This window comes from Dendrobates tinctorius, unplaced genomic scaffold (assembly GCF_039654945.1).
Source record: "Dendrobates tinctorius isolate UK_male_01 unplaced genomic scaffold, ASM3965494v1 ptg000308l, whole genome shotgun sequence".
Lineage (NCBI taxonomy): Eukaryota > Metazoa > Chordata > Amphibia > Anura > Dendrobatidae > Dendrobates > Dendrobates tinctorius.
Window position 1 is genome coordinate 1,135,384 of NW_027361975.1, and position 72,089 is coordinate 1,207,472.

A 72,089-nucleotide genomic window follows, 5' to 3' on the forward strand; every position below is an offset into this window, starting at 1 on the left:
CATTGTTGAAAAAAATCATAAAAAAGACAGACAGTAATTTGCCAAACTACATGTTGACAAGCTACAAAGCTTCTGGGAGAATGTCCTATGGTCAGATGAGACAAAAATAGAACTTTTTGGCAAGGCACATTAGCTCTATGTTCACAGACGGAAAAGCGAATAATATCAAGAAAAGAACATTGGCCTACTGTGAAACATGGAGGAGACTCTGTTATGTTCTGGGGCTGCTTTGCTGCATCTGGGCCAGGGTGTCTAGAATCTGTGCAGGGTGCAATGAAATCTCGAGACTATCAAGGGATTCTAGAGAGAAATGTGCTGCCCAGTGTCAGAAAGCTTGGTCTCAGTTGCAGGTCATGGGTCTTGCAACAGGATAATGACCCAAAACACACAGCTAAAAACACCCAAGAATGGCTAAGAGGAAAACAATGGACTATTCTGAAGTGGCCTTCTATGAGCCCTGACATAAATCCTATTGAGCATCTTTGGAAAGAGCTGAAACATGCCTTCTGGAAAAGGCAACCTTCAAACACGAGACAAGTGGATCAGTTTGCTCTTGAGGAGTGGGCCAAAATTCCTGTTGAGAGGTGCAGAAGTCTCATTGACAGTTACAGGAATCGCTTGATTGCCGTGATTGCCGCAAAAGTTTGTGCAACAAAATATTAAGTTAAGGGTACCATCATTTCTGTTCAGACCTATTTCATGAGTTTTATTTTTTTTTAAATTCTGAGGAAGCTTGGTTGAAAATTAATGTCAGACTTTCATTTGTTCATTTTCATAGATTTTTTTAATTATTATTACTTTTGTCAGATTCAAGTTATTGCTGTGACCCTTGTGGGTTTTTCTGTCATTAAACAAGGGGTACCAACAATTTTGACCACGTGTGTATCTGCACATGGATTAACCCCTCAGTGACAGCCAATTTAGTACTTAATGACCAAGCCAATTTTTAAAATTCTGACCAGTGTCACTTTATGAGGTTAAAACGCTGGAACGCTTCAACGGATCCCACTGATTCTGAGATTGTTTTTTCGTGACATAATGTACTTTGTGTTAATGGTGCAATGTCTTCAATTTGACTTGCTTTTATTTATGAAAAAACAGAAATTTGGCAAAAATTTTGAAAATTTTGCAATTTTGAAACTTGTAATTTTTGTGCCTTTAAATCAGAGTCACATCGCACAAAATAGTTAACATTTTCCACGTGTCTACTTTACATCAGTACAATTTTGGAAACATAATTTTTTTTTTGCTAGGAATGTTAGGACGTTGTAAGGGTTAAAAGTTGACCAGTGATTTCTCAATTTTCCAACAATATTTACAAAACCATTTTTTAGTGACCACCTCAGATTTGAAGTGAGTTTGGGGGTCAATATGACAGAAAATACCCAAAAGTGACAATATTCTAAAAACTGCACCCCACAAGGTGCGCAAAACCACATTCAAAAAGTTTATTAACCCTTCAGGTGCTTCACGAGAACTAAAGCAATGTGGAAGGAAAAAATGATCATTTTACTTTTTTCCACAAAAAATTAAAATTTTTTACTTTGGAACCAAACTTTTTTATTTTAACAAGGGTATCAAGAGAAAATGGGCCACAAAATTTGTTGTACTATTTCTCCTGAGTACCCCGATACCCCATATGTAAGGGAAATACACTTTTTGGGCACATGGCAGGGCTCAGAAGGGAGGGAGCACTGTTTGACTTGTTGAACGCAAAATTGGCTGGAATCAATGGTGGGCGCCATGCCGTGTTTGAGACCCCCTGATGTACCTAAACAGTGGAAATCCCCCAATTCTAACTCCAACCCTAACAGCCCTAACCCCAACACAACCCTAGCCAAACCATAACCTTAGGACAACCCTAGCCCCGACTATAACCCTAGCCTCAATCCTAACTCTAATTCTAACCCTAGCTCTAACCTGGTGATGCAGAAGGATCCAGGGACACTGGAGGTACCAGGGACCCCATTTCTTTCTCCTGTGATGTGCTAGATCACATCAGAGGAGAGAGAAATTAAATGGGAAATCTGACCTTTTTTTTTGCAGTCGCTGTTTTAACGCTGGGGTCAGTAAAAACTGACTCAAATCATGTTCTCTGGGGTCTCAGCTACCCCCGGTAGCCGAGACCCCGGGGAATTTCCGACACTGGGGGGGCACTATACACTTATTCCTCAGCGCCGTTGAAAAGCGGCGCTGAGGACTAAGTACCCTTAACTGCCGCCGTACTCGTAAAAGGCATATTGGCGGTCATTAAGGGGTTAATCACATTGTTATTCCAGGGTGCTATGCCTTGTCCTTTTCATTGAATCTGCCTGAAATATGCAGCATGCTCCTTAGTTCTGCAGTGGAATGTTTTTTTTTTTCCCAAGTGGTGGCAAAAATCTGTGTGGAAGCTTTTAATGGCATGTGAATGGAATTCCGGAAACCCTGTTCGCACGCATGTCATGCCAATTTTACACAGATATTTTTTAAAATCCATGTTGAATACCAAATTAATTAACCCACATTCTGAGATAATAGAAACAGAAATGATCAAATTGTATAGAACAGAAAACACATTTTGACATCCAAGACTTCTCCACACTCAGGTAAAAACAAACAGTAGACCCACTGGGGATTAGAAATAAAACATCCATGTCAATGTGGCATTTAGCTTCAGTCCGGGAAAGGTGAGTAACCCACTTGAAACCCAATCTCTGTCCTAGATCTCCAGAAACATTACCATTAACCCCTTCACTGACCTACACCACCAAGTATCTTATCTGTAGAATCTTTTTCTGCCCCCAAACACAGGGATATTGTTGCAGGTTTAGCTTGACAGAGCGAAGCCAGAAGACCTCAGAGTTTGATTTCTCCCAGTCTTGCATTGATTAGAAGCACCACCTTCATAATAAACTGTGCTGGTTTCTTTTAGCAGTACAGGGGTTAATCTGCTCAGTTGCAGAGCTCCTGGAAGCTTTCTTGCATTAATGCTCAGCTGTTCATTGTTAGCCACTCCCATCTCCTATATAATCTGGGCCCTGGAAAGCACTCACTGTCAGAGCTAGATTATGCTGCATGGCTGAAGGTTGTTGGTGGTTATTTCAGAAGGTGTTTGGTGGATTTATCTGTGACTGTTGCTATTTTTTTGTGTGTGCTAATTCCCCTTTTCCTACTTTGGTTTTATCCCATCCTCCATTCCCCAGTGTATACCTCTGTTGTTTGTGTGAGTATATTTGTATGATTGGTATTTTCTGTTATCCCTACTACTTCCCTTTTCCCTGGGTGGAAGATGTGTACAAACTGAGGGCGGATTCAGGAGCTAAGGCAAGGTAGGTGGCCTCGGCGTCTTCAACATCAGAAGTAATCCGGGTAACAACCCAAGCTAGGGCGCCCCTAGTGTTAGGGACAGGGAAGGCTCCCCTGGTCCTGGGACACTCAACAACAGTTGTGACACATTTACAGATATTTAACCCTTTCTTGCCCTAAAGAGTTAGAGCCGCCATGTATCTCCTTTTTTTCTGCCCTAAAAAAAACAGCGATTTAGATATTTAAACCCTTTCTACCTTAGATCACCAGGGATATTGACATTAGTCACTACTCCCTAGATCACCAGGGCTGCTCACAGTAACGGCTTTGCTGCTTTAGTTCATCAGTAATGCTAATACCTTTTTTTCTTACTTTTCTGATACTTCTACAATTGCAGGATTATATACTGGTTAAGAAGTCAAGTGAGCATGTGTCAGGGGGATGGAGCATAACTCGGGATCCTATTGCAGTTCCTCCCTTTCACTCACTGATACATGACCAAAAAAATGAGCGAAAGATCCTGGACCTCACCAACAAGATCATTGAGCTGCTGACTAGAGAGGTGAGCGCTGCTGGGACAATCTGCAGTAATACCAATGAAAGTTTATGGATGATTAATGTATTTTGTTTAAGGGTCTATAAGTTGTCTACTTCTTCACAGAAATTATTAAAGGATGTGAACAATGACCTGTTGGAGAATTGACAGTACCCTGGTAAGCATTTTCTTATTCTAAAACAAATGTAATTTAAAGGAAATCTTTCACAAGGTTTTCCCCATATATATAATTAAAAGCATCATCTTTAAGTCCTCTTGCACATCAGCCCAAAAAATCTGTGTATAAATCCCCCACCACCTTGCAGATCCATGAAAATACCTTAAATAATTCTCCTGAAATGTATGCTAATCACCATGGTCTGGTCTGATGGATTTTACTGATCTATGCTTGGCGCCTCTTATCTCTCCGCCCTCTTATCCTGACGAACGTGGATGACTTCTCATAATGCATCCACCCAATGATGCAAATCTCTAGCCTTTGCAGTTGACGCACAGACCTGCACATGTGCGCTGTGCTTTAACCTGGCAGAGCCAATGACCGGAAGTGAAGCCAGCGCATGGCATTACAGGACTTTGCTCTGCCCTCTGGAGGGCAGAGCTAAACAGAGGTCTGTGCTTTTACTGCACAGGCAAAAATTTGCAACATTGGGTGAATTACATAGGAGACATCATCCATATCCGTGAGGGAAGGAGTGTCAGCTATTACGGGCAGAGAGGAGGCACAGGTATTTTCATGGTTCTGCATGGTAGCAGGGGGCTTATACACTGATTGTTGTGCATAAAAATCAAGTTAAATACCTTGTTATAATCCATGATATTCCCTGATTCTGCCACTCTTCCATTTTGTGCTGCGTCTTACCTTTGCGGTGTGTTACACCGGCCACTTGCACGCCTTCGGCCTCTTTCACACTTCAGTTCAGAGAGAGAGAGAGAGAGAATTTTTTTTCTTGTTTTGTCCGGCACCCAGAAAGAAATTCGGGTTAAATCAGTGTTTGCAGGATCCGCCAGAGAAAAAAACGTTACAAGCTCCGTTTTGAAATTTTTGAGGATGGTGACGGACAGCAACTTTTGGCGGATCCTCACAAAAAACGGATGCAACGGACAGCAATCCGTCACAATCCGCCATTAATGCAAGTCAATGGGAAAAAAACGGATCCTCACAAAAAAATTGAGGATCCGTTTTTTTTCAAAACCTGGCGGATTTTGACTTATTGTAAAAAAACGGAAGTGTGAAAGAGGCCGAAGCACTGCCCCACTCACCACGTGTTGCGTTCTGCTCCACCCAGTAGCCAATCATCGCTTGGAGCTGTCTTGTGCTTTTCTTCCATCTCTGCTATTTGTAAATTATAGGGGGGGCACAGCCGAACTCTGTAGGAATTTGTATCTATTCTATTCTGTAGAGATCTGCTTCTTTGGCCTATCACCTGCCAGTAGGTGATATATCAGGCAACTCCACAATCCACTTCTCGCCTGAACTTAAGAGTCCTCCTAGTAGCTCAGTCTCTAGCTTCCTGAACTTGGCTACGAATTCTGAATGTGTGCTGCCTACCCCGACCTTGGACTGTCTTACCATGCTTTTGTCTTGACCACCTGTACCTGGTACCCGAGTCTCTGACCCTCTAGTCAGCTGCTGCAGTCTCTGGGTCTGACCTGGATGGTACCTGGTGTCTACCAGCGGCCCCTCATATCCTCACTATCAGAGACTTTAGTGAATAACCTGTAGACACTTAGTTATGACCGTTCAGGGTAAGCCCCGCCCGTACACAGTGGATACATGGGTCGCCCTCCCAGGGCTGTGGGGTACTCGGTACCGGGCCGGTATCAGTGGGATGTGTCACAGCAGCAGTGACCCGGACCGTGGCCCTGGGCGCCCAAGTAATGGGGAAATTGTGTATGGTGGAATAGTTTGTGACGCCACCTGTGGTGTTCGGCAAGTGAGATGTTAGGCCGACGCTGCTTGCAGATCCTCTGGGGCTGGTGATGGGTTGCAGCTAAGATGGTGAAGCTCCCCACAGGTGGAGCTGTAGCCCCAGGGCAGTGTAGATGTAGGGGAAGATGAGAGGCGCAGGCGGTGTAGGAGCTGGTACCCAGATGTAGCGGTGCTGAGTGTGTTGGCGCAAGAATCAATGCAGGACACCAGGGCTTGTAATTCCAAAGCTTTACTCACAATCTGTAGTACACACACAGGTGCCGGCCTCCGTGCCATGTCCTCCGGGTCAGGGACTCAGCCAACCTCCAGGCAAGATGGAAAGCTCCCTTCCAACGCTCCGCCAACATGTGCCTTTCTGAACGTCTCCTCTTATAGCGCCTTTTAGTGTGAAGATCGCCTAGTACTGAGTTACACTGGAGTTCCTCCTAACTGATGTTCCCAAGAACTCTACTTGTACGGCAGACAGCTGTAGCCTGCTTCGGGGACTCCTTACTCCTGGCTCACTATCCATGTTGCTGTTATGCCCCCAAGTCTTAGATGGGAGTAGTGCGTTTACAGCCCACTACTCCACCGGTGTCTGCTGCAGAACCATTAGTGTCCATACAACCTCGGGGAGCGGGCCCCGGCCTTGCGCTTAGAACTTCTAGGCAGGGTGCTCTCCTAACCCACGTCCTCTGTGTTCTCTTATTCTCCTACGTTCCGTACTTGTCTTTATTTCCTATGGAACCTCAGGCTTCAGTTCAGTGTCTATCTCCTTCTTTCCTTTCCCGTGCCAGCAGACCCGAGTCACTCAGGCCTGCTGCAGCACTCCTTCCTCCATCCCTCTCTCAGGGATCTTCTTTCCTCACTCCTCTCTGAGTGACTTCCTCTGTTAAGAATGGGTCACCGAGGAGGAACAACAAAAAGCTAAGTCCCAGAAAACCAGAGAGGTTGGTAACTATGCAGATTGCAGATCCCTGATTTTAACCACACCACTAACAGTAGCAGTGGAACGTTCCTACGATGTTCCTAGACGCCTCATCACCGCCGGAGGACTACATAAACCTAAAGCAAGAAAAGTGAAAACTAGCTGCCCCAGAGCAGACCCCAAAGGAATAGACAGCCCCACACATGTATTGACGATGAAGCAAGATGAAAACACAAACACAGGCAGGAAAATAGGCTGAGCAAATGATGGGGTCCAACTAACTATAAAGAACAGGAAAGGAAAGACACTGTCTGCAATCTGCCAAAAAACCCTACAAAATAATGTCCAACACGTCTGATAACAAAATTAACCCTGAAGTCACTAGACTTCTCTCACTATATCAGCACTCTGAAATTTTCTGAGACAGAGCAAAAAGAGGCCAATCTAATAAGGGACTAAAAAGCAAATTGGCAAATACAGATAAATAAGAGAGGAAGTTCAGCACAGCCCAGCCGGGGCTGGCTGAACACACAAAAAACTGAATAGACCAACAAAATCAAGTGTGAACATTAACAAAAACACTTAGCTTTGAGAAGGCTGGAACAGAGCAGAAAACAAAGACCTGAGCAGCCTAAAGCAATCACCAGCACTGACTTAGGGCGTCGGTGTAGTGAAACCTCCACCAGGGGGAGCCAGTGAGGGAAGAGAGGTTATACACTAAGAGCAGCAACCCTGAGCAACAGCACAGGTAACAAGAGAGAATAGTCAGACGAACCGAGTCAGAAACTAACAGGAGCAGACGTACCAGAAGGAGCAGCAATACACGTAGTCAAAATACCAAAGCCGAGAGTCAGAAAGCCAGAACATGAGCACGGGTCCAAAACGTGAGACGAAATACGTGGTCGGGGTACAAGCCAGGGAGTCAGATGCCAGAGAGGGAACGTAACAGCAGAGACGAATACCAAGAGACGGGGTCAGAAATCAGTCCGGGTCATACACGTGAATATCAGTCAGAGGCAGGAGGATCACCAGGGTACAAGGGTCAGCGGCTCTAAACTGCAAGCTTGAGCTATCACTAACACTGGTCAGCAGGCTGTGAGGGATTTAAATAGCCCAGCTAGCTCCAGAATGAGGCTGAGAAGATTAACCCCTGCATGACCAGTCCGGAGTGAAGACAGCAGAAGATAAACTCCGGACTGGACCATGACAGTCGGCAGTCTTAAATCCAATCTAAGATCCCTGAGGTCCAATCGTCATCATCACCATCAGGTGGTAGATCCCCACTGATAAAATCAGCCTCACCACCTCCTGTCCCCACCAGAGGGAGTCTGGAAGGTGAACTCACCACTGTTGGACCAGAGAATGAACTCACAACCTTCCTCAGTCAGTCTCTCCGACTGACTGACTACTGACTACTGACCTCAATCCTAAATCTTCCCACTCTTTTATGTATTCTAACTCCACCCACCTCCCAGCACGTTTTGTGTTCCAAGCAGGGAGCCACCAAAGGTGCTCTGCTACACTCTAAGCAAGAGCCGCAATGTGGCTTTGCTGAACTACCCTGTTGTGTGGGGTGTGAGTGTTGGAGCATGGTCAGAAGTTCCCACCTTACCTGGATGGTGGGGCACCACACCTTAGGAGAAGGTGCGGTACCCCTGTGGCAACTGAGCCTCAGGGGCGCCACATACCCCCCGTTAAACACAGCACGTCCGAGGGCTGCAAGACAAAGTTGACAACACAGGAACATACAAATTTTTGTTATGCTGAATAAACATTTCTTATACTAAACTTCCCAATGTGGGAGGTACTACTCATCCTTGAACGTTGCAAACAAGTCTTAATTAACTAACTATCTAAAGTCCTAATTCAAAAGTGCAATTCTCAATAAATTCAAAGTGCTATTATCTATCACTCACTAGCACGTCAGTATTCTTCATCAACACATTTCTTCATCATCTTTCCTTTTTCACACTTTCTACTTTTCTATATACTTGGTTCACCATCTACATTTTCCAAGTTCTGATTCCTTATTCAAATCTCTCATCTCTTTATTAAAACATTCCTACATCTTATATAACAGTTAACATAAAACACATCATCAAATACTTCACATTAAAACTTTCAATAATTCTTGTAAATGCTGGACACCGCTCCCAGCCGGGATCTCTTGCAGTGTCCTTTGATTGGAGTCACGCTCCACATGAGGTAGACATTATCTTCGCAAAGTGTCTATGTAAAACCAAGAGAGGGCACCTAAAGAGGTGCAACTATTTACAAACACAGTTCTGGATCATTCAGCGTCCATGATCTCCACAGTTCCAAATGAAGAAACGCTGCCAATCAAACTGGGCAACAAAAGTGCGAATAGAAAAACATGATGAACAAAAATTAGAAAAAGGCACAGCGGTGCAAATACCCTCCTGGGCAACGAGATTTACTTAATGGTTGTTGTTCCCTCCTGGGGTTCTGGAAGCTGATGATTGGGAACTGCTACCAGATGAAATACTTTGGGTGTCTTCATCCTGCTGCTGATTTCGTGCCAAGCGCATGTATGGTTGTGGCAAAGGGAACCCATGATGCATATCAATGCCCACCAGCTGCTCTCCATTGGCGGGTGGTTCCGTCGCCCTGGTGCGGGGCCCGACATCTGGGGATGCCATAGCCTGTTGGCACTGATAAGCGGCTACGCGGGGGTTTTGCAGCAGAGGGATCTCGAGGTCACTATCCCAAAGCGACCTAGATTCCTCCAATCCCCGAAGATGCCGAATCATGCGCACCTGTTCCAGCCGTACCCTCCTCAGCAGGGACCTCCTCCACCTCCCCATCTCCGACAGTCTAGTGCCCAATGTGAGGAACTGAAATACTTTCCCAGCACAGATGACTAGTTACCTCAATTTATGTTGTATGTACATGCAATTACCTTATCTGGTGGGGGAATATGTGCCTTTCTTTCTCTCGGCAGGGGGGCCACTTGGGTTCACACCACTCCAGACTGGCCGGAGACTGCACTGGCTGTGAATTCAATGTACATTGGTTAGGGGGTTGGGAGTAGAGTTGAGAGACTTGATGGGGGAGTGCAGTTGTGTCTGGGGATCTGAAGCGAAAGGAGCAGAGTTAAGGCCGCTCTTGGAACCCATGAATGGACTATCGAACTTGGAACTAAGTTTTCTGGGGCTTCGGTCGTGAGATCTATATTCCCCTAGGAATTATCCCATGGACTATTTTTAGTGACTTGTTGCTGATCCCGTGGACTGGGGGCATTACATTGGGGTCATCTACCTGGACTTACTGAAATGCTTGTATGGATACAAATAAAACTTGTTGCATCGTTAACCTGCCTAAGTGATTACTAACACCCACAACTCTAGATCTTCACAAGTGGTGGCAGCAGTGGGATCACCTATCTCTGAACAGCGTAACAGAGAAAGTTACTGATGGTGACTTGGCAGAAGAGATGGCAGACTCCATCTACAAGAGACTCAAGTAGAAGCAGCTGAGAGCCCTGTGCTCTGGGAGAGAGCTGGAGTGGTCGATGGCGGACAACTGGATGGCCCTAATACAACGCTTGGACGAGTAGGATCAAGAACACCCACAGGAGGAGATCAGTCCAGATGTAGAAGAGGACAGCCCAGTGGATGGACAACAGCCACGGGCAATCATTCCGATGGCAGAGGATCGATTGACCAAGTTGGGGCGGGTGCTGGCTGTGCTAGGAGAGCGGGCCACAGAAAGAGAACGGGCGGCTGTGATAAGCAAATATCTGGGTGTCCATGTAGCTGTAACCCCACCACCCTCTGCGCAGATGACAGTGGATAATGGGAGAGAGGGACCCGCATCTTTGAGGTACCGGGACATACCACAGTTTAATGAAGACACCACGGGTATTGATGACCATCTTCGATTATTTGAGAACCTCTGCCTGCTTTATGAGGTGTCCATTGAGGACTGGCAGAGACTTTTGAGTGTTGGCCTGACCGGGAAAGCCAGAGAAGCTTTTAATAACTTGTCTTCTGGGGATCAGAGGTGTTACGCTACCATTCGCAGCACATTACTGGAGAGGTATGCCGTCACACCTGAAACCTACCGGAGGAAGTTTCGGAGGACTGAAAAGCCCAATGCACATACGCACCGGGAGTTTGCCAACACATTACATACAGCATGTGCTCGGTGGATCGAAGGACTGGGAGCTCGGGAAGCTGAACATGTCTTGGATATATTCATGCGGGAGCAATTTATGTCCAAGCTCCCACGTCACATAAAGGAATGGGTGGTGGATAGAAAACCACGGAGTCTGGAGGAGGCTACAAGATTGGCTGATGATTGGTCTGCCAATCATCCAGGGCGGTGTGGGAGAACAGCTCCGGCAAGTCGGGAACAGGGGCTTCCCGAGAGGCCATCGAGACCCATGGTCCAGCGAGAGGAGGAACTGCGAGGATTTCGTACTCTACAAAGAGGGGGAGGTCTCCAAAAACCCCAAGTACGGCCAGCATCAGGGCGAGGGGGATTAAGCTGCCATAGCTGTGGACGCATGGGACACTTCGCCAGGGAATGCCGGGCCCATTTGGGTCCACGTCATCCGCATTTCCAACCTGTGAACAGAGTACTGCAATGGGGCTGGAATGCTGGGGGCGAGAAAAGAGGGGGAGGTCCCCCAAAACCCCAAGTACGGCCCACATCAGGGCGAGGTGGATTAAGCTGCCATAACTGCGGACGCAGGGGACACTTCGCCAGGGAATGCCAGGCACATTCAAGTCCACGTAGCTGGAGGAGAATCTCTGAACATTCGGACAGCCCGACTACATTTAGACTGGGGACACAGCAAGGGAATGGTGGATGTGGGGGTAGTGCGACACCTACCTGTGGATGTGTTGCTGGGCAACAACTTAGGAGCAGGGTTGGTGTGCCACTGGACCAGTGTCGCAACCCGAAGCCAAGGACTCATTCCCGCTGCATCAGAAGACCTTGACATGCCAAATAACCTCCCGCCAGTGTGGGAGAGACCACGGCAATGCTGATGGACTATCGAGACAGACTGAGGAAGCCACGAACTCTGGTAATTGTCGTCAGAAGAAGGATAGTCAATTTCATGAATTGGAGCCCAATACTTGCCGTGCTGGAAAAGTGGGGGAGGAATGTGAGGAACTGAAATACTTTCCCATCACAGATGACTAGTTCCCTCAATTTATGTTGTATGTACATGCAATGACCTTATCTGGTGGGGGAATATGTGCCTTTCTTTCTCTCGGCAGGGGAGCCACTTGGGTTCACACCACTCCAGACTGGCCGGAGACTGCACTGGCTGTGAATTCAATGTACATTGGTTAGGGGGTTGGGAGTAGAGTTGAGAGACTTGATGGGGGAGTGCAGTTGTGTCTGGGGATCTGAAGCGAAAGGAGCAGAGTTAAGGCCGCTCCTGGAACCCATGAATGGACTATCGAACTTGGAACTAAGTTTTCTCGGGCTTCGGTCGTGAGATCTATATTCCCCTAGGAATTATCCCATGGACTATTTTTAGTGACTTGTTGCTGATCCCGTGGACTGGGGGCATTACATTGGGGTCATCTACCTGGACTTACTGAAATGCTTGTATGGATACAAATAAAACTTGTTGCATCGTTAACCTGCCTAGGTGATTAGTAACACCCACAACTCTAGATCTTCACAACCCCAGCCGACTCTTCCAACTCACCCATTTCGAGTTCCCACAAGCCAGCCTCGGACAACGTGAATTCGGGGGTAACCCATTAGGAGGGCCGGGGTATATACCTGGTGCCTCCTGGCGGTGCGGGTTCTGCTCCGGTGCAGGTATGGTGGCAGTGGACGCCGCTCGGTGCGTCAACGGGGATGGCGGTGGAGCTAACGGCGGCTCCGGGTCCACGGGGGTCTCTGTAGGGACCTGCGCAGCCGCGTCAGGTCCGGACGGGGGCTTCTCTTCCTCTGCTTCAGCTCCCGGGACCTCATACAATTCTACCGGTGGCGGCAGCGAGGGGGCTCCGGATGCTGCCGGCGGTGTGATGGCGACGGCAGGCTCCGTGGAATCTGCCTGGGGAAGCTCCGATGCAGCAGTGGCGGTTACCACAGGTGTAGGTCCCTCCTGGGAGTGCTGCCAGTTCAGCCTCCACAAGGCCTCCTGCCTCAGTTGCAAACATTGGGTCAGCCGGGCAATCTCCTCCTCTAGCTGCCAGCGGTTCATCTCCGATACTGGGTTGGAGCCTTCAGCCATGGCACCAGGGGGACTCAGCTTAACCTCCCTGCGCTCCGCAGGCCTCCTCCCGTCTTCTTCCAAAATGGCGTTCTGGCGTTCTTCTTCCTGCCTCGGCCCCTTTCCCGCCACTGGCTTCTGCCCCTCCTTCTTGGGGCAGCGTCTTCTTCCAGCGGCTCCATACCAAGCCAGTATACGAACCCCTCGGGGGGTGGGCCATGCTGCTATCACATAGTAATTCAGGCAGGGGAGGCCCAAGACTGTTCGCGGTCTTTTCCTAGGACCTCCAATATCGTCACGCCCTTCTTCTCCGCGCCAGCGGCCATTTTTAATGTTCATTTCACAGTCTATTAAATTGGGTCTTCTGCACAAAAAAGTTTTAGGCGCACAGAACCCGATGGCATCGGGTCTCGTCATCCTGTTCGTGACGCCAATTTGGGTCGCCCTCCCAGGGCTGTGGGGTACTCGGTACCGGGCCGGTATCAGTGGGATGTGTCACAGCAACAGTGACCCGGACCGTGGCCCTGGGCGCCCAAGTAATGGGGAAATTGTGTATGGTGGAATAGTTTGTGACGCCACCTGTGGTGTTCGGCAAGTGAGATGTTAGGCCGACGCTGCTTGCAGATCCTCTGGGGCTGGTGATGGGTTGCAGCTAAGATGGTGAAGCTCCCCACAGGTAGAGCTGTAGCCCCAGGGCAGTGCAGATGTAAGGGAAGATGAGAGGCGCAGGCGGTGTAGAAGCTGGTACCCAGATGTAGCGGTGCTGAGTGTGTTGGCGCAAGAATCAATGGAGGACACCAGGGCTTGTAGATCCAAAGCTTTACTCACAGTCTGTAGTACACACACAGGTACCGGCCTCCGTGCCATGTCCTCCGGGTCAGGGACTCAGCCAACCTCCAGGCAAGATGGAAAGCTCCCTTCCAACGCTCCGCCAACATGTGCCTTTCTGAACGTCCTCCTAACTGATGTTCCCAAGAACTCTACTTGTACGGCAGACAGCTGTAGCCTGCTTCGGGGACTCCTTACTCCTGAGTCCCGGCTCTCTCTCCGGTATTAGTGTCCATACAACCTCAGGGACCGGGCCCCGGCCTTGCGCTTAGAACTTCTAAGCAGGGTTCTCTCCTAACCCACGTCCTCTGTGTTCTCTTATTCTCCTACGTTCCGATTCGTGCGATTATTAACAGTTAAGAGACATTTCTTTACTCCTGATTCTGGTATTGGTAATCAATTTTCTGATATATCATCCTTGAGTTCAAACAATGTTGATTTGTTGCCACTTGCTGCTCCTGTTAGAGATCAAATTTTGTTTGACATGTTGTCTAGTTTGGAGAACACAAATCAACATACAGCAGTACAATGTGACACAAATGTACAGATATCTAACCCCACTTTTTATCCCCTGATATCTAGAGTGCCCATTATGGATACTTTCCAGAGGGCAATAGAACGTGATGTTAAATCTCTGTTGGATTCAGATGTGCAGTCTTGTATGAATTTATCTGCAATTGAGCAGCATGCGCTTCATTTACTAAGTAAGAACCAACATATAGTAGTCCGCCAATCAGACAAAGGGGGTCAGTGGTGATTCTAGACTCACTACTATATCGCAATGAAATTTTATCCATGTTATCTGATATTAATACATATCATCCTCTCAACAATGATCCTACAAGCTGTATTCAGCAGGGTTTATCTGTGATTTTGCAGGAGGGTCTTGCTTTGGGAGTATTGAACAAGCGCATGGCTGATTTTTTATATGTGGATAAACCAGTGTGTCCTGTATTTCACGCCTTACCCAAAATTCATAAAGGCGTGTTTCCTCCACCTTTCAGGCCCATAGTGGCCGATATTGGAGGGGTTAATGAAAAACTCTCCGAGTGGATAGACAGAAAATTACAACCTTTGGTGTTGAAAACACCAGGTCACATTAGAGACACCAAACAGCTTCTGCAGGCACTTCAGGAGGTTGCATGGGGGCCTCGCCACACATGGATAACATGTGATGTTGTTGCTCTATATTCATGTATACCTCATGATTTGGCATTATCTGCTGTTTCCACCATTTTGACTGAAGAAAGTAATTTCAGTTCTGATCTTAAAAAATTTATCATTATGGCGTTACAACATCTTTTGAACACCAATTTTTTCAAATTTGACACTAAGTACTATCTTCAGGTGTGTGGCTGCCCGATGGGGTCAAAATTCTCTCCTACTCTGGCCAACTTATATATGTCCTTTTGGGAGAACAAATATATATATATACTATGGATAATCCCTATTTAGACAATGTATTGTGGTGGGGGAGATACATTGATGACGTGATCCTATTGTGGTTTGATCGTTGTGATGTATCTCCCTCTCCTGGCATGCTTAAGTTTTTTGAGTATATTGAGACTAATTCTTTGAATATTAAATTCACCCACGAAATACATGGCATTTGTGCCACATATCTGGATGTTAAAATTATGGGAGATGTCAAAACGGGGAATATAAATACTTCCCTATATAGAAAAGATACCAGTGGTAATGCCATATTGCATGCGGATAGTTGTCACCCGCCACATGTGATACGAAATTTACCGTTGGGTGAATTAATCCGTGCCAAAAGATCATGCTCTAATGACGCTCTTTATGAGTCCGAGCGTCGAAAAATTTGCACCAGGCTATCAAAAAGGGGTTATAAGAACTGGATGTTAAACAGGGCTATTAAGAAAGTGGATAACAAAACTAGGAGTAGTTTATTGCAGAATGACATGGTACACACTAATCAAAATAAAAATATTCCCACTTTTTCTACCGCTTTCAGTTCAGATTACAAGGGTGTTATTAAAATCATAAATAAACATCTTCCCTTACTGCATCAAGATCCAGTCTTATCGCAGATATTGGCTGGTGGACATAGGTGTGTTCCAAAGAGAGCTAAAAATTTGAGTCATTTTTTGTCCCCCTCATTGTATTTGTCTGATTGCACTAAACCTACGTGGTTAAATTACTTGGGCAATTATAAGTGTGGTGAAAAATTGTGTGGTTTGTGCCACTATATGGATATTACAGATAGATTTGTTAATTTTAGTACACAACAAACCTACAAAATTAAAACCTACATGAACTGTAACACCACACACTTAGTGTATATGGCAGAGTGCACATTGTGCAGTTTATATTACATTGGCTGTACCACACGCAGCCTGAAGAGGAGACTAAGTGAGCACATCACCGCTTCTAATCCAGAGTCTATGTCCAGTCGTAGGAATGTGTCTGGCTTGTCCAAACATTTCCTTGAAATACACAAGGGTAACTTATGCAGTCTTAAAGTTAAGGGAATAGAACGGGTATTGAAACCCCCCAGAGGGGGTGACTGGGAACATTTACTACACTGTCGGGAAGCCTTCTTGATACTTGCGCTTGATGCACGATATCCGCAAGGTCTAAATTATAGAAATGATCTTATGTATTTCTATTGAGTGCTGAGATTTTTGCTGTTTTTTTTGGGTTTTTTTTTTTTTTTTTTGTTTGTCATTTGATAGTTGCTATGTATTTATGCATTTATACGTGTGTATTGCACATGTTTTTATTTATTCTATGTCTCGTCCATTGTTGTATTGGTCTTTTCCTTTTTTTTTTTTTTTTTTTTTGTTTCTTTCTTCTTGCAAGGGAGTGACTCCACCAGTGATTTGAGGGCTTAGTTGTCTGCCTCTTTGATTATACACATATGTGGAGTCCCTCTGCTGATTAGGAATGTTTATAATCATTTTGTGAACTGTTTTGTTTCATGTCTCTGAGGAAGAACCTGGTGTAAGGTTCGAAACGCGTCAGGCGTGGGGGGTCTGTTTTCCCCTTTATGGTTTTATCATGAAATTATGTGAATAAAACTTATCGTGGATTTTATTAAGTCTCCAGTGCCGGATCTTCCTTCTCTCTTCTCCTTTTATAACGCCTTTTAGTGTGAAGATCTCCTAGTACTGAGTTACACTGGAGTTCCTCCTAACTGATGTTCCCAAGAACTCTACTTGTACGGCAGACAGCTGTAGCCTGCTTCGGGGACTCCTTACTCCTGAGTCCCGGCTCTCTCTCCGTGTTACTGTTGCGCCCCCAAGTCTTAGATGGGAGTAGTGCATTTACAGCCCACTACTCCACCGGTGTCTGCTGCAGAACCATTAGTGTCCATACAACCTCAGGGACCGGGCCCCGGCCTTGCGCTTAGAACTTCTAAGCAGGGTTCTCTCCTAACCCACGTCCTCTGTGTTCTCTTATTCTCCTACGTTCCGTACTTGTCTTTCTTTCCTATGGAAGCTCAGGCTTCAGTTCAGTGTCTTTCTCCTTCTTTCCTTTCCCGTGCAAGCAGACCCGGGTCACTCAGGCCTGCTGCAGCACTCCTTCCTCCAATACTCTCTCAGGGATATTCTTTCCTCACTCCTCTCTGAGTGACTTCCTCACTCAGTCTCTCCGACTGACTGACTACTGACCTCAATCCTAAATCTTCCCACTCTTTTATGTATTCTAACTCCACCCACCTCCCAGCATGTTTCACGTTCCAAGCAGGGAGCCACCAAAGGTGCTCTGCTACACTCTAAGCAAGAGCCGCAATGTGGCTTTGCTGAACTACCCTGTTGTGTGGGGTGTGAGTGTTGGAGCGTGGTCAGAAGTGTTATGGTCGGCGGAACGCACCAGATATAAAATAATAGGAGATGTGTTCGCCGCCCGGGGTCCACCGTGCAGTAGACGGTAAGACCGCTGCTGAGTAATGGCAGATGCACCAGAAGGTGAAGTAGTGCGCACGGGTTAACGTCACCCGAACGCTAGGAGCGGCTCTGTGCAGACACAGAGTCACTTGGCAGAAATAAATGTAAAGACGCTGGCCCTGTTAACCTCACAGGAGCCGGCGTGTGGCGTCGCAGCTGCGAACACCAATAGCTGCTGTTAATGCAGCGCTGCGGCAACTATAGCCGCAAGCGTCGGCGCCGAGAACCAGGCACCGACGGACGCTAGTGTAGGCGTGGAAAGCACAGTGGCGTGTCGCTTGCCACAATCTGGAGCTGACTAACCCAACACACAGTCACCATTTGTAGTATCCAAGGGAAGGGGTTTCATAATAAGTCAGTCACCAGTCCATGCATCCATCACCATACATACACAGCATAATATGCTACACTAGCGCATGGCCGAGCCGCCATGCGGGCTTTTTATAGCCATGCGCTTCCGGGACCTTCCAGTACCCTGCAAAGGACCAATCAGATCCGACACAGGACCTGAACATGTGACCCCTGCTCTCCAGTGAGAGGTCACTTTGCGGGCATGCCCAGTAGCACGGTATGAGGACTTAGCCTTTGGAGCGGTTCCCTGCAGAGCAGGTTGCGCTACCATTGCTGCACCAGAGGTGGAAGCAACATCCAGGCTGTCAGAGCGAGTCTGAGCAGTATGCCTGGCTCGCCGTGATTGCTGAGCAACACCCGGAGCGGTTGGAGGAGAATGGGAGACTGCTGGATGTCTGGCTCTGGATTCCTGCTGTGCAGAGTCAGGAATCCGACGCCTAACAAGAAGTTCCCACCATACCTGGATGGTGGGGCACCACACCTTAGGAGAAGGTGCGGTACCTCTGTGGTGACTGAGCCTCAGGGACGTCACATACACGCCAACCAGCATTACACAATGATATTCACATTTGTTGCTTTTGGAGCTCAATATGTGAAATCTCTGCTTCCAGTCCATCTTTCTTATCAGTCTGGAGGGAGTATGTGCATTTAACTCTCTTTCCCAGATGTTGCCAATCACAGCTAGGCAGCGTCTGAGTCTGATAGACTGCTTGAGCAGCTGACAAACTGTGATTGGCAGGAAGGATGAAAGGACGCATCTCCAAAGAGAAAATTTTTAAGTTGCAACCAGTTATACTACAAGCAAATATGTTACATATGCCAGATGAAACAAATGTTGAGTGACACAGCTCAAAACAGAAGAGAATGGCAAAATCGGAGGGCTCAGGAATTTACAAGGTGTTTAACTATTTTGAGTAAGTGACAGGTTCTTTTTAAAATGAACCTGACAGCTGATACATACTGCCCAATTCTCGGGCAGCATGGATCAGACATTGGCCATATGTTCTCAGCCAGTTATGTCTGACTCTTAAACACTGCAGTGTTTTTAGTAGCCGGCCAGTCATGCATCAGATTAGTCACACAGGCAGGTCACCATCAGCGTCTCCCTGCCCTTTGCCCTATAGTGACAGGACTCTGCCTACATGCCTGTATAGGGAGAGGCCTGTCACTCTACGGTGGCAGTCAGGGAGAAGCTGTCGCTTGTCTGACTTGTTGTAACATCCCTGCCGGCATCACTGCATGGCTTCCCATCTCCCTCACCACTCCTGGCCATGCTGTGAGTTATGTCCTCTGCCTGCTCTCCATGTTGTGGGCCTAATATCCTTGCTTGCTGCATACTTCCTAGCTGTATGCTTAGGGGGGGCGGCGTTGGCACTTCCTGAGTTTTATGGAGATAGTGTGCACGCCTCTAATTTGGCCCCAACCTATTGCCAAGAGGCATCGGGTACTTAAGGCATCTCCACCCATAGGCAGATGCCTGAGCAAAAGACTCTGTCAGTCTGTACCTTGCTGCTGAGATGCCAGGTCCTGTCCTGTTTTCTGCCTCTCTGGAGGCTGCATTCCCAGACCCGTTTCTGTGCTCATTGTGTCTTGTGTTCTGCCTCCCTGAGGGCTGCATACTCAGTCCTAAATCCCGTGTCTTGATTTTGTTCCCATGTCCGTCCTAGTCTGTACTAAGTCTGTTTCTTGTACCTGTTCGTGTCCTTGTCTGTTTCCCTCCCTACTCAGTGTCGTGTAGCCTTGTTGTGACGAGTCAGCTTCAGCTGAGTCGACTTTTTCTTTAGAGTGGACCCTCTGGGTCGTGGCACCCACCCACCGAGTGCGAGCTGACCTTGTGAGGAACCACCCCCTATACAGGTGTCAGGAACACCGCACTGCAATTGCTCACTGAGCCAGTGCGCGTGTCCTGAGTACAAAAACTGTGCACAAAGATACCTGCAGAGCGGGACAGCAGTGGTGATGATGCATGCTCCAGGCTCACAGGACCTGAAGCACGTGACTGCTGGGGGCGTGGCCTAAGCTCCACAGAGCTAGGAGCTGCAGGGAAACTCCTAGAAAGGTAACTACTGGACAATGTTACCAAGGGGCATAGACAGAGACAGAAACTAGATCAAGCCGAGGTCAAAGCACGAGATCGTACGACAGTACCAAAGGGTTAGACAGAATGGATAGTCGGGGCGTAGCAATAGATCAGAAAACCAGAACAGGCAATAGACAGTACAATAGGGACAAACTGTAACGGAGTAACGATAGCCAAGCCAGGAGGTCAGAACCGGAAAAGACAATAGTACCAAAACGAGAGACGGAGTACAGAGTGAGGGGACGGACCGGGTCATACACGGGAAGCAAACAAGCAATGCAATATACAAGCACACCAGGGGTGTCAGACACACAGCCAGAATAACAGTATAGCTGACAGAGAACCCAGGTAAAGAGTGAGTATAAATACTCCTCCCAGATCCAGAAAGAGGCCACGAACACTTAACCCTGTGAGTGCAGGGCAAGAACCCTGTTCAAACCATGACAGTACCCCCCTCTTAGCGGGGGGCCACTGGACCCCCAGGCTTTTCTGGGTATCTGGCGTGGAAAGCCCACACTAGACGATCGGTATGCACCGACCTGGCCAGAACCCATGACCGATCCTCCAGAGAGTACCCCTTCCAGTGTATCAGATACTGGAGTCTCCGGCGCACCCACCTGGAGTCAACAATGCGCCCTACATCATACTCCAGCTGCCCTTCTACCAGCACTGGCGGAGCATTTGATGAGGGATCCTCTCTCACTGTCCCCACAGGCTTTAACAGGGACCTGTGGAAGACATCAGAAATTTTAAAGGAGGTGGGCAGCTGCAGTCGGTAGGCTACTGGGTTAACAACCTCCACAACTTTGTATGGGCCAATAAACTTGGGGCCCAGCTTTATAGATGGTATCTTAAGCTTGATATTGCGGGTGGATAGCCACACCTTCTCCCCTACTGCAATTGCTGGACCTGACCCCCTCTTCCTGTCAGCAAACCGCTTATAGTTTTCCTGGGCCTTGAAAATATTCCTCTGAACTTCCCTCCAAAGAATTCTAAGACGTTGTGTCGCACTCTCAGCTCCAGGACAACCTGAATCCATGCGGGAAAACTCTCCAAAATGTGGGTTAAACCCATAGTTGATCTGAAAGGGAGACTTCCCAGTAGATTGTCTCACACGACCGTTGAATGCAAACTCTGCCATGGGCAATACCTCACACCAGTCCTCCTGCCTGGAAGAGGCCAAGCATCTCAGAAACTGCTCCAACGATTGGTTCATGCGCTCCGTCTGTCCATTAGACTCTGGGTGGTAGGCAGAGGAGAAGGACAACAAAATCACCAGCTTTTTGCAAAAAGCCCTCCAGAACCTGGCTACAAACTAAACCCCTCTGTCAAACACCACATTCATAGGCACTCCATGAAACCGAAATATATGCTGCATAAATAAGCGGGCCAGGGTTTCAGCAGATGGTAAGGCGGGGAGAGGTACAAAGTGGGCTTGTTTTGAAAACCTATCCACCACCACCCATATCACCGAGTTGCCTCTGGAAGGAGGAAGATTTGTGATAAAATCCATGGACAAATGTGTCCATGGTCTATCTGAAATTGACAAAGGCACCAGCTCCCCGGCCGGCCGGACCTGAGAACTTTTTAGTACGAGCGCACACCCCACATGCAGTCACAAACTTTTTAATATCTGTTACCATAGAGGGCCACCAGAAACCCCTCGTAATTGCCCCCCGGATAGCTGCAATCCCAGGGTGAGCACACAACATAGAATCGTGAAATTCCTGCATAAGTCCGAGATGGAAACGTTCCGGTACAAACAATTTACCCGGGGGTTTACCACCCGGAGCCCGAGCCTGGTCCTCCAAAATCTCTCTCTGTAACTCAGATGAGATTTCGGCCACCACTACTCCTGGCTGAAGAATGGAGGAGTGAGGTTCTGGAGGAGACACCGAATCAAAGCTTCGGGATAAGGCATCAGCCTTGGTGTTTTTAGATCCTGGGCGGAATGTGATGGTAAACTGAAATCGAGAAAAAAAAAGCACCCACCGAGCCTGTCTGGGGGTCAATCTCTTGGCGGACTCGATATAGGCCAAATTTTTGTGATCAGTGATGACTGTAATGGGATGAATAACCCCCTCCAGGAAATGCCTCCATTCTTCAAAAGCTAACTTTACCGCCAACAACTCTCCATTGCCGACATTGTAATTTCTCTCGGCAGAGGAAAATTTTTTAGAGAAGAAGGCGCAAGGCCTCAGATTAGTAAGGGTAGGAGGGCCCTGAGACAAAACTGCCCCACCCCTACTTCCGAGGCGTCAACCTCCACGATAAAAGGTCTTGACGGGTCGGGTTGTACCCGTTGTAAGCCGGATGGAGGTCTTCGTGGCACTTTGTTTTTAGCACAGGATGGACAAGAAGCCACAAAGTCGAGTACATCTTGGCGAAGCATGGGCCACCAGTAGTGACGCGTGATAAGGTCAAGGGTCTTCTTAGTTCCAGCATGGCCGGCCAGTTTGGAGGAGTGCCCCCATAGAAGGACCTTTCGCTTGAGGTTCTCAGGCACAAGTGTCTTGCCTGGAGGAGGAGTAAGCCAGTTCACTGGAGCCACTGTGATGATCCTAGAGGGATCAATGATATGCGAAGGTTCCTCCGTGGTTTCGTGTGGCTGGAAGAGCCTGGACAGGGCGTCGGCTTTGGTATTCTTGTTGCCAGGATGGAAACGAAGCTCGAAGTCAAATCGGGCGAAAAATAAGGACCATCTGGCCTGACGACGGTTGAGTGTCTGGACAGACTGGAGATAGGCCAGATTTTTGTGGTCCGAGAAGATGACAAATTGATGGACAGCTCCCTCCTGGAGGTGACACCATTCCTCCAAGGCCAACTTGATGGCCAGGAGTTCCCAGTCACCGATCAAGTAGTTACACTCGGATGGAGAAAAGGCCTTCAAGAAGAAGCCACAAGGGTGCAGGCGACCGGAGGCGGTTCTCTGGGACAGTACTGCCCCGGCACCTGTCGAGGAAGCGTCCACCTCGAGTACAAAAGGTCGATTGCTCTCAGGGCGATACAGGACCGGAGCCGTGGAGAACGCCCGCTTTAGGGTTGGAAAGGCCTCTTCCGCCTCAGGAGTCCAATCTTTGGGGGTAGTCCCTTTACAGGTGAGAGCAGAAATAGGTCTTGTGATCGCGGAGAAGTGGGAGACAAATTGCCGGTAATAATTGGAGAATCCGAGAAATCGCTGTATTGCCTTTACTCCAACGGGGCGAGGCCATTTGAGAATGGCAGACAACTTCTCGGGGTCCACCCTTAGACCAGCGTCGGAGATAATGTATCCCAGAAACGGCAGAGAGGTCTGTTCGAAGAGACATTTCTCGATCTTCGCATACAGGTGGTTCTCCTGAAGATGCTGTAGCACCAGGCAGACACTCTTTCTGTAAGACGAGAGGTCCGGCGAGAAGACGAGGATGTCGTCTAAGTACACGACCACACAGGAGTACAAGAGATCCCGGAAGATCTCATTGACGAACTCTTGAAACACCGCAGGAGCATTGCAAAGACCAAAGGGCATGACCAGGTACTCGTAATGGCCGTCTCGAGTGTTGAAAGCGGTCTTCCACTCGTCACCTGCACGGATACGGACCAGATTATAGGCTCCTCTGAGGTCCAGCTTGGAGAAGACCCGAGCCCCTCTGAGACGGTCAAACAGCTCCGGAATGAGTGGAAGAGGGTATCTGTTCTTGATGCTAATTTCATTCAAGCCCCTATAGTCAATAGTCAATTCTTTCTGCGGTTTCAAAACCGCAGGAAAACCACGCGGAAAAATCCGCACCGTCTGCACTGCGGGTTTTTATTCCCATAGGGAATAATGGTACTGTACACCACAGCAAAAACTGCTGCGGACCCGCAGCGGATTTGGCCGCTGCGGGTCCGCAGCAGTTTTTGCTGCGGTTTTTTATTCCCATAGGGAATAATGGTACTGTACACCGCAGCAAAAACTGCTGCGGACCCGCAGCGGCCAAATCCGCTGCGGAACCGCAGCAGAATCCGCAGCGTGTGCACACACCCTAAGCTCAATTGAAGCACTTTATGGAGGTAGAAAAAAGCACGGCTTATATCAAACTGCTCCCAAAAGGGGTTCTAATGATAAAGATTCACCCTCGGGATACCGGCCAATATCACTGATTAATCAGGATATCAAGATATTATCTAAGATACTTGCTGATCGCTTAGCGATGCTGTTACCAAAAATAATCACAAATCACCAGACGGGTTTTATCAAAGGTCGATCGGCAGTCACGAACGTGAGAAAAACTCTGATCCTAGACGCAATTAGAGCTAGGAAATTAGATCCACGTGCCGGCCCAGCCATGGTCACTTTGGATGCAAAAAAAGCATTTGACAATGTGAGGTGGCCGTGGCTGGGTATGGTACTGGACAAAATGGGAATGGTGGGTCCATTCAGAGACTATTTAACGATCTTGTACAAAAACCCCAAAGCCAAAGTATATACACCGGGATTTTTGTCTGACGCTTTCAAACTGTATAAAGGAACCCGTCAGAGATGCCCTTTATCGCCATTGTTATTCAACCTAGCGATAGAACCCCTCTCTAGGTTCCTTAACTCGCAAGATTCACATGAGGGGATTAGAGTAGGATCAATGATAGTTAAGTCTGCGCTTTTCACTGACGATATTATCCTATACATGAATAACCCAAAAAAATATTTGCCACGCCTATTAGGGGAAATCGAAAAATTTGGGGCTTTCTCTGGATTTAAATTAAACAGGGCAAAATGTGAAATATTGATGTTAAGGGAAGAGAAAGAAAGTCAGGGAAGAGATAACTTCGTAGGGATCCCGATAATAAAATCCTCACTAAAGTATTTGGGCATACAAATTGGGAGATCCCCAGGTCAGATATATGCGCTGAATTATAGACCCCTCATAGACAAAATTGAAAAAGAATTGGAGAGGTGGAAAGGGCTACCGCTGTCGTTCTTGGAGAGATGCCATCTCTTGAAAATGGTGAGTTTTGCCAGACTGTTATATCCCATGCAAACCATACCCCTTCTGATCAAACATGTAGATTGTAACAGAATTAACAGGGCTTTCTCAAAGTTTATTTGGGGGGGCAAAAAGCCGAGACTACACGCCAGAATATTGATGGGTCATAAAGATAGAGGGGGGGGTAGGTCTACCCCATGTGCGTGGTTATAATTTGGCTTGTCTGACACGCCATATAATTGATTGGATAAAGGGCACATTGAGGTATTCAGATAACGCTCTGGAATCCCAACTGTGCAAACCGTGGGATAAAGTTTCGCTACTGCACGCTTCCTTGAGTGGGGTGCCGAGCGAAGTTAAACACTCACTGATTTTTAGAGACACTCTCATGATCTGGAAGGCGTTGAGGAAGAAATTCAAATTGTCTTGGTCAATTTCCAAACACCTGAACATATGGGCACACACAGATTTCAAGTTAGGACGTGAGAATGCTTTGTTTGAGGAGTGGAAGAGGAAGGGGGTGAGAAACGTGGGTGACCTGTTACATGAGGCGGAAGGCAGGTGGTTGAAGGGGGCAGAGGTAATAGAGAAATTTAGTCTCAAAGAGTCTCAAATCCTCCAATATAACCAAGTGAAATTTCACATTATGGGAAAACTTCGGGAGGTGACCAAAGAAATAGGGACTAACGAATTTGACACAATGACCAAATGGGACATACAAGATGTGAATATCTCAAAAATATATAGTTATGCAAGGGAAATCCTGTTACCATCAGGGTCAGACAAAATGTTTAGCTGTTGGACTCGAGAATTACACTCAGAGGACGTGATGGAATGTGTCTTGGAGGGCTGGGAAAGAGTAAGGAAACACATCATCTCCGAAAAATGGAGAGACAGCCACTTTCGAATTATGCACGGCCTAGTGCTTGGTTTTAACATTCCTCCTTCAGCAAATTGCCCAAAAAGAAGAGAGAAATGCCCTAAATGTCAGAAAGAGAGAACTGACATGATCCATGGGATGTGGCACTGTCAATATACACAGAATTTTTGGGCGATGGTACAGAAGCTCACCGAGGAAATTTGTGGGGTTAAGGTGAAACTTGAACCCATATGTTGGATACAGCACCATACGGGAAATAGAGGGAGGGAAGAGAGTGTTCCTAAATTATTTCATGTTATAGCATTACTGGCCAAACGATTAATCCTGAGGAACTGGCTAACGCAGACACTCCCAGGCGGAAAAGATATGATACTGGGCCTTAAAAAAGCATTGGACATTGATAAAAGAGAGGCGATGAGAAACAAAGACAGGGAAACAGCTAAATTCATGGGAAAATGGAGGAGGTTTATTGAGAACAAAATGACAAAAGACGAAAGGATATAGGTAATGAACCCATTTATACGCTCGAACTGGTATTTACTCGAGAGCATAGGGGAAACGTTGGGGAATCTGAAGGTCTGAAACTATGTGAATGAACACATGCCTGAAATGAGGAGGGGGGACCTGGGCTGCGCGCAAACATGATTTTAATTTCTTCATTATGTTGGGGGGTTTGTTATTATGGGGATTTGATCACATACTGCCTTTATCTGTGAGATAATATGTAAGTTTACAGAAATGTTCAACTGTATGAAAAACTTGAAAATTTAATAAAAATGATTTTGGAAAAAAAAAAAAAAAGCAATGCCATAAAGAGACATGAGCAGGCAAATTTCTTTTGAAATGGTAAGTTTGTGAAATGTTGTTCTCCAAAGGAAAATTTAAGAAACACCGTAGAACCATTTGTTTCTATAATAGGATATATCTTACATGATCTAAAAAAATAATTTAGGTCAACTCCATATTAATAACTGGTGGGAAAGAATGTAAACTGAATATAGTAAAGGGATATATTCCCTCATGTTGGCTCTAAAAGATGGCTTTTTCTGTGTTGCCTTAGGCTATGTGCACACGCTGTGGTTTTTGCTGCGGATTCGCAGACTAATCCGCAGCGTGTGCACATAGCCTTATGATGATTCCTTGTTAGTTGGATTTTTGTTAGTTATTAATGTTTGAGTTCTATGACTGATTGCATTACCGTTCCTATCTGTGCACTGGTAATAGACTATCCCCCTAGAATGGGTTGTTTGTTTTGTAAAACTTTCAATAAAAACAATAGTGTAAAAAAATATATACCGTATGTAATTTAATAGTAACGTTTACAAATAGGGGTATACCCACAATAATAGCCAAGAACCTATGCAGACCACCGGTTTACAGGACAAAGGACATAAATAGGTGTACCAAACCAGAACCTAGATGCTATAAAGTGAAATTTCAATACCTGTGTAAATAGTAAATTGTTGCTATCTCACCCAATCCAGAAGACAGGTTGTTGTAACTCATGGAGTCACTTGAGGGGTCGCATCAGCACAAATGTCTGAATAACCATAGTTCTCCCTATCATGCCCCCTGCCCTCACAAGGGCAATACCCAAGTGTAAGGGTATGTGCATACGTTGCGGATTCTGCAGCGGATTTTTCCACGCAGATTTCGCAAAATCCGCAGGTAAATCCGCAGGTCAAAAGACCTGCGTTTTATCTGCGCTTTCACACCTCTACAATGGAGCAGGTGTCAAACCGCTGCAGAATCCGCACAAAGAAGTGACATGCTGCGGATTTAAAACCGCAGCAAATCCACGCGTAAAAATCCGCAGCATGTGCACTGCGGTTTTCATTTTCCATAGAAAATAAAGGTACTATACAACGCAGCAGAAACTGCTGCGGATTCGCAGGGCCAAATCCGCTGCGGATCTGCAGCAGAATCCGCAACATGTGCACACACCCTAATACTGCACCGTGTCCCTAAAAAGATAACCGATATGTTTCTTCCTCACAGGACCTATTGTGGTTCTTGTGTTTGGATGACTATCTAACACAAGTTTTTTGTAGTTATGTCTTATTCCTCTTTCTCCGCCAGCATACACACTCCCCTGAGGACGCCTTTATTGCTGTATAACAACCACTTTAATCTCATTACAGGCAATATTACAATGAAAGGTGGCAGGTGATGGTCACAGCTCTCCTCCCTGGACAATGACCATAGTACAGGTCCTGCATGGATAGAAAATTCTCCTATAGAAATCAGACTTCTCCAGCCTATTAATTCTTATTGTCTGTGTCGCTGCTGTAAACCTGATCATGGCAGCGGAGGCATGATCAACATTATCATAATTATGTGGAATTAGTAAAATCTACCATTAGACAATTACAAAATAAATATATGTATAGCATGTGCAGTATCTGCATTTAAATAGTAAAAAATATAGTCAATACATCCCTTTTAATAATGAAGTCTGTTTGTTTTTTAATAAGTGATTACTCAACTTTGTTTTGTTTTTTTTTACCATTTTCAGTGAAGATGCTGAGAAGTGAATCAGAAATGCTTCCTGCCATATTTACTGCAGACAAAGCCAATACACAGAGAAAATAATAAGACAGACACTATTAATTCCCAGGTATAGACCAAAGTCTTGTTTTTTCATATTTTCTACAAATGGGTGTGTATCATGAATACAACAAGATTGTGCATGTGTAGTTTTAATGGTCAATTATTATGAGTATGAAAACAAATAAAAATGAGAAATTATATAGAAAACCAAGTTTGATGTTTAACACATAGACGTAAAGCATCATTGACACCAGTGATAACAGTAGGCATATAGTAAGCATAAGGAGCCAAGATGCTGATCAGTCACAACAACTATTGACATAGTTAATATAATTGAACATTAATCTGTGGCCCAAAATGAGACAAAGGACATCTATGCACTGACACATTTAGAAATAAAGCTATATATTAAAGCAATATTATTAAAGGGAATCTGTCATCAGGTTTTTGCTATGGAATTTGAGAGCAGCATGCTGGTGTGGCAGAGACCCTGATTTCAGAGATGTATCACTTACTGGGCTGCTTAGTGCAGTTGTGGTAGAATCCCTGTTTTTCTCTCACTCACGCCCTTCAAGGACAGAATAAAAGGGTGGTACGTTTCCCTCACATCAATGTGGGCCCAGTTTCACACCAGGGAACTACAATGGGACATCCTAAGGAACAAGATTCCATGCAAGGGTATCTGGAAGGGCAAATTACACTGTCTCCAGAGACCACACATTCCCTCGGTTGGTGGCTAAAAATATAGAAGCTAGTTAGGGGAGTAACTTGGGAAAAAAGGATATCATAGTCCAAGGGGTTTAGATAGGAGACCAGATACTAGTTGCATCGAACGTGAAAGAGCTATTAGTAGTAGTACAGACTCTAGGCTCTAGGTCAACTCTTATTCCCGCTTCAGGGCCACTATGTAACGGCTTTTTCTGACAATCAAGTAGTGGTGGCTTATCGAAATCATTAGGGGGAATCAGGTCCAGGTCCTTGATGGAAGTATAACGGCGTGTTTTTCCGGTACCAGAGGACCATCTCCTTTTACCGACAGCCCTCCACATAAAAGAAAAATAAAAGTGCAGAGCAGATTTTTTGAGCCAAAACCAGTTAAGCCAAGGAGAGTGAGTGTTGAAACAGTCAGTCTGAAACCTGATTGTATGTGGGGTCTCTCGGACATAAACCTATTTGCAGATAGTCAGAACAGGAGTGTGAAAGAGTTTTGTTCCCTAGACCACAGGGGAAGTCCTCAGGTTCCGGACACCTTCTAGATATTTTGGGATCACAGTGTTACACCGCTCCGTCATACTCACCCGGCCTCCGCTCCCACGCCGCAGCCGACCTCCGCTCCCACGCCGCAGCCTCTCTCCACCCGACGGCCACAGCGGTCACCTCTGACGGGCTCGCGGCCGATGCCATCCCTGCATGCAATGCGCCATAGGCCGCAGCCGCGCCTCCCTGCTGCTTCTTGTGCTCTGGCTGTGCACTGACCCGGAAGCACCGTCTGACCAATGGCAGACCAGACGGGGCTATATCAGGCCGCTTCCCCCTGAGGGGGACGCCTGATCATTGTGTTACCTTGCACACTGGGCCCTGCTTCCTCCTGTGCTCTCTACAGTCTCTTGGTGCCGTCCTCAGTGTTTCCTGCAGCAGCCTCTCAGCCTGTCTTCCATGTTTGCTAACAGTTATTCTCAGTCCTGCTCCAGTGTTCCTGTTTACTCCAGTCCTGCCTCCGGTGTTCCTGATCCATCCTGTTCCAGTCCTGCCTCCGGTGTTCCTGTTCCATTCTGTTCCAGTCCTGCCGTCCTACTCCAGTCCTGCCTCCGGTGTTCCAGTTCCATCCTGCTCCAGTTCTTCCGTCCTCCTTTATTCCTGTCTCCTGTATTCCAACTCTGTCCTGTCATCTACACTTCAGTTCCTCCACGTTCCAGTCTATAGTCTTACTCCATTCCTGTATCCTGTGTGCCAGCCCTGTTCTGTCATCTACACTTCAGTCCCACTGTCCTACTCCAATCCATCCTGAGCCGCCCCTCTCGGTACCGGCTACCGTGGTACTCGAACCCCTGGGCCTGCTCCTAACGGTCCCTGTATAGGGGTCAGTTCCACCTGGCAGCTCGCTCGGGGCCCCTCGGTCGGTGCCACGGTCCAGAGGGTCCACTCCTGAATATTCCGGCTCCTGATCACCCACGCAAACAGTACGATCAGGCCATGGACACCGACGGTACTACTGCTGCTACTCAGAAAGAGTTGCTCTTCCTGCGGGAGAATCAGGGATGCAGTATGTTGATCATGAAGTCTATGGACACCCGTTTGTCGGCCCTGCAGGTGACCGATCCTGGAAATGCCACTCAACTGGCCAGTCTCCAACAGGAGCTGGGTCAGCAACAAGATACTCAAGCCCACATTTTGTCTTACATGGCCTCCTTTGACAGTCACTTGTCGGCCCTCCAGGCTGCTACCGCAGCCCCGACTCCTCCCTCCTCGTCTACAGCTCTCCCGACACCCCGCCTTGCCAAACCGCCTCATTTCACCGGGGATCCCAAGCTCTGTAGGGGGTTCTTAAATCAGTGTAGCCTCCACTTTGAATGGTTGCCGCAGCAATATCCCTCTGATCGGGCCAAGGTGGCCTTCATCATGTCCCATCTGGAGGGGGAGGCCCTGTCTTGGTTGAATCCCCTCTGGGAACGTGACGACCCTGTAGTCTTGAGTCTCCTGGTTTTCTTGGATACTTTTCGCAGGGTCTTCAATGAGCCGGGTCGGTTAGCCTCTCTCTCTGAGTCACTCTTTAGCTTACATCAGGGTTCTCTCACGGTCGGACAGTACTCTATTCGCTCACTCACTGTCTCCTCTGAGCTCGGCTGGAATAACGCGAGTTGGTAGGGGCATTCTGGCGCGGTCTTTCAGGCAGAATAAAAGATGAACTCGCAGGTCGAGATACCCCGTCCACATTAGAGGACCTTATCTCGCTGGCTACCCGCATTGACCTATGCTTCCAGGAGCACGCTCGCGAGTCAGCGAGAGACAGGAGGTCCACCAGGCCAGTTCCCCTTTTCACCCGTTCTGCCAGTCCCTGTTCGGCCGGGTCCTCTTCTCCCTCCTCGGTCGAATCCATGCAGATAGATCACCTAAAGTTGGCCGAGTTGTGTCAGAGAGAGAGGCGGGCACAAGGTCTGTGCCTCTATTGCGGTGATTTGTCACACTATGTCCGCACCTGTCCTAAGAGACAGGGAAACTTCTCCACCTAGGTCAGGTAAGAGAGGCCTCCCTAGGTGATGATGATCCCTCTCAACCTCTTACGATTTCTGTGCTTTTGGTTTCGGGAGAGAGACGTGGTTCCGAGGTGGCCTATGTGGATTCGGGTTCGGCAGGTAACTTCATTCGACCTGAAGAGGTGGACAAATACCAAATTCCCGTGGTTAATCTATCTAACCCTATCCAGATTGCCGCAGTGGATGGCAAACCGCTACAGGTGACCGTCACCTTGGTCACTGAAGAAGTGGAGTTGCAAGTCGGAGCCTTACACCAAGAGAAGATAGCCTTCTACGTTTTGCCTAAGCTCTCTCACGCCATTCTACTCGGTCTTCCATGGTTAAGGACTCATCAGCCTGTTCTCGACTGGTCTTCTGGGGAGATACTCCGCTGGGGGCACTCGTGCCAAGTTCGCTGTCTGACTCCTGTCCGCCTGGCGGCCACTCCTCGGTCGCCTCCAGACCTTCCGGGTCTTCCTCCAGCCTACAGCTCTTACGCCGATGTTTTTGATAAGGAAGCGGAGGTCCTTCCTCCACACCGGCCGTCTGACTGCCCAATTGAACTTGCTCCCGGTTCGACCCCTCCAAGGGGCAGAATCTACCCCTTGTCTCCCGCAGAGACCACCGCCATGTCCGAGTACGTCCGAGAGAACGTCGCCAAAGGCTTTATACGGAAATCCTCTTCGCCCGCGGGAGCCGGGTTCTTCTTCGTCAAAAAGAAGGATGGAACTCTACGGCCGTGCATTGACTATAGGGGCTTGAATGAGATTACCATCCAGAACAGGTACCCTCTTCCACTCATTCTGGAGCTGTTTGACCGTCTCAGAGGGGCTCGGGTCTTCTCCAAGCTGGACCTCAGAGGAGCCTATAATCTGGTCCGCATCCGTGCAGGTGACGAGTGGAAGACCGCTTTCAACACTCGAGACAGCCATTACGAGTACCTGGTCATGCCCTTTGGTCTTTGCAATGCTCCTGCAGTGTTTCAAGAGTTCGTCAATGAGATCTTCCGGGATCTCTTGTACTCCTGTGTGGTCGTGTACTTAGACGACATCCTTGTCTTCTCGACCGACCTCTCGTCCCACAGAAAGAGTGTCCACCTGGTGCTACAGCGTCTTCGGGAAAACATCCTGTATGCAAAGATCGAGAAATGTCTCTTTGAACAGACCTCTCTGCTGTTTCTGGGATACATTATCTCCGACGCTGGTCTGAGGATGGACCCCGAGAAGTTGTCTGCCATTCACAAATGGCCTCGCCCCGTCGGAGTAAAGGCGATACAACGATTTCTCGGATTCGCCAATTATTACCGGCAATTTGTCTCCCACTTTTCCGCGATCACAAGACCTATTTCTGCTCTCACCCATAAGGGGACTACCCCCAAAGATTGGACTCCTGAGGCGGAAGAGGCCTTTCTGACCCTAAAACAGGCTTTCTCCACGGCTCCGGTCCTGCACCGCCCTGAGAGCAATCGACCTTTTGTACTCGAGGTGGACGCTTCGTCGACAGGTGCCGGGGCAGTATTGTCCCAGAGAACCGCCTCCGGTCGCCTGCATCCTTGTGGCTTCTTCTCGAAGGCCTTCTCTCCATCCGAGTGTAACTACTCGATCGGCGACCGGGAACTCCTGGCCATCAAGTTGGCCTTGGCGGAATGGCGTCACCTCCTGGAAGAAGCTGTTCATCCCTTTGTCATCTTCTCGGACGACAAGAATCTGGCCTATCTCCAGTCTGCCCAGAGACTCAACCCTCGTCAGACCAGATGGTCCTTATTTTTTGCCCGATTTGACTTCGAGCTCCGTTTCCATCCTGGCAACAAGAATACCAAAGCCGACGCCCTGTCCAGTTTCTTCCAGCCACATGAAACAACGGAGGAACCTTTGCATATCATTGATCCCACTAGGATCATCATAGTGGCTCCAGTGAACTGGCTTACTCCTCCTCCAGGCAAGACACTTGTGCCTGAGAACCTCAAGCGAAAGGTCCTCCTATGGGGGCACTCCTCCAAACTGGCCGGCCATGCCGGAACTAAGAAGACCCTTGATCTTATCACGCGTCACTACTGGTGGCCCACGCTTCGCCAAGATGTACTCGACTTTGTGGCTTCTTGTCCATGCTGTTAAAAACAAAGTGCCATGAAGACCTCCGTCTGGCATGTTGCTTCCGTTGCCCGTTCCTACGGTTCCTTGGGAAAACATCGCCATGGATTTCATCACCGACCTACCCCGCTCTTCGGGCTGCACAGTCATTTTGGTGGTGGTAGATCGTTTTTCCAAGATGGCTCACTTCGTCCCTCTGCCCAGACCTCCCTAGGCGCCGGAGCTGGCCAAAGTTTTCATTCACCAAATCTTCAGACTCCATGGACTACCTCAACGCATTGTGTCTGACCGAGGGGTTCATTTTACCTCCAAGTTCTGGCGTTCACTTTGCAAGCTCATGAACGTTTCCCTCGACTTCTCCTCGGCCTACCATCCACAGTCCAACGGACAGGTAGAGCGTACCAACCAGACATTGACGGGGTACCTACGTCATTTCTCCAACGCCCACCAGAACGATTGGGTCGACTTACTCCCCTGGGCAGAGTTCACTTATAACAACCATGCTGGAGAGTCCTCGGCCAAGTCTCCGTTCGTCATTGTTTTTGGCAGACATCCTGGTGTTCCGATAACACCTGCCTCCGAGGTACTGTCATGTTGGACGCTATTCACACCACAGCGACCGGCAGGCAGCGGTAGTTCCATCTCCGTCCACTATAGCCTCAGTGGCGCCGGCTTGATTTTACTCAGGTTATTGGGGGTTAAGCTAGCTGGAAATCAGGTGGGATGTTTGGTCACGCCCACGGTCTTTAAATAGTCGTGCTGGCCTATGGGCTTCGCCAATTATAGCTTGTGTTTTATGCCAAGTGGTTCCGGTCTGGAGAGGAGGTGTTGGAGAGAGAAATTCGTAGCTGGTGGCGTATGATCCGTTGTTACCTTTTCGCCTTCCTATATTTGTGTTTTGTTTTGCCCTGTTCACATTACGGTATTGTCCTGTGTGTATGCGGCGCGGTGCGGTTTAAGTTCTCCCTGTCTGTCATTACTGTGTGGGCTTTGGTGGTTTGACGACTCACTGGGTGGAGGGTGCAGGGTTCAGCTTAGGGCTGAGCAGGAGATAAGGAAAGGTTGGAGGCTCAGGCATTTGCACCATTAGCAAAAACCCTGGGTTGAGGGTCAGACAGGGTTTTCCCTAGTTGGAGGGACTCCGCAGGGGCCCCGGGTATTTCAGCCTTCTTTGACCTAAGCCCCGCGTAACATTATAATCGACAATATTTTGGTAGTCCATGGATTCCATGACTTCCATAAACCGCCAGTTGGCGGCGCTGTCCTTAAAGGTCACCGAGTTAAAGGGGGCAGTTCAGCAGCAGGGCCTGGTTGTAGCTAATGTGCAAGCGGCTTCTGCAGGTGCAGGTGCAGAGCCGAAGATTCCGCTGCCTGAACGATTTGCTGGGGAACGCAGCAAATTTGTCATCTTTCGGGAGGCCTGCAAGTTATACTTTCGCATGCGCCCGGTCTCTTCAGGTAATGAGGCTCAGCGGGTGGGTCTGGTGTTATCCTTACTGAGTGGGGACCCCCAAGCATGGGCGTTTTCCTTACCAGCTGACTCTGCTACGTTTCATTCGGTTGAGAATGTTTTTTCAGCACTCGGGCTCATTTATGATGATCCCAACAGATTGGCTCTAGCAGAATCTAAAATCCGCGCCCTCCGTCAGGGGGAACGTATGGCGGAAGACTATTGTTCAGAATTTCGCCGTTGGGCAGTAGACACACAGTGGAACGACCCAGCACTGCAGAGTCAGTTTATTCATGGGGTTTCAGGAAGAGTTAAACAGGCCCTCCTGATGTATGAGACTCCTGCATCGTTAGAGTCTGCCGTTTGCGTCAGGGGGCGCAGGAGACGCTGCCCCTGGGGGAAAGCAGGGGTGCAAGTGTGGTTGCTGCAGGTGAGCCCACGGAACCTATGCAAATCGCTGGGGTATCACATGTTAAGCGTCGCGTTCCTGGGTTCAGGAAGCAAGGAGCATGTTTTTACTGTGGTAAAAGAGATCATTATGTAAATGCTTGTCCTGTGCTACCTAAGAAAGTCACACCGGCGGAAAACTGGTAAGCTCAGAGGGTATGGAGGAGGCCCAACTGAGCGTATGCATATCCTCCATGATGGTATCTCAATGTATGCTCCCTGCCAGGGTTATTATTGCGGGCAGAGAGCTACCAATATCAGTGTTTGTGGATAGCGGTCCCACCACCAATCTCATGGATGAGGAGTTTGCAAGCACGGCCGGTTTTAAGATCGAAAAACTCCCTCATCCTATTCGCGTGGTTACCATTAATGCCGCTCCCCTCCCACAGGGGGAGATTACTGAGTTTATAGCTGAGGTTAAACTCCACATTGGGGTCCTACATTCTGAGTGGGTTACATGTAGGGTACTCAATAATCTCCCAGCACAAATGGTCTTGGGTTTCCCATGGTTGTCCAAGCACAACCCGGTGATTGACTGGAGAACCCAGGACATAGTCCAGTGGAGTGGTTTCTGCCAGGAAAATTGCTTGGCCACATGTGTGTCCGCAGTGAAGTCCAGCCTTCCGGAGGCATTGCTGGATTTTGCGGACGTATTCTCTGAGAGGGGTTGCTCAGAACTACCTCCACATCGAACCTATGACTGTGTGATTGGGTTAAAACCCAGGGCCAAATTGCCAAAGGCTAGGATGTTTAGTATTTCTGGTCCGAAGAGACAAGCTCTTAAAGACTACATCGCGGAGAGTCTAAGTAAAGGGCACATCCGGCCTTCATCCTCGCCTGTAGCAGCGGGGTTTTTCTTCATTAAGAAGAAAGATGGGGGTTACGCCCGTGTCTGGATTTCCGGGAGTTAAACCAGATTACGGTCCGTGATCCCTACCCGATGCCTCTGATCCCTGATTTGTTCAACCAGGTGGCTGGTGCGAAGTGGTTTTCCAAACTTGACCTCAGGGAGGCGTACAACCTCATAAGGGTCCATCAGGGGGATGAGTGGAAGATGGCGTTTAATACCCCTGAGGGTCATTTTGAAAGCCTAGTTATGCCATTTGGGTTGACAACTGCGCCTGCTGTTTTGCAACATTTCATAAATGATGTATTCGCTCATGTGCTGGGGTAATTTGTGATTGTGTACCTGGATGATATCCTCATTTATTCGAGCGACCGGGACACTCATTTAGAGCATGTCAGGCAGGTGTTACAGTTGCTCCGTGAGAATAAGCTCTATGCTAAGCTTGAAAAATGCGTATTTTTTGTTCAGGAGTTGCCTTTTATGGGATATATTGTGTCTGCCGCAGGGTTTAAAATGGACGCCGCGAAGGTGCAAGCGATGCTGCGATGGGAACGGCCTGATAATCTAAAAGCGCTCCAGCGGTTCCTTGGGTTTGCCAACTATTATAGGAAGTTTATTAAGAATTTTTCTACTATCGCCAAACCGCTCACGGACATGACGAGAAAAGGTACCAATCTCGCTATCTGGTCTGAGGTGGCGGTGCGTGCATTTGAGCTTCTGAAAAAACGTTTTGCTTCAGCCCCCATTCTGGTGCAACCAGACGTATCTAAACCTTTTACTGTGGAGGTCGATGCGTCTGAGGTGGGAGTGGGGGCAGTACTGTCACAGGGCTCATCCTTGAGCAATATGCGTCCATGCGCCTACTTCTCCAAGAAGCTGTCGCCTGCCGAACGGAATTACGATATCGGCAACAGGGAGTTGTTGGCCATCAAATTGGCTTTTGAGGAATGGCGACACTTCTTGGAGGGGGCGGTCCACCAGGTCACAGTCATCACCGACCATAAAAACCTGCTCTATTTGGAGTCGGCCAAGCGTCTGTCTCCCAGGCAGGCTCGCTGGGCATTGTTATTTACTCGATTTAACTTTCTGGTGACTTACCGTCCTGGGGCTAAAAAGACCAAGGCGGATGCCTTGTCCAGGTGTTTTCCGGGGGGAGAACCTCGGGAAGATCCGGTTCCCATCCTCCAGGAAGGTGTAGTGGTTTCGGCTCTCACGACTGAGGTAGAGGCGGGATTGCCGAGGCCCAGGAGGAGGTACCGCCAGGACTTCCCGCTAACAAGTCATTCGTACCCCTTCATCTTCGTCGTAAGGTGTTGGGGGAACACCATGACTCTGTCCTGGCCGGTCATCCAGGGGTCAGGGACACCTTGGAGCTGGTATCGCGCCGCTTCTGGTGGCCAAAGATCCGGCAGGACGTGGTCTCGTACGTGGCAGCTTGCATCACGTGCGCCAGGGCCAAGTCACCCAGATCCCGTCCTGCTGGCACTCTACAGCCTCTGGGGGTACCTAGTAGGCCATGGACAGAAATCTCCATGGACTTTATCACGGACTTGCCTGCCTCGGCGGGGAACACGGTCATCCTGGTGGTGGTTGATCGATTTTCGAAGATGGCACATTTTGTGTCGTTGCCTTCCTTGCCCAACGCGAAGACGTTGGCTCAGGTTTTTGTGCAGGAGGTGGTCAGACTACACGGAGTTCCGTCGGACATAGTGTCTGATAGTGGTACCCAGTTTGTGGTGAAATTTTGGAAAGCTTTTTGCTCCCGATTGGGGATCAAGTTGTCTCATTCGTCAGCGTTTCATCCGCAGTCAAATGGTCAAACTGAGCGCATGAACCAAAATCTGGAGCAGTATTTGCGATGTTTTGTGTCTGACAACCAAGAGGAGTGGTCGACATTCCTTCCCTTGGCCGAGTCACGTTAAATAATCACCGCCAAGAATCATTGGGAGAGTCTCCGTTCTTTTGTGTTTACGGGCACCATCCTCAATTTTGTACCTTGCGTCAGGGTGGCTCTGGGGGCGTCCCGGAGGAGGACCAGCTAGGAGTTCAACTATCACTGGTCTGGAGGAGTGTGAAACAGCGATTGCTGAGCATGAGTGCAAGGTACAAACGAGTGGCTGACACTAGACGCGTGCCAGGTCCGGACCTGTGTGTGGGTGATTGGGTGTGGTTAGCTACTAAAAACATAAAACTCAAAATTCCATCATTGAAATTGGGTCCAAGGTTTATTGGCCCTTTTAAGATTGCTGCCATCATTAACCCGGTTGCTTATTGGTTGGAACTTCCTGCGGTATACAAGATACACAACGTGTCTCACAGGGGTTTATTGAAAAAGGTGGTAGGCTCTGTGGACACGACGCCGATGCCACCTCCAGTCATGGTGGATGGCGATTTAGAGTTTGAAGTCTCCAAGGTGGTGGACTCTCGAGTACTGCGCTGTACTCTTCAGTATTTGGTACACTGGCGGGGGTATGGTCCGGAGGAGAGGTCTTGGGTACCAGCCACGGACATACATGCGGATAGGCTGGCCAGTTGGTTTCACCGCCGTCATCCGGACAAGCAGGGTCCTATGAGTCTTGAGGGCCCTGGGGTCCCTCGTAGAAGACGGGGTACTGTCATGTCGGACACTATTCACACCACAGCGTCCGGCAGGCAGCGGTAGTTCCATCTCCGTCCACTATAGCCTCAGTGGCGCCGGCTTGATTTTGCTCAGGTTATTGGGGGTTAAGCTAGCTGGAAATCAGGTGGGATGTTTGGTCACGCCCACGGTCTTTAAATAGTCGTGCTGGCCTATGGGCGTCGCCGATTATAGCTTGTGTTGTATGCCAAGTGGTTCCGGTCTGGAGAGGAGGTGTTGGAGAGAGAAATTCGTAGCTGGTGGCGTATGATCCGTTGTTACCTTTTCGCCTTCCTATATTTGTGTTTTGTTTTGCCCTGTTCACATTACGGTATTGTCCTGTGTGTATGCGGCGCGGTGCGGTTTAAGTTCTCCCTGTCTGTCATTACTGTGTGAGCTTTGGTGGTTTGACGACTCACTGGGTGGAGGGTGAGCTTAGGGCTGAGCAGGAGATAAGGAAAGGTTGGAGGCTCAGGCATTTGCACCATTAGCAAAAACCCTGGGTTGAGGGTCAGACAGGGTTTTCCCTAGTTGGAGGGACTCCGCAGGGGCCCCGGGTATTTCAGCCTTCTTTGACCTAAGCCCCGCGTAACAAGTACCCGCAGCCAACGCCTTGTCCTCTGAATTTTCCAAGATTTGGGCCGAGACCAATACGTCACTCAAGAGGCCCGCTGATCAGAAGAATTATGCCGACAAAAGGAGATTGGATCCTCCACCGTATCATGTTGGGGACAAAGTCTATCTCTCCTCCAAATTCATCCGGTTGAAATTGCCCTCCTACAAGTTGGGACCACGCTACATCGGTCCGTTTGAAATTCTTGGATGTATCAACGAAGTCGCCTACAAATTGAGGTTGCCTGCTTCGCTCCGGGTCCCGAACACCTTCCACGTCTCCCTCCTGAAACCTGTGATGCTGAATCGCTTTCATTCCTTGCCTGATCCTGGTCCTCAACCAGTGGGTGCCGATGATGTCTTTGAAGTGCAGGTCATTCTCGCTGTGAAGAGGGTTAGAGGTAGGACATTCTTTCTTGTTGATTGGAAGGGCTTTGGTCCTGAGGAGAGATCCTGGGAGCCTCGGGAGAATATCAATGCTACCCGTATCCTCAAGAGATTTCTTGCTAATCTCCGGGGAGGGCGGCTTAGGGGAAGGGGTACTGGTACACCGCTCCGTCATACTCACCCGGCCTCCGCTCCCACACCGCAGCTGGCCTCGGCTCCCACGCCGCAGCCTCTCTCCACCCGACGGCCACGGCGGTCACCTCTGACGGGCTCGCGGCCGATGCCATATCTGCATGCAATGCGCATGCGCCATAGGCCGCAGCCGTGCCTCCCTGTTGCTTCTTGTGCACCGGCTGTGCCCTGACCCGGAAGCACCTTCGGACCAATGGCAGACCAGACGGGGCTATATCAGGCCGCTTCCCCCTGAGGGAGGCACCTGATCGTTGTGTTACCTTGCACACTGGGCCCTGCTTCCTCCTGTGCTCTCTACAGTCTCTTGGTGCCGTCCTCAGTGTTTCCTGCAGCAGCCTCTCAGCCTGTCTTCCGTGTTCGCAGACAGTTATTCTCAGTCCTGCTCCAGTGTTCCTGTTTACTCCAGTCCTGCCTCCGGTGTTCCTGATCCATCCTGTTCCAGTCCTGCCGTCCTACTCCAGTCCTGCCTCCGGTGTTCTGCTCCATCCTGTTCCTGTCTGTGACGTTTTTAGGTAAAAAAGCTACGTCGGAGAGTGGACCCTCTGGATCGCGGATCCGGAGCCCCCGGGCCGAGCACTCCAGGTGAAGACCGACCCCTATACAGGGATCGTTTGGGGCAGGACCACAGGGGACGGAAGCGCAACAGCCGGAACCAAGAGGGACGGCTCCACGGACAAAAAGGACTAGGGAGAAGGATGGCTTAGATACGGGCCCAGGACTGACGGACAGAGGAGTGTAACACAGGGCACGGCAGGGAGGCAGAGCATGGACAAGAGGAACTACAGAGGCATGTAACACAGGCAAGGCAGGGAGAGAGCATGGACAAGAGGAACTACTGAGGCAAGGAACACTGGCAAGGCAGGAAGGCAGTGAGACAGGGAGTGGACAATAGGAACTACAGAGGTCTGCAACACTGGGCAAGGCAGAGAGACAGGGAGTGGACAATAGAAATTACAGAGGACTGTAGCGGCCAGAGGGTGCAGGAGACTACACGATCATCAGGCGTCCTCCTTACAGCGAGGACGCCTGAAGTATCCTAACTCCCGGAAGTGCGTCCCCCTGTCCTGCCCCTCAGCGCCGCCCACCGCTGGAGGGAGAGAGCGAGAGGGGGCATGCGCGCGACAGGGAGCGGGTGCCAGGAGCTGCTGTGAGGAGGATCGCAGGACGGGCGCGCACCTGGACGGGGGCGCGCAGGTAAGAGGAAGCTGCGGCGTGCGCTGCTGCGCGAGGGACATCGGCGGGCATAGCCGCCGATGTCACACTGTCCTGCCGTCCTACTCCAGTCCTGCCTCCGGTGTTCCAGTTCCATCCTGCTCCAGTCCTTCCGTCCTCCTTTATTCCTATCTCCTGTGTTCCAACTCTGTCCTGTCATCTACACTTCAGTTCCTCCACGTTCCAATCTATAGTCTTTCTCCATTCCTGTCTCCTGTGTGCCAGCCCTGTTCTGTCATCTACACTTCAGTCCCACTGTCCTACTCCAGTCCATCCTGAGCCGCCCCTCTCGGTACCGGCTACCGTGGTTCTCGAACCCCTGGGCCTGCTCCTAACGGTCCCTGTATTAGGGTCGGTTCCACCTGGCAGCTCGCTCGGGGCCCCTCGGTGCCACTGTCCAGAGGGTCCACTCCTGGAGATTCCGGCTCCTGACCACCCACGCTAACACACAGTCTGGTCCAGGGAATTTGATTCCAGCAGTTCTGAGGAAGATCACAGACAGAGCGAGCGAGCATTATACTAATTGACCCCTTCTGGCCAAGAAGGACATGACTTTCATGGTTAATAATGTCGGTCACCGACCCTTGGCTGCTTCTAGAGATTCCAGACCTTCTATCTTGGGGCAGGTGCCCCAAGATAGCCAATCTGCATTTGACAGCTATGAAATTTGAGAGGGAGCTATTGAGGGACAAAGGATTTTCTCTTACAGTAATTTCGTTTCTACCCTACTTCAGAGTAGGAAGGCTGTCACCACTAAAGCTTACAGTAAAATCTGGAGACCACTTCAGGGGCAAAAGTGCAGGAAGGAGTACCAATTACTGCCATCCTAGAGTTCCTACAAAGGGGTTTAGAACAAGGCCTTTCTACCAGTACTCTTAAAGTCCAGGTTTCATAGCTGGGAGCCCTTTATAGTTCTGGTAGGTAATGTCAGGAACACCGCACTGCACTTGCTCACTGAGCCAGTGTGCGTGTCCTGAGTAAGACAAACTGTGCTCAGAGATACCTGTGGAGCGGGCAGCAGCAGAGAAGATGCGTGCTTCAGACCCACAGAACCTGAAGCACGTGACTGCTGGGGGGTGGCCTAAACTCCAGAGAGCTAGGAGCTGCAGGAAAACTCCTAGAATGGTAACTACGGAACAAAGTTACTAATTGGCATAAACAGGGACATAAACCAGATCAGGCCAGGGTCAAAGCACGAGATAGCACGACAATTACCAAAGGGCTAGACAGAAAGGATAGTCGAGACGTAGCCAAGAAGTCAGAAACCAGAGAAGCAGATATACAGTACAGAATCAACAGGTAAACTCACAACGGGGGACAGAACCGGATCAGAACCATATAAGCAAGCTATGAGACACCGAACAGGCACACAGGGGTCAAAACACTCGGCCAAAGGCAAAAGTATAACTGACAGGGATTGGAGTTTCTCAGGGTTCTAAAAAGCTCTCCCTGAACCAAAGAGAGGCCCTAATAATTAACCCCAGGCGTGCAGGTCAAAGCCTGCACTGAGCTCAAGACATAAATCCCTGACATGCAGGTCAAAAACCTGCACTGGAATCATGGCAGGTAATTGCTATGTCTCCTGGTTTATTAGGGCCTCTTCTAGATCCAAGTCCTTTTTTAGATGGAGATTGCCGCCCCCTGGATCTTGAATTTGGTTCTCACAGTTCTGACTGACTCTCCATTTGAACCCCTAGAATCAACATGTAAGATCCTCTAATTTAAAAAGGCTTTATTAGTGGCTTTAATTTCAGCTCACAGGGTTAGTGAAATTCAGGCCCTGTTGGCAGGCCCTACCTTCTCACAGATCCTGGAAAATAGGCCGGGTCTGATTTTAGAATGAATCTCTGCCAAATGTAGCTTCCTGTTTTCATAGGTCTCATGATGTGGTCCTTCCATCTTTTTGTACCAACCAAAAAATTCTAAGGAAAGGAACTTTATACATTAGATGTAAAAAAAAAAAATGTCTGAGTACCTATCCCTCACACAGGTTGGAGAAAGGAAAGGTCTTTGCTTGTTTTCAGGGACCTAGGAAGGGGCTTAAGGCCTCAAAATGTACAATAGCTAGATGGATTTGGGAGGTCATTAATTTAGCCTACTCAGTGAGTGGGAATGTTATTCCAAAAGAGTTATAAGCTCACTCCACAAGAGCAGTAGTAAACTCCTGGACGGAAAAGTCGGATGTTTCCATCGAGCAAATTTGTAATGCAGCTGTCATGATCCATGCGTGATCAGGACAGATAAAAGTACAGGTAACCTTTTTTTTTTTTCTAAAGCTGTGCTTAGAGATGTTTTTGCCCCCGGTGGCCATTTGGATTATTGCACTGTGGTGTCGTTTGTTATAAGTTTGCCCCCAGTGGTGGTGAGCATCATTGCACTCTGTTTCTTTAGTGTAGTGCAGGTGTGATTGCTGGCTCTGCTATAAAAGAGTCACAGGTGTTGCAATCAGCTTTGGTGATAGTACTCATTTCAACCATCCCTGGTGGAGGAAGGAGCTGGAGAACGTTCCTTGCAGTTGTCTTAGCCCTGGTGTGGAAGGAGTCATAGGGGATTTCCTTGTAGCTCTGACAGAGCTTGGTGGCAGCGTTTCAGGAGGAGAGCTGCATTCTGGTGGTGGACCCTGTTGCCAGGAGCAAGTGCAATATAGTAAAGCTAAGTGGTGTTCCCTGTTTGTGTTTTTCCTTAGTGTGTATTAGTACAGCGGTGGGGCCAGTGCCTGTGCCACCCAGCTCCCTAGCAAGGGAAAGGTGTAGGGTGTGCTAGGGCGACAGGTATCCTGAGCGACGCCCGGTGCGGAACCGGCATAGGGAACGTTATGAGCGTTAGGGACACTGACTCAGGGGAGTGCAGAAGGTCTCCACGTCCCCTTTCCCTATCGCAGGGCCCACCATTGTAACTGTGTTCCTTCCCCCTTGTCTTGTTGCTTTAGTTACCGGCCTGCGGGTCGCGTCACTCAGGACGGGTCCACGTGACATTATCACCAACCTACAATTTTTTTATTTTTTCTCTGCTGAGCCATGGACCCAGTTCTGTCAGGAACACCGCACTGCACTTGCTCACTGAGCCAGGGCGCGTGTCCTGAGTACAAAGACTGTGCACAAAGATACCTGCGGAGCGAGCAGCAGTGGTGACAATGCATGCTCCAGGACCTGAATCACGTGACTGCTGGGGGCGTGGCCTAAGCTCCACAGAGCTAGGAGCTGCAGGGAAACTCCTAGAAGGGTAACTACAGGACAATGTTACCAAGGAGCATAGACAGAGACAGACACCAGATCAAGCCGGGTCAAAGCATGAGATAGCAGGACAGTACCAAAGGGCTTAGACAGAAAGAATAGTCAGGACGTAGCAATAGATCAGAAAACCAGAACAGGTATTAGACGGTACAATAGGGGTAAACTGTAACGGAGTAACGATAGCCAAGCCAGGAGGTCAGAACCAGAAAAGACAATGGTACCAAAAACGAGAGACGGAGTACAGAGTGAAGGAACAAGCCGGGTCATACACGGGAAGCAAACAAACAATGCAGAGTACACACACACCAGGGTTCAGACACACCAGAATAGCAGTATAACTGACAGAGAATGCCAGTATGGAGTGAGCATAAATACCCCTCCCAGATCCAAAGAGAGGTCGGCAATGTTAACCCTGTCAGAACAGGACATTAACCATGTCCTAACCATGACAGTACCCCCCTCTTAATGGGGGGCCACCGGACCCCCAGGTTTCTCAGGGTACCTGGCATGAAAAGCCCGCACCAGTCGATCAGCGTGCACCGAACTGGCCGGAACCCACGATCGATCCTCAACGGAATATCCCTTCCAATGGATAAGGTACTGAAGTCTCCGGCGCACCCACCGCGAATCAATGATGCGCCCTACCTCGTACTCCAGTTGACCCTCTACCAACACTGGTGGAGCCACGGATGAGGGATCTTCTCTAACTGTCCCCACAGGTTTTAATAGGGACCTGTGGAAGACGTTAGAGATTTTGAAGGAGGTGGGCAACTGTAATCTGTATGCCACCAGGTTGATCACCTCTACAATCTTGTATGGGCCAATAAATTTGGGGCCCAACTTCATAGAGGGTATTTTAAGTTTGATGTTACGAGTGGACAACCAGACTTTTTCTCCCACTGTCAACGCAGGAACCACCCCCCTCCTCCTGTCTGCAAAATGTTTGAACTTCTTCTGGGCTTTGGGGATGTTTCCCTGTACCTCCTTCCAGAGGGTTTTTAATTGTTGTACCATCCCCTCGGCACCAGGGCAATCCGAATCCATACGGGAAAATTCCCCAAACTGCGGAACAAACCCATAATTGACCAGAAAGGGAGGCTTTCCGGTAGACTGATTAACCCGACAGTTGAATGCAAATTCTGCCATGGGCAATACCTCACACCAGTCTTCCTGTCTGGAGGAGGCCAGGCATCTCAGAATCTGCTCCAATGACTGGTTGGTGCGTTCCGTTTGTCCGTTAGATTCCGGGTGATAGGCAGAGGAGAATGACAACGTGACCCCCAACTTCATACAAAACGCTCTCCAAAACCTGGCCACAAATTGCACACCCCTGTCCGACACCACGTTCACAGGCACTCCATGCAGTCGAACAATGTGCTGTATAAACAAACGAGCCAAGGTTTCAGCAGATGGTAATGCAGGTAATGGCACAAAGTGGGCTTGCTTAGAAAATCTATCAACCACTACCCATACCACTGAGTTGCCCTTGGAAGGTGGAAGGTTAGTGATAAAGTCCATGGACAGGTGTGTCCATGGTTTATCCGGAATTGGCAAAGGCTCCAATTCCCCGGCCGGCCGGCCCTGAGAGCTTTTAGAGCGCGCGCACACCCCACAAGTATTCACAAACCTTTTTATATCAGTACCCATAGAGGGCCACCAAAAACCCCTAGCTACTGCCCCCCGGGTAGCTGCAATACCAGGGTGTGCACTTAACATAGAGTCATGAAATTCTTGGAGGAGTGTGGGACGGAATTGTTCGGGTACAAACAATTTACCTGGGGGTTTATTCCTGGGAGCTTGTGCTTGTGCTTCCAGAATCTCTCTCTGTAACTCAGAGGAGATTTCGGCTACAACCACTCCCGGTTGAAGAATGGAGGAAGGAGGTTCTGGAGGGGACACAGAATCAAAACTTCGGGATAAGGCATCTGCCTTTACATTTTTAGACCCTGGTCGGAACGTGATGGTAAATTGAAATCGAGAAAAAAAAGTGCCCACCGAGCCTGTCTGGGGGTCAATCTCTTAGCAGACTCGATATAGGCCAGGTTTTTATGATCAGTGACGACCGTAATGGGATGAGCGGCCCCCTCCAAAAAATGCCTCCATTCTTCAAAGGCCAATTTAACTGCTAACAGTTCCCTGTTACCGACATCATAGTTTCTCTCGGCCGACGAGAACTTCTTAGAGAAAAAGGCACAGGGTTTGAGGTTAGTCAGGGTAGAGGGACCCTGTGACAATACTGCCCCCACCCCCACCTCCGAAGCGTCGACCTCGACGATAAAAGGTCTTAACGAATCGGGTTGTACCCACACACGGGCTGTAGTAAAACACTTCTTTAATGCCAGGAAGGAATTTTTTGCGGCCACAGACCAACTTTTTACATCTGCCCCTTTAAGAGTGAGGTCCGTCAAGGGTTTTACCACCTGCGAGAACCCTTTAATGAACTTCCTATAATAATTAGCAAAGCCCAGAAATCGCTGCAACCCCTTCAGGTCATGAGGCTGCACCCAATCTGTAATGGCCTGAACCTTCCCTGGATCCATGCGGAATCCCTCCCCGGATACAATTACACCCAGAAAAGACAGTTCTTGCATAAAAAATGAGCACTTCTCCAGCTTAGCATACAAATGGTTCTCCCGGAGTCTCATAAGCACCGTACGCAGATGATGCAAGTGTGACTGACTGTCCTCAGAGTAAATCAAGATGTCATCCAGGTAAATGACTACATAACGTCCAATCAAGTCAGAAAAAACAACATTAATAAAGTTCTGAAAAACCACAGGAGCATTAGTGAGGCCGAAGGGCATAACCAGGTTTTCAAACAGCCCCTCAGTTGTCAGGAACGCTGTTTTCCATTCGTCCCCCTCCCGGATCCTTATAAGGTTATAAGCCCCTCGTAGATCGAGCTTAGAAAACCATTTGGCCCCCGTGAGTTGATTGCATAGATCAGGAATCAACGGGAGAGGGTACGTGTTCTTAACAGTAATTTTGTTCAGTTCTCGAAAGTCGAGGCACGGTCGCAACCCACCATCTTTTTTCTTTACAAAGAAAAACCCCGCTGCCACGGGTGAGACCGAGGGCCGAATATGCCCCTTGCGAAGGCTTTCTTTAATGTACTCTTTCATAGCTTGGCGCTCAGGCCCGGACAAATTAAACAAACGAGCCTTGGGTAATTTTGCTCCAGGTACTAAATCGATAGCACAATCATATGGTCTATGTGGTGGGAGCGCCTCGGTCTCGCTTTCGGAAAACACATCTTTAAGGTCTCTCAGGTACTCCGGAATACCCTCCAGACCGACAGATGACACAGATACAGATTTTATCGGATTGACAAAAGGAACCGGGTTACAACACAGACCATTATCATTACATCCCCAACGGGTGATCTCCCCCTTCACCCAATCAATAAGAGGATTGTGGCCTTGCAACCAGGGCATTCCCAATACCAGTCCTGCAGGCAGATTATTCATAACGAAACAACTTAAATTTTCCACATGAGTGGAACCCACTTTCATAGAAAAAACTTCAGACATAAAACAAATTCCATCCCGGGTAAGAGGGGATGAATCCACAGCCACAATTTTAACAGGGTCTTTTAACCTGACTGTCCCTATCTTATTAAGAGTCACAACTTGGGCATCAATCAGATTAATGGAGGAACCACAGTCAACAAAGGCGGTGGTCATAACAGGACCGCCAGCAATTTGCAATTCAACCTGGAGGATCATTTTTATACGTGAGAAAAAATGTACCTGGGAGTCTGGACAACCTCCTCGATTGTTGCCCAGACTCAGTCGTTTCTCTGAAGGTTTCTCTGAAGAAGGGCAGGAGGGACAATTCCTTTTCCAATGTCCAGAGGCTCCACAGTAAAAACATAGTAGGTTGTCTCTGCGGTGCCTTCTCTCTTTCTCCTTAACCGAGACTGACCCAACGTTCATGGGCTCAGATACGGGTGAAGTGTCACACAATTTGGGGTACAAGGGAGACTCTTGTTGCATCATTCCTCTAGCACGGAGTCTCCGGTCCATACGGACCGCCTGCATCATGGCGTCCTCCAGGGTATCAGGAGGCGGATGTAATGCCAGAGCGTCCTGCAGATGGTCAGAAAGGCCCCTGCGAAACAACCCCCTCAGGGCGGCGTCATTCCAGGATACTTCGGCGGTCCAATGTCTAAACTCTGAGCAGAACCATTCAGCAGAGTGCCTTCCCTGTGTCACACTCATCACCATATCCTCTGCCAGACGCACTCTATCAGGCTCGTCATAAATGTGCCCCAGAGCCTCAAAGAACAAGTTCACTGACATACGTTCAGGAGCAGAGGAAGACAGAGAGAAAGCCCATGCTTGCGGAGCCCCCCGAAGTAGGGAAATAATGACCCCCACCCTCTGGAACTCATCCCCGGAGGAGCGGGGCCTTAGAGAAAAAAAAAAGCTTGCATCCTTCTCTGAAAGACCTGAACTCCTTTTTATCCCCTGAGAAGGGATCGGGCAATTTGACTGGAGATTCGGGGGACGCTAATGACACATCCCTACCCCCAGAACTAGAAGCCCCTGCATCGACAGCCCCCTGCACAGTAACCACCAACTGTTGCTGGGTATGGGCCATCATGCGCTGTTCCACATTGAGTTTATGGAACATTTGGGTCAGGTGCTTGACCTGATCAGCCAAGGCTTGTATGGGATCCATGAGGATAACACACACTTTTTTTTTTTTTTTTTCTTCAGAGGAAAAAAAAAAACTGAAACGGTCAGTTATAATGTCAGGAACACCGCACTGCACTTGCTCACTGAGCCAGGGCGCGTGTCCTGAGTACAAAGACTGTGTGCACAAAGATACCTGCGGAGCGAGCAGCAGTGGTGACAATGCATGCTCCAGGACCTGAATCACGTGACTGCTGGGGGCGTGGCCTAAGCTCCACAGAGCTAGGAGCTGCAGGGAAACTCCTAGAAGGGTAACTACAGGACAATGTTACCAAGGAGCATAGACAGAGACAGACACCAGATCAAGCCGGGTCAAAGCACGAGATAGCAGGACAGTACCAGAGGGCTTAGACAGGAAGAATAGTCAGGACGTAGCAATAGATCAGAAAACCAGAACAGGTATTAGACGGTACAATAGGGGTAAACTGTAACGGAGTAACGATAGCCAAGCCAGGAGGTCAGAACCAGAAAAGACAATGGTACCAAAAACGAGAGACGGAGTACAGAGTGAAGGAACAAGCCGGGTCATACACGGGAAGCAAACAAACAATGCAGAGTACACACACACCAGGGGTCAGACACACCAGAATAGCAGTATAACTGACAGAGAATGCCAGTATGGAGTGAGCATAAATACCCCTCCCAGATCCAAAGAGAGGCCGGCAATGTTAACCCTGTCAGAACAGGACATTAACCATGTCCTAACCATGACAGTTCAGACCTTTGCCCAAATCCTGCAGACCCTTACTAATGAGATTAGGGGGCTGCGCGGAGGGTTGGTGCGGCAGCTGCGGCTGTTGGTGGGCTCTGGGGGCTTGGTTCAGGAACAGGCTCAGCCAGAACCCAAGATATCCCTCCCTGACAGATTTTCTGGAGGGAGAGATCAATTCTTGGTATTCCAGCAAGCCTGTAAATTGTATTTCAGGCTGCGCCCTCGTTCATCAGGGAGTAAAGAGCAACGGGTGGGAATCATTATGTCCCTTCTTAAAGGGGATCCCCAATCCTGGGCCTTCTCCCTATCTGACGATTCTCCATCATTGTTGTCCGTGGATGAGTTTTTTGCGGCTTTGGCGCTTGTGTATGGGGATCCTGATGGCGTCGCCCTGGCGGAATCTCGGATCCGTAGGTGTAAACAGGGAGCCTGGGTTGGTGAGTACTGCTCAGAGTTTAGGAGATGGGCCACTAACACTCAGTGGAATGACCCTGCACTTAGGAGTCAATTTGTGCAGGGTTTGTCTCCAAAGTTGCAGGATACTCTGGTGCTGTACGCTGCCCCCAGGTCGCTGGAGGCTGCTATGTCCCTTGCCATCCGGGTGGGTACACGCCTCAGGGAAAGACATATACAAAAAGTGCCCCCTGATGTCCTCGCTAGGGAGGAGGACCCACCAGTGTGGACGGAGGAACCAAGACAGCCCGGTGTTGATGAGACAAAAAAGGGGGTGTCTGCGGCTCGTTGTGGTGGGGGGTATGCTTTTCCTGTGGGAAGCCTGGCCATTTTATGAGAGCCTGCCCAGTTCATGCCAAGTCTCCAGACGAACCTATGCAAGTAGGTGTAGCTAGTTTGTATTCGGAGCTGCCTACGGTTCAGGGAGTGGTGTCGGCATTTTTGTACTGTGGGCAGACTGGTCATGTCTTGAAGGCTTGCCCATTGCGCGCCAAATTATCTGTGCCATCTGAGAAGCCGCATTCCCCTGGTCGCTTGGAGGGAGGTGACCAGGGAGTATACATTTCCTCCATTTTGCCCTCCCAGGGTACCATGTCAGCAGAGGTCTTGGCTGGCAGGGTACCGGAGGTGATACTGGTGCTTGTGGACAGCGGAGCAGGAGTCAGTCTGGTGGATGCTCGCTTTGTCCAGACTCATGGTCTGAGGTGTAGGACGCTAGCCCTGCCTATAAGCGTCCAGGCCATAAACTCTGTTCCACTGAGCCAGGGTAGCTTGACCAAGGTCGTAGAGAATATCCATCTGCATATAGGACATCATGAGGAGTCCTTATCGTGCTACGTCTTGGAGGGAATGCCAGTACCTATTGTTTTAGGTCTCCCTTGGCTGAAAAGACACAACCCGGTAATAGATTGGCGGGCGAGAGAAGTGGTCAGCTGGGGGCACTGGTGTGAGGGCTGCAGCTTAGGAACTACTGTCTCTGCCGCCTCTCTTCAACGGACCCCTTCCTCTCCGGTGAGAGCAGCAGATGTGCTGCAGGAGAGTAGGGGCAAGTCTCAACCCTCGCCATTGGCCCACCCTGGGAGGCGCAGACCTCGTGGTGGAAGGGGTTGGAGGGTGGTGTACCCCTTGGTGAAGTGTGGGGTTGTGAGAGTGGTGACACAGGGGGACACCTCTGTCAATCCCAGAAAGAGTTCTCCAAATGATGACAAACGAACGCGTGGCAATAAACGTTCAGGTCCGGACCTGTGTGTGAATGAGCGTGTATGGGTGGCCACCAAAAAACATCCAGTGGAAGTGTGTTGTGGAGTGTTACCAGCTTATACCAAACATACACATACACAACCCGTTCCCCAGGTCAGCGCTTCGGAGATGTGCGTTGCCTCCAGAACATACGATGTCAATACCAGCGGGCTCGTTTGTCATCAACCTGACATGCAGGTAGATGCTGGGGTGAACTCTGGGTGTGGGCATCCCCGCTGTAGGTGGTTCCCTGATGGGGGGCGGTCTTGAGGGTCCAGAGGCCCCTCATTAAGGGGAGGGTACTGTCATGATCCATGCGGGATCAGGACAGATAAAAGCACAGGTAACCTTTTTTTTTTCTCAAGCTGTGCTTAGAGATGTTTTTGCCCCCGGTGGCAATTTGGATTATTGCACTGTGGTGTCATTTGTTCTAAGTTTGCCCCCGGTGGTGGCGAGCGTCATTGCACTCTGTTTCTTTAGTTAAATGCACATTTATAATGCAGGTGTGATTGCTGGCTCTGCTATAAAAGAGTCACAGGTGTTGCAATCAGCGTTGGTGATAGTACTCATTTCAACCATCCCTGGTGGAGGAAGGAGCTGGAGAACGTTCCTTGCAGTTCTGTCTTAGCCCTGGTGTGGAAGGAGTCATAGGGGACAGAGCTTGGTGGCAGCGTTTCAGGAGGAGAGCTGCATTCTGGTGGTGGACTCTGTTGCCAGGAGCAAGTGCAATAGAGTAAAGCTAAGTGGTGTTCCCTGTTTGTGTTTTTCATTTGTGTGTATTAGTACAGTGGTGGGGCCAGTGCCTGCGCCACCCAGCTCCCTAGCAAAGGATAGGTGTAGGGTGTGCTAGGGTGACAGGTATCCTGAGCGGCGCCTGGTGCGGAACCGGCATAGGGAACGTTAGGAGCGTTAGGGACACTGACTCAGGGGAGTGCAGGAGGTCTCCACGTCCCCTTTCCCTATCGCAGGGCCCACCGTTGTAACTGTATTCCTTCCCCCTTGTCTTGTTGCTTCAGTTACCGGCCTGCGGGTCACGTCACACAGGATGGGTCCACATGACAGCAGCAACATGGTCTTCTCCCTCAACTTTCTATAAGCACTATAGGTTGGATCTGGCCTCCTCCTCTTATCTCACCTTTGGAAGAAGGGTTCTACAGGCTGTGGTCCCTCCCTGAATTCTAATTCTCTGCATTTCTCTCTGTGGAGCTGTCATGGATGAGAGAAAAAGATATAATTACTTACTGGTAATGGCATTTTTCAGAACCCTTGACAGCATTCTTATATTCCCTCCCATCACATGTGGGTGAGCGCACTGTTTTTTTTTTGTAAGTCACAGGGTGTTTAAGGTATTATGGTGTTGATGTTCGATTTGTTGTAATAACCATAGGAGGTCCTCTCGTGTTCTGTAATCCAACTGATTCTGTAGGTTTCTTGTCCTCAAAGGACAAATCTCCTCTCTCCGTGGTGCTGTCATGAGTTCTGAAAAATCCCATTACTGGTAAGTAATTACATCTTTCTCTGCTGTAGATGTAGCAGTGCTCAGAATGCTGAGCTGTACATAACCCCATCCAAATCACTGATTGTCAGCTTCCTGTGTGCACTGTACATTGTCAGCAAGCTGCCAATCAATGGTGGGGGTGGTGTTATACAGATCTCAGCATCTGAGCACTGCTACAGAGAACACAGGGATTCTATCAAAACTGCAGCAAGCAGTCCAGCGAAGTGATACATCGCTGGACCTAGGCTCTCTGCTCCTACAACATGCTGCTTTCAGAATCTACACCGTCTTGAAGTGATAATGTCATACTGATATAATATTGATTGTGTTGAAACTACAGCAAGCTGCTGAGCAAGTGACACATTGCAAGAATCAGACTCTCTGCCCATACATCATGCTGCTCTCAGATTAAATTGCAAAAACCCACTGACAGAATCCCTGAAATGGGTGCATCTTAAGTAATTAACCATATAGTTTTTTTCCTGTGTTACAAGGAATTAGGACCAATATAGCATAATAGTATGTGTTAAATAAATAAACTAATTGAACACTAGAGATTCAATAAATAAAATAAATAGTATATATCGTATCAACGCAACAAAATTTTATTAGACAATCAAGACAAGAATTAATTTAAAAACAAAAAAACACAATACAAGATAAAAGACAATAATATACAATTGAAAACAGGGGGAGCAGGCCACCACACGTGACATAAACATGAATAGAAGATGTATGCTAGATATAGAGAAATTGGAGGATTTACAACCGTAATATCAAAAATAAATAGTATGCAGTTTAAGTAGTAAAGTGCAGTGCATAAAGAGTATATATAGTGGTAATCATCCAAGTGTTATTGAATGAATTAAAAAGATAATTCATGTATGGCAGTATCCATTATGTGCACAGTCACAATAAAGTTAGGATATAAACCAAGGTGAATCTCCATAGAAATAAGGATAAAGTAGATGTACTAACCAGGATTCATGCTGCATGTGCTGCCACTGTTGTGGATGACTACCACTATATACAGTGGGGCAAAAAAGTATTTAGTCAGTCAGCAATAGTGCAAGTTCCACCACTTAAAAAGATGAGAGGCGTCTGTAATTTACATCATAGGTAGACCTCAACTATGGGAGACAAACTGAGAAAAAAAAAATCCAGAAAATCACATTGTCTGTTTTTTTTTCATTTTATTTGCATATTATGGTGGAAAATAAGTATTTGGTCAGAAACAAAATTTCATCTCAATACTTTGTGATATATCCTTTGTTGGCAATGACAGAGGACAAACGTTTTCTGTAAGTCTTCACAAGGTTGCCACTCACTGTTGTTGGTATGTTGGCCCATTCCTCCATGCAGATCTCCTCTAGAGCAGTGATGTTTTTGGCTTTTCGCTTGGCAACACGGACTTTCAACTCCCTCCAAAGGTTTTCTATAGGGTTGAGATCTGGAGACTGGCTAGGCCACTCCAGGACCTTGAAATGCTTCTTACGAAGCCACTCCTTCGTTGCCCTGGCGGTGTGCTTTGGATCATTGTCATGTTGAAAGACCCAGCCACGTTTCATATTCAATGCCCTTGCTGATGGAAGGAGGTTTGCACTCAAAATCTCACGATACATGGCCCCATTCATTCTTTCATGTACCCGGATGAGTCGTCCTGGCCCCTTTGCAGAGAAACAGCCCCAAAGCATGATGTTTCCACCACCATGCTTTACAGTAGGTATGGTGTTTGATGGATGCAACTCAGTATACTTTTTCCTCCAAACACGACAAGTTGTGTTTCTACCAAACAGTTCCAGTTTGGTTTCATCAGACCATAGGACATTCTCCCAAAACTCCTCTGGATCATCCAAATGCTCTCTAGCAAACTTCAGACGGGCCCGGACATGTACAGGCTTAAGCAGTGGGACACGTCTGGCACTGCAGGATCTGAGTCCATGGTGGCGTAGTGTGTTACTTATGGTAGGCCTTGTTACATTGGTCCCAGCTCTCTGCAGTTCATTCACTAGGTCCCCCCGCGTGGTTCTGGGATTTTTGCTCACCGTTCTTGTGATTATTCTGACCCCACGGGGTGGGATTTTGCGTGGAGCACCAGATCGAGGGAGATTATCATTGGTCTTGTATGTCTTCCATTTTCTAATTATTGCTCCCACAGTTGATTTCTTCACTCCAAGCTGGTTGGCTATTGCAGATTCAGTCTTCCCAGCCTGGTGCAGGGCTACAATTTTGTTTCTGGTGTCCTTTGACAGCTCTTTGGTCTTCACCATAGTGGAGTTTGGAGTCAGACTGTTTGAGGTTGTGCACAGGTGTCTTTTTATACTGATAACAAGTTTAAACAGGTGCCATTACTACAGGTAATGAGTGGAGGAAAGAGGAGACTCTTAAAGAAGAAGTTACAGGTCTGTGAGAGCCAGAAATCTTGATTGCTTGTTTCTGACCAAATACTTATTTTCCACCATAATATGCAAATAAAATGAAAAAAAAACAGACAATGTGATTTTCTGGATTTTTTTTTCTCAGTTTGTCTCCCATAGTTGAGGTCTACCTATGATGTAAATTACAGACGCCTCTCATCTTTTTAAGTGGTGGAACTTGCACTATTGCTGACTGACTAAATACTTTTTTGCCCCACTGTATACTCTTTACCTAGCAGACAGTGCTAATAGTTGCAGTGAAAAGTGTAGAAAACATTAGTTTCTAAACAATTTTGGTTATCAAAAAGCCATGTTTGGATTATAGGAACCCTTTTAAATGTATATACTGTACTAATATAATATCTTTCAAAACAGGAACTGGAAAAAGATTAAAGCGCAGTGAATTCAATACCAGGGTGTCATGAAGAAATTCCTGGGCCTTGTAGTCTTCAGCCCACAATAGACCAAGAACCAAGCAATGTTGACGTTGTTTCTAAACTTATTGAAACTGAGAGCAAAATTGATTTTCTAGTTTCCAAACTTTCTTTTCTCTTTGTTATGGAATGAAGTCCGAAGTCTAAGAAACCAGAACACAATTGCTGATGTTGTAGTTAAAGACTGAGGCAAAGATTTGTATGTTTTTCTTATATTGTAAGAATTGTTTCATTCAAAGGACACTACTGTCAAATTTGTTTAGTTTACTAGTGCTTGCATATTGCCATTTTAAAGAGTTGTCCTCTTTTGGCCAGCCCCTTCTTACTAGTCTAATATGAATGCAAAAAAAACCTTGATACTTACCTGTCAGATCAGTGCGATTCCTCCGATTTCAGCGTGAAGTTCCCTGATAGTCACTTGACAGCTACTGTTGATTTCAGCTTTCACAGTTTTGAGAACAGGCTTTCTTCCATCCAGAGATTCTGCAAATGCCTCACCCATCATGTTACATTGATTATGTCCTTTGACTGCCAGGAGAAATGCTGAGAAAAAATGAATGGCGCCAGTATGGTATATTATCTCTTATTATTATTTTATGCTGTACACTGGGGATAGTAATAAGCGGTTGTCTAGTAGCAGACAACCCTTTATTTTATTATGGGGAGGCAGTCTTCAATGCACCTGCTCTCCACTGCCTCGTCACAGCATGAGCGCATTTACTTTTCAGCTGCGGAGTACTCCGTTGAAATTACTAGGTAAGTTGCTTTTGTAATGAGTGGAGGAAAGAGGAGACTCTTAAAGAAGAAGTTACAGGTCTGTGAGAGCCAGAAATCTTGATTGCTTGTTTCTGACCAAATACTTATTTTCCACCATAATATGCAAATAAAATGAAAAAAAAACAGACAATGTGATTTTCTGGATTTTTTTTTCTCAGTTTGTCTCCCATAGTTGAGGTCTACCTATGATGTAAATTACAGACGCCTCTCATCTTTTTAAGTGGTGGAACTTGCACTATTGCTGACTGACTAAATACTTTTTTGCCCCACTGTAAATTGAAAAAAAAAAGGTTTCTGCCTCTTAAATGTAAAAAAAAAAAATAATTTAAAAATATCTTATAAATATATGAAATTAACTAAATGAATTTATTGTATTATGCTTTTTTCTATGGGGGGTCTCCAGAGATGCTCAATTGGGTTTAGGTCAGGGCTCTGGCTGGACCAGTCAAGAATAGTCACAAAGTTGTTCTGAAGCCACTCCTTTGTTATTTTAGCTGTTTGCTTAGGGTCATTGTCTTGTTGGAAGATGAACCTTCAGCCAAGTTTGAGGTCCAGAGCACTCTGGAAGAGGTTTTCATCCAGGATATCTCTGTACTTGGCCGCATTCATGTTTTCTTCAATTGAAACCAGTCGTCCTGTCCCTGCAGCTGAAAAACACCCCCATAGCATTATGCTGCCACCACCACCATGTTTCACGGTTGGGATTGTATTGGGCAGATGATGAGTGCATGGTTTTCTCCACACATACCGCTTAGAATTATCACCAAAAAGTTATATCTTCATCTCATCAGACCGGAGAATATTATTTCTCATAGTTTAGGAGTCCGTCATGTGTTTTAGCAAACTCTGTGGGCTTTCATATGTCTTGCACTGAGGAGAGGCTTCCGTCAGGCCACTCTGCCATAAAGGCCCAACTGGTGGAGGGCTGCAGTGATAGTTGACTTTGTGGAACTTTCTCACATCGCCCTACTGCATCTGTGGAGCTCAGCCACAGTGATCTTGGGGTTCTTTTTTACCTCTCTCATCAAGGCTTTTCTCCCATGATTGCTCAGTTTGGCTGGAAGGCCAAGTCTAGAAAGACTTCTGGTGGCTCCAAACTTTTTCCATTTAAGGATTATGGAGGCCACTGTGCTCTTAGGAACCTTGAGTACTGCAGAAATTCTTTTGTAACCTTGGCCAGATGGGTGCCTTGCCACAATTCTGTCTCTGAGCTCCTTTGACAATTCCTTTGACCTCATGATTCTCATTTGGTCTGACATGCACTGTGAGCTGTGAAGTCTTATATAGACAGGTGTGTGCCTTTATAAATCAAGTCCTATCAGTTTGCTTAAACACAGCTAGACTCCAATGAAGGAGTAGAACCATCTCAAGGAGGATCAACAAGGAAATGGACAGCATGTGACTTAAATATGAGTGTCTGAGCAAAGGGTCTGAATACTTATGACCATGTGATATTTCAGTGTTTTTTTTTTATAAATTTGCAAAAATTTTTACATTTCTGTTTTTTTTTCAATCAAGATGGGGTGCAGAGTGTACATTATTGAGAAAAAAATGAACTTTTTTGAATGAGTGAAAAATTTAAAGGGGTTTGAATACTTTCCGTACCCACTGCATTTCAAGTGTTTATTTCTGTTAATGTTGATGATTGTGACTTACAGCCAATGAAAACCCAAAAGTCATTATCTCAGTAAATTAGAATAATTAACAAAAACACCTGCAAGGGCTTCCTAAACGTTTAAAAAGGACCGTTAGTCTGTTTCAGTAGGCTCCACAATCATGGAGAAGACTGCTGACTTTACAGGTGTCCAGAAGGCAGTAATTGACACACTCCACAAGGAGGGTAAGCCACAAAAGGTCATTGATGAAGAATCTGGCTCTTCACCGAGTGCTGAATCCAAGCATATTAATGGGAAGTTGAGTGGGAGGAAAAAGTGTGGTAGAAAAAGGTGCACAAGCAACCAGGATAACTGCATCCTTGAAATGACTAAGAAAAGGCCATATCCAAAATTTGGGGGAGATCCACAAGGAGTGGACTACTGCTGGAGTCATTGCTTCAAGAGCCACCACACACAGACATATCCAGGACATGGGCTACAAGTGTTGCATTCCTTGTGTCAAGCCACTAATGACCAATAAACAATGCCAGATGCGTCTTACCTGGGCTAAGTAGAAAAAGAACTGGACTATTGCTCAGTGGTCCAAGGTGTTTTTTTCACATGAAAGTATATTTTGCGTTTCATTTGGCAATCAAGGTCCCAGAGTCTGGAGGAAGAGTGGAGAGGCACACAGTCTAAGCTGCTGGAGGTCTAGTGTGAAGTTTCCACTATAAGTGATGGTTTGGAGAGCCATGTCATCTTCTGGTGTAGATACACTGTGTTTTATCAAGACCAAAGTCAGCGCAGCCGTCTACCAGGAAATTTTAGAGCACTGCATGCTTCCCTCTGCCAACAAGCTTTTTGGAGATGGAAATTTAATTCTCCAGCAGGACTTGGCGCCTGTCCACACTGCCAAAAGTCCCAATACCTGGTTTGAAAACATTAGTATCACTTTGCCAGAAAACTCACCTGACCTTAACCCCTTGGAGAATCTATGGGATATTTTCAAGAGGAAGTTGAGACACCAGACCTAACAATGCAGACGACCTGAAGGCTGATATCAAAGCAACCTGGGCTTCCATAACACCTCAGCAGTGCCACAGGCACAATCGCCTCCATGCCACACCGCATTGATGCAGTAATTGATGCATAAGGAGCCCTGACCAAGTATTGACTGCATTTACTGAATATACATTTCAGTAGGTCAACATTTCGGATTTTAAAATAATTTTTCAAGCTGGTGTTAAAAAGTATTCTAATTTACTGACATGATGACTTTTGGGTTTTCATTTTCTGTAAGTCATAATTATCAACATTAACAGAAATAAACACTTGAAATGGATCACTCTGTTTGTAATGACTCTGTTTGGGCCCCATCGTTTGCTAAGCCTATTTTCCTGCCTGTGTTTGTGCTTTCATCTTGTTTCACCGTCAATACATGTGTGGGGGCTGTCTTTCCTTTGGGGTCTGTTCTGGGACAGTTAGTTTTCCCCTTTTCTTGCTTCAGGCTTATTTAGTCCTCCAGCTGTGATGAAGCATCTAGGACCATCGTAGGTACGCTCCACAGCTGCTTCTAGTTGTGTGGTTAGGATCAGGGATCTGCAATCTGCATTGTTACCAACCTCTCTGGTTTTCTGTGACTTAGATTGTTTTGTTTTTTTCTCCTCGGTGACCCATTCATAACTGCTGGCTGGGATCATGACCTGTTCTATTTTACTAAGAAGATCCGTCATGTCCCGAGTGTATAATTTCAGGGCTAGGACAAACTGTTTTAGCACCCTGTCAAGATAGATTCTTAAGTTTTGGGTCAGAAAATTTATGCCAGACAGACACAAAGCGTCTGTCGTTTTAAGGGCACAAGACCCTTTTGGATTTTGGGCAGGCAATAAAAAGTAACAGGGTATTTCGGTAATATAAATTCATATTCCTTTTTGACCAGAACCCCAGGGGAAACTGCCCTTCTCAGAATCATTTAGAGTTTTGTTTATCTTTTGGATTGCTTTGGAGGACCTGATAACAAATACCATCTTTCAGGATATTCAAACATATCTGGCGGTATTTTGGTATGTCCATGACCACCACATTACCACCCTTGTCCGATGGTTTACTTGTAATGTGGTGGTAATTTTCCAGGCCACACAGGCATGACATCTCATCTCGGGTCAGATTGTCTTTTATCTTCTGACATCCTTTCTACCTTTAAATTGGGGTCAGTTTCGGAAAGATTATAGAGTAGTCTGATGTCTTCTAGGTGTGAATCGGGGACACCTAGTTCAGCTCTTTTTTTAATATTATTGCCCTTTTAGCTTACGTGCGAACAGTTTAAGATCTTTACTGCTCTCAAAAAGATCGAAGTCTGTCGTTGGGACAAAAATAGTCCCTTGCTAATCACGCACATCTCTAGCTCTATTAATTGCCTAGAGGATAGATTTATGATCTGTGTGGCTCTGATGGATTGTGGGTGTTTGTTAGATTTAATCGATTTCTCAGAGGGTAACACTGGTCTAAAAAAATGACCAGTATAATTAGTCCATCTGTCAGTAGCCCTCTGTCATCCACCACACCCCGTTCCTTTTTTGTTTTCTTCTTTGTGGTCTTTTTTGGCTCTCAAAATCTGAGGTCTCCATGTCGGTTGAAAAGAAATCTGTCTGAGGCCACTCCAGAATATTTACACGTCTCCCCTTAAACCACTTGAGTATTGCTTTAGGTCACTGTCTTGTTGGAAGGTGGACCTCCGTCCCAGTCTCAAATCACTGAGAAAATGAGGATGAGTGACCTCATGGAGATCAACATCCAACACTGCGGAGACACCATCACATGTTTCTCAACGCAGTGATTCTAGAGCAATGCCCCCATCCCTTATGGGAAATATGCAAAAACATGTAAATCAACAGCCGCGGAGACACCATCATATGTTTCTCAACGCAAGCAATTCCTCTAGAATCACTGCGTTGAGAAACATGTGATGGTGTCTCCGCAGTGTTGGATGTTGATCTCAATGAGGTCACTCATCCTCATTTTCGCAGTCTTTTTACTAGGCATTGCTCCTACTAGCCAGTTTCATACTCCACACTGATGAGGGGCAATACCCCGAAACAGCTGTTTGTGGATGGATACCATGTTTTGGCATAGGTGGTTTCCTTCATTGGAGACTGCCCTTCCTGTGGTTGTTCCTTCCCGGTGAAAGACCTGGCTAGTCATTGCTTGCGTTGAGAAACATGTGATGGTGTCTCCGCGGCTGTTGATTTACATGTTTTTGCATATTTCCCATAAGGGATGGGGACATTGCTCTAGAATCACTGCGTTGAGAAACATGTGATGGTGCCTCCGCAGTGTTGGATGTTGATCTCCATGAGGTCACTCATCCTCATTTTCGCAGTCTTTTTACTAGGCATTGCTCCTACTAGCCAGTTTCCTACTCCACACTGATGAGGGGCAATACCCCGAAACAGCTGTTTGTGGATGGATACCATGTTTTGGCATAGGTGGTTTCCTTCATTGGAGACTGCCCTTCCCGTGGTTGTTCCTTCCCGGTGAAAGACCTGGCTAGTCATTGCTTGCGTTGAGAAACATGTGATGGTGTCTCCGCGGCTGTTGAATTTCAAATCATTGAGAGACTGAAGCAGGTTTTTCTGCTCAAGAATATCCCTGTATTTTGCCCCATCCATCTTCCCTTCGACTCGGACCATGTTTCACTATGGGGATGGTGTTCTTGGAGTGATGAGCTATGTTGGTTTAGCACCAGACATAGCATTTTCTTTGGTGGCCAAAAAGTTAAATTTTGGTCTCATCTGACAACAGCACATCCCTCCATACATTTGTGGAGTCTTCCACGTGTATTTTGGCAATCTCAAAATGAGCCTTACCATTTTTGTGTGTAAGTTAAGGCTTTTCTGCCCACTCTTCTATAAAGGCCTCCTCCTATGAAGTGTAAGGCTTGTGGTCATATACTCCAGTCTCTGCTTGGGAACTCTGTAGTTCCTTCAGGGTTACCTTTAGTCTCTGTGCTGCTTCTCTCATTAATTCCCTCCTTGCCCGGGCTGACGGTTTTGGTGGGCGGCCCTCTCTTGGCAGGTTTGTTGTGGTACCGTGTTGTTTCCATGTGATGCTAATGGTGCATCAGATATTGTGATATTTTTTTTATAACCCAACCGTGACTTGTACTTCTCAACAACTTTGTCCCTAGCTTTTTTGGAGATCTCCTTTGTCTTCATGGTGTGGTTTAGATAGTGGTGCCTATTGTTTAATGGTGTTGCAGCCTCTGTAGCCTTTCAGAAAAGGTGTGTATATACTGACAGACTATGTGACACTTAGATTGCACACAGGGGGACTTCCTTTCACTAAGCATGTGACTTATGAAGGTAATTGCTTGCATCAGAAATTTTTAAGGGTTTCATTGCAAAAGGGGTGAATAGTGAATACATATGCTCATGACTTTTTTTTAGTTATTTGATCCCATAAATTTAATTTATGCCTATATTTCTCTCACTTCACTTCACCAACTTAACTATTTAGTGCTGGTGCATCAAACACAAATCGGATTACAAAAATATTAAAACACAGGTTGTAGGGTAACAAAATATGCAAAAAGCTAAGGGGTTGAATATTTTCACAAGCCACTGTACTTATCCATAATTTAATACCATCGGGGAGGAGTCTGATTGGCTCCAAATTTATTCTGTGTGATGATGAATCACACTATTCTATCTACCAGTCTAATGGACAGAGTCTAGATTTGGCAATTGCTAAGAGAGCTTTATATGTGTGAGTGCATTTTGCCGATGTAAAATTTGTTGGAACAGGGATAAGTCTATAAGGATGTTTTTCAGGGGTCAGCCTCCACCCCTTAGTTTCACTGTTGGTAAATTTTAATGCTTTAGCACACCAAGACATCTTGGACAACTGTATGTTTCCACATTTGTTGAAGGGCCTTGTCTGCTCCAGCATGACTGTGCCCAATGCACAAAGCAAGATCCATTGAGGCATGTTTATTGTATGAGAACTTGGCCAGCAGCACAGAGCCCTGATCTCAACCCCACCAAACACTTTTGGGATGAACTATAATGGAGATTGTGAGCCAGGTACTTTAGTTCAAAATCAATGTCTGATGTTACGCTCTATTGGATGAATGGACAAAAAGACCAAGGTTACTTACCGGTAGCCGGTTTTTCCAGAGCGCATGACAACACACATGAGCGAGGGGATCCGCCCAGTCAGGACAGGAACCCTACTGAAGATGAAAGGGCGGTACCTCTCCCTCGCTTCAGTTGGTTTACAGAGCATGAGAGGCCCCCTGGGTTAGTACACATGGTAAAACTATCACATTATATTTAACTAAAAAAGCACCCAGACTATATTGCACACCAAATGAGTGATAAGGGGGGAATATGCAGGTGCCGTCATGGGCTCCAGAAAAAACGGCTACCGGTAAGCAACCTTGGTGTTTTCCCGTCTCCCATGACGACACACATGAGAGACTTTTGTAGAATAAGACACCTTAGGGAGGGACCACCGCTTGTAGCACCCTTCTACCAAAGGTTAGGTCAGTAGAGGAAGATAGATCAAGTTGGTAGTGCTTGAAAAAGGTCGAAGGTGAGGACCAAGTAGCGGCTTTACAAATCTGCTCAATCGATACCTCAGCCTTCTCTGCCCAGGAGGTAGCCACGGCTCTGGTGGAGTGAGCCGTGATGCCTTCAGGAACCGGAGCGCCACTCGCATAGTAGGATAACATAATGGCCTCCTTGATCCACCTGGCAATGGTACTTTTAGCTACCCTGTATCCTTTTCTACTACCCTGAAAGGCTACAAACAGGGACTGATCTTTCCTCCACTGACTAGTCACTGACATATATTGTAGTATGGCCCTCCTTAAATCCAACATATGGAACTTTTGCTCCCCAGGGTTTCTAGGTTTATCACAAAATGATGGCAAGGAGATCTCCTGAGTCCTATGGAACTTGAGGACCACCTTGGGGAGATTGGCTGGATATGGTCTTAGAACCACTCTGTCGTCAAAAATCTGAGTATATGGAGGGCATACAGACAGAGCTTGTAGGTCGCTCACTCTATGGGCCGACGATAAGGCTACTAGTAACACTGTTTTAAGTGTGAGTAGTTTTGGTGACAACTCCTGTAATGGCTCAAATAGGTCTGTGGTTAAAGCCTCCAAGACTAGATTCAGGTCCCAAGGTGGTATCTTTGGGATAATGACCGGCCTAGACCTACCACAAGATTTTATAAAGCGGGACACCCACCTATTGGACTCTAGGTTGCAGTTATATAGAGCCCCCAGAGCTGAGACTTGTACCTTGAGGGTGCTGGTTGCTAGCCCGAGTTGCAGCCCCGCCTGTAGAAACTCTAGGATAGGTCCCACTGGAGCTACATCTCCTAAAGGTTCCCCAGGAAGTCAAGGAACTTTTTCCACGTTCTACAGTAGATTCTGGATGTTATAGGTTTCCTACTCTTCAACAAGGTGGAGACTAACCCTGGTGAGAATCCCTGGCAACTCAGTAGCACCCTTTCAAATTCCAGACTGCCAGATGGAAGCCCTTCACCTGAGAGGGGACCACTGGTCCCTGGGAAAGCAGGTCTGGAACCTCCGGTAAGATCCATGGATCTGTTACTGACATGAGTCTCAGAAGGAAGAACCAAGGCCTCCTCGGCCAGAATGGAGCTATGAGAATTACTCTCGCTTGATCTTCCCCGATTTTCCGGACTACTATCGGAATCATTGTTATCGGGGGGAACGCGTAGGCCAGGCAGAAATTCCAGGGTATTTGTTGGGCATCCAATGCGAACTGGTGTTCTTTTGGATTTAGTGAGCAGAACTTCCTGACTTTTCTGTTGCGTGAGGTGGCAAACAGGTCTATTTCTGGTTTGCCCCAAGCTTGTGCTATTTGTTGGAATATTTGGGGGTTTAGGGACCATTCTCTTTTGTCTCAGGTGTCTGCGACTCAGGATGTCTGCTTGTATATTTTCAACGCCACTTATATGCAGTGCCGTGATGGATAACAGATGTTGTTCTGCTAACTGGAAAAGTAGGTTTGATATTTCCATGAGGCCCCAGGATCTAGTTCCACCTGGTGGTTGATGTAAGCTACCACTGCACGATTGTCCGTCATGACTTGAGTATGGCGGCCCCGAAGCAAGGAGAGAAAATGTTTCACGGCCTTCTCCACTGCCCAGTTCTTTCACATTTGAACCGTGATCCCGTTCTAGCGAGGACCAGGTTCCTTGTATTGAGTGGGATCTTAGGTGTGCTCCCCACCCTGTAGCACTCGCGTCGGTTGTAATGATGTCCTCGACTGGTTTTTGCCACAGGACACCGGCTGTTAGATGCTCCTCTACCATCCACCAGAGTAGGGAATCCCTTACGGCCGTGGAGAGATATAGTTCTCTTTCTAAACGCCCTTTCAATTGTTTCTGTGCTGACAGAACTTCCCACTGCAGCTGTCTTAGGTGGAACTGTGCCAACCCTACCGCGGGTATACATGATGTCAACGAGCCTAAAAGGGACATTGCGATCCTCAGTGTCATAACCGGCATCTGTATTGCTGTGCAAGCTAGGCCCCTTATCTTGGCCACTTTATTCTCTGGTAGGAGGCAGAGCTGTCTTTCGGAGTCCAGCATTAACCCTAGGAAGGATTGCACCTTTACTGGTGTTAATCTTGACTTGGGAATGTTTACTAACCATCCCAATTCTATTAGAGTTGACGTCACTTCCTTTACTTGCTGAGTGCAGTGCGTCTCCAACCTCCCTACCACAAGGAAGTCGTCCAGGTATGGGACGATCACTATATCCCGGGAATGAAGAAATTACATTACTTCGGCCATCACTTTGGTGAAGACTCTCAGGGCTGTAGACAGGCCGAACGGAAGGGCTGTGTATTGATAGTGTTTCACCTGACCTTGGACATAGAGTGCTACTCTCAAGTACTTCCGATAATCCTGATGGATTGGGATATGATAGTAGGCATCTTTTAAGTCTATCACTGCCATGAGGCAGTGCTGGAAAAAGATTTTTATGGCCGTATTGATTGACTCCATTTTGAAGGAGCAATTGTCTACCCTCAGATTGACTATGGTCCTCCAAGAGCCAACTGGTTTTTGTATCAAAAAGAGGGGGGAGTAAAACCCCCTTCCATCTTCCTGAGTTGGAACTTCCTGTAGGACTTGTTTCTGCACTAGTCCCAAACCCTCTGTCTCCAGGGACAGTTGTTCCTCCTTGCCTTTTTGTCGGGGTGTCTGTTATGAATGAGTCACCGTAGGAGACAAAAACAGAAATACTAGCTAAGTCCAGAAAACCAGAGAAGTTGGCAGCTATCGGATTGCAGATCCCTGAACCTATCAACAACAACTAGCAGTAGCCGTGGGGAGTTCCAACGGTGCCCTAGACCCCTCTATCACAGCCGGAGAACTAAATAGCCTAAAGACAGAAAGGGAAATCTAAACTGCCCCAGAGCAGACCCCAAAGCAATAGGCAGCCCCCAACATATAATGACGGTGAAGCAAGATGAAAAAACACTCACACAGATAGAAAGATAGGCTGAGCAAATGATGGGGCCCAAGCTAACTAAATAGGACAGGATAGAAAAGCTGCTGTCTGTAATCCGCCAAAACCCTATCAAAACAAGAGCCAACAGACTGATAGGGAAAAAAGCCCTGAAGACTCTAGGCTTCAAAAAGACTATATCAGTACTCAGGTATTTTCTGAAGACAGAGCAAAAAGGAATTCAGCTCACCCCAGCAGGAAATGGCAGAAATCCAGAAAAACAAGGCAAAACAAAACCAAAACACAAATGCAAAAAGCAGAGCAGAAAACTTAGCTTTTGAGGAGCAGGAATCAGACTGGTCTCCTAGAATCCCTCTGAGAAATCAACAGCAAGGCAGAAGGGCGTCGGCTGCCTTATATCCAGTCAGCAATTCCAGTCACCCAGTCATCATCATCCTGCTCAGGTGCTTGGTAATCAGCCTCACTACCTTCCTTCACCAGAAGAGGGAGTTCATCAGACTTCAATGGTGACGGGGAAAATGAACTCACAACAGTACCTCCCCCTTGAGGAGGGGTCACCGAATCCTCATCCACGCCACCAGGGCGATCAGGGTGAGCCCGATGAAAGGCACACACCAATCTTTTGGCATGAATATCAGATGCAGAGACCCAGGAATTATCCTCCTGACCATAACCCTTCCACTTAACCAAATACTGGAGTCTCCGTCTAGCCAGACGGGAATCCAGTATCTTCTCTACCTCATATTCCATGTTACCTTCAACCAATACAGGGTCCGGAGGTGCCACCCCAGGAACAACTGGTTCAACAAACCTCTTCAACAAGGACTTATGAAACACATTATGGATTTTCAATGTGACAGGAAGAGCCAAGCGAAAAGAGACCGGATTAATAATCTCCAAAATCTTGTAAGGTTCAATAAATCTAGGCTTAAACTTAGGAGAAGCCACCTTCATAGCGATATTTTTTGATGATAACCAAACCATATCACCAACCTTAAACTGGGGACCAATGGTCCTATGTCGGTTGGAAAACCGCTGGGCCTTTTCCTGGGAGAGAGATAACTAATCCACCACTTGGTGCCAGATCTGGAGCATTCTCTCCACCACAGTGTCAACACCTGGACAGGCAGAAGGCTCCACCTGCCCTGAAGAAAATCGAGCATGAAACCCAAAGTTATAAAAAAAAAGGTGACATCAAAGTGGCAGAACTAGCTCTATTATTTAAAGCAAATTCGGCCAAGGGCAAAAATGAAACCCAATCATCCTGATCAGTGGAAATAAAACATCTCAAATACGACTCCAAGGTCTGGTTTGTTCTCTCCGTCTGCCCATTGGTCTGAGGGTGAAAAGCAGAGGAGAAGGACAACTGAATTCCCAGCTTGGAACAGAAAGTCCTCCAAAATCAAGACACAAACTGAACTCCTCTGTCAGATACAATGTTCTCAGGAATCCCGTGCAAGCGAACCACCTGTTGCAAAAACAGGGGCACCAACTCAGAGGAAGATGGCAACTTAGGGAGTGGTACAAGATGAACCATCTTAGAGAACCTATCACAAATCACCCAAATAACAGTCATTCTCTGAGAGACAGGCATATCAGAGATGAAATCCATTGAAATATGGGTTCATGGCCTCCTGGGGACTGGCAAAGGCATCAACAACCCACTAGAGCGAGAACAAGGTTTAGACCGGGAGCAAGTCCCACAGGACTGCACAAAATTCCTGACATCACGAGACAAGGCGGGCCACCAAAAAGACCGACTCACCAGATCTCTAGTACCAAAAATACCTGGATGACCAGCCAATGTAGAGCAATGAACTTCAGACATCACTCTCTTCTTCCACTGGTCAGGAACATACAACTTTCCACTGGGACAACGCTCAGGTTTGTCCTCCTGGAACTCTTCCAGAGCACGTCTCAAATCGGGCGAGATGGCAGAAAGAACTACCCCTTCGCCTAAGATGGTAGCAGGCTTGGTCACCACAGGAGGATCAGCAAAGAAGCTCCTAGAGAGAGCGTCAGCCTTGACATTCTTAGTGCCAGGAAGAAAAGAGACCACAAAATCAAAACGTGTAAAAAAACAAGGCCCACCTAGCCTGTCTAGGGTTCAAACGTTTGGCCGACTCCAGGTAAATCAAATTCTTGTGGTCAGTGAGGACCACGACTTGATGTTTAGCTCCCTCCAACCAATGTCTCCACTCCTCAAATGCCCATTTCATGGCTAACAGTTCCCGATTCCCCACATCATAGTTACGTTCAGATGGAGAGAACTTTCGGGAAAAGAAAGCACAGGGATTCATTTTAGATGTTACAGGATCCTTTTGGGACAAAACAGCTCCTGCACCAATCTCAGAAGCGTCCACCTCTACCTGGAACGGGAGTGAGACGGTTGCCGCAAAACCGGGGCAGAAGTGAATCTTTGCTTCAGCTCCTGAAAGGAAGAAACAGCCTCCGGAGACCAATTCAACACATCAGCACCCTTCTTAGTCAGATCAGTCAATGGCTTGGCAATACTAGAAAATTTTGCTATAAATTTCCGATAAAAATTAGCAAAACCCAAAAACTTCTGGAGGGCCTTCAAAGAAGTGGGCTGAACCCAATCATAAATGGCCTGTACCTTGGCCGGGTACATTTCATTAGTTGACGGAGACAAAATAAATCCCAAAAATGAAATCCTCTGTACCCCAAAAAGGCATTTCGATCCTTTGACGTACAGGGAATTCTCCCTCAAAATCCGGAACACAGTCCGAACATGTTCCACATGAGAATCCCAATCCTTGGAGAAGATCAAAATATCATCCAGATAGATAATCAAAAATTTATCCACAAAGTCCCGGAAAATGTCGTTCATTAAGCACTAGAAAGGAAAAATACAGGGCGCATCCACTGTGTAAAATCCGTATCAAAAAACACATTAACAGAGAAAAAGGAAGGTGCTCACCTATTGGGGTTGTGAGAAAGTCACAACACCCATAAACACATGAGAAGCAGCAGCAAGTCTGCACAAGGTCCTAGGACAAATTTGCAAAAACGGCGTGAAAGTGCAATGAGGACTGCGCTTGCTTCTGATCTTGCAGATCTGCCCTGATGAAGTGAGCCAGTAGGCTCAGGAAACGCGTTGGCTGAATAAAGAACTTTTGTACTCCACCAGAAGCAAGCGCAGTCCTCACTGCACTTTCACGCCGTTTTTGTTCATTAAGCACTGGAAGACAGAAGGGGCATTAGTGAGCCCAAAAGGCATCACCAGGTACTCAAAATGTCCCTCCGGAGTATTAAACGCCGTCTTCCATTCATCCCCATGCTTAATGCGGATAAGATTATACGCCCCCCTGAGGTCAAGCTTGGTAAACCAGCAAGCACCTTTAACTCTGGAGAATAGATCTGAAATCAGGGGTAACGGATACTGATATTTAATAGTAATTTTGTTGAGGGCACGATAATCAATACAAGGCCTTAATGAACCATCCTTTTTGGCCACAAAAAAAAAAACGGCACCTAAGGGTGAAGAGGATGGTCTAATATGACCCTTCTCCAACGCCTCCTTAATATAGGATCGCATAGCCTCGTGCTCGGGTACAGATAAATTGAAGAGCCGACCCTTGGGAAATTTACACCCCGGGCTCAGTTCAATTGCACAGTCATAACTCCTATGAGGAGGCAAAGACGCAGACTCATTCTCACTAAATACATCATAAAAGTCCGCCAAATAGTCAGGAACATCATGCGAGGAGAGGTGGAAAAAACCGGAGCCTCACTAAGGGCACACCGACAACCCCAACTCACCACAGACACAGATTTCCAATCCAAAACTGGATTATGAATTTGCAACCAGGGAAACCCCAGAACAATGGTATCATGCAAATTATGCAGCACCACAAATCTGCAATTTTCTTGATGGTCTGGGGCGACCCGCTTAACCACCTGGGTCCAAAACTGAGGTTTATTTTTCACCAAAGGAGTAGCATCAATCCCCCTCAAAGGGATAGGCGTCCGCAGAGGTGTCATCGGAAATCCACAACGTTTAGCAAAATCCAAGTTCAGTATGTTCAGGGCTGCTTCCGAATCCACAAAGCCTTGGTGGAAAATGTGGACAGGGAGCAGATCAGAGTAATTGCCAGAAGAAACTTAGGTTGAACACCACCCACAGAAAACGTGTGTGCAAAACGTTTCTCTCGTTTAGGACAGACAGAAATAATATGCGAGGCATCTCCACAAAAAAAACACAGCTTATTACGCCTTCTGAACTCCTGACGTTGCTCCCAATCCTGGGGATCGCCACGCAGCAAAGAGATGACAATTTTAACCCGCTGTGCGGAGCTCCCTGACTAGTTAGGCTTTAAGGCAAAAAATAATTTACAATTATTTTTGAAATTCAAAAATTTAGACCGATCCCCATAAAACACATCAGGAGTAGGGATCTTTGGTTCAGCAGCATGTGAATGAGCAAGGTAGGCGGAAATTCCCCGCACTTCCGCAGCGAGCTGCTCCACACGATCAGACAATTGCTTTATCTCCATTGAGAGAAAAAAAAATTCCCCCTACGGCCTCAGAGATATAGAGGAAAAAATATACACACTTTTTTTTTTTTACAATTCTTTCCTGCTATTGAGTACCCTAGGATCTGCGGTATGGCTGGTTGATTCTGTTATGAATGAGTCACCGTAGGAGGCAAAAACAGAAATACTAGCTAAGTCCAGAAAACCAGAGAAGTTGGCAGCTATCGGATTGCAGACCCCTGAACCAATCAACAACAACTAGCAGTAGCCGTGGAGGGTTCCTACGGTGCCCTAGACCCCTCAATCATAGCCGGAGAACTAAATAGCCTAAAGACAGAAAGGGAAATCTAAACTGCCCCAGAGCAGACCCCAAAGCAATAGGCAGCCCCCAACATATAATGACGGTGAAGCAAGATGAAAAAACACTCACACAGAAAGATAGGCTGAGCAAATGATGGGGCCCAAGCTAACTAAATAGGACAGGATAGAAAAGCTGCTGTCTGCAATCCG

General features: G+C 47.5%; 1 long non-coding RNA gene across 1 annotated transcript; it reads left to right on the forward strand.

Moving 5' to 3' along the window:
- Nucleotides 1–1,763: 1,763 nt before the first annotated feature.
- LOC141073611 (uncharacterized) lies at nt 1,764–57,062 on the forward strand. The gene is made up of 4 exons (XR_012227018.1): nt 1,764–3,850; nt 3,950–4,001; nt 28,395–28,496; nt 56,141–57,062. It is a non-coding gene; the product is annotated as an uncharacterized lncRNA (long non-coding RNA).
- Nucleotides 57,063–72,089: the final 15,027 nt, after the last annotated feature.